Source organism: Notothenia rossii (genome assembly GCF_949606895.1).
Source record: "Notothenia rossii genome assembly, chromosome: 2".
In the NCBI taxonomy this organism is placed as follows: domain Eukaryota; kingdom Metazoa; phylum Chordata; class Actinopteri; order Perciformes; family Nototheniidae; genus Notothenia; species Notothenia rossii.
The window spans coordinates 26,697,219-26,769,307 of NC_136904.1; the positions used below are offsets into that span (position 1 = coordinate 26,697,219).

At 42.4% G+C, this 72,089-nt stretch overlaps 1 protein-coding gene across 10 annotated transcripts; it reads left to right on the forward strand.

Annotated features, from left to right (window-relative positions):
* Positions 1–17,848: 17,848 nt before the first annotated feature.
* On the forward strand, positions 17,849–45,742 carry tle3b (TLE family member 3, transcriptional corepressor b). Of its 10 annotated transcripts, none has more exons than XM_079666840.1 (22): positions 17,849–18,311; positions 18,829–19,039; positions 19,605–19,705; positions 19,909–19,972; positions 21,552–21,596; positions 27,426–27,488; positions 28,317–28,421; positions 31,476–31,508; positions 33,800–34,003; positions 34,307–34,366; positions 36,814–36,936; positions 37,555–37,605; positions 38,026–38,181; positions 39,013–39,148; positions 39,619–39,788; positions 40,371–40,447; positions 40,541–40,790; positions 41,489–41,736; positions 41,896–42,043; positions 42,158–42,308; positions 43,652–43,728; positions 44,345–45,742. In XM_079666840.1, exons 2-22 carry the CDS (start codon positions 19,016–19,018, stop codon positions 44,450–44,452), a joined length of 2,394 nt encoding a protein of 797 aa, XP_079522966.1. In that variant the 5' UTR covers positions 17,849–18,311; positions 18,829–19,015; the 3' UTR covers positions 44,453–45,742. The 10 variants fall into 10 exon arrangements, with proteins under 10 accessions (XP_079522966.1, XP_079522970.1, XP_079522964.1 ...); XM_079666844.1 differs by having other exon boundaries at positions 17,850–18,311; positions 31,473–31,508; positions 33,800–34,004; positions 34,350–34,366; XM_079666838.1 differs by having other exon boundaries at positions 17,850–18,311; positions 31,473–31,508.
* Positions 45,743–72,089: the final 26,347 nt, after the last annotated feature.

The window sequence follows — 72,089 nt, forward strand, 5'->3', positions numbered from 1 at the left end:
ACTGATATAAAAGCCCCACACACACACACACACACACACACACACACACACACACACACACACACACACACACACACACACACACACACGCACTGCTGATTCTCTGAGCCAGTACAACATGTCTTCAGCTCTATCCGCCTACTTCAGCTGGCTACTCACAGCTTGATCGCAATTCTTTAATCTAATTAACTGCTATCTTTGGGAGCACATCTAAATGACTTTAAGGCAGATGATGTGGTTTAGTGCAGATTTAATTGCTGGCCCAGGCTATTGTAACTGCTATCTCACTGCTTAAAACAGCTTGGCAGTGAGGCCAAATCTCCCCTCTCCAACTGCCACCTCTTTATTCAGTCTTAAACTGTGACCTTTGGTATGTGTCACTGTATAAATATAAATGTGTTTTATGAGGGTTTTTACGAGACATTTTAGCCCTGCCAGCTGTACAGTCTGCAGTCTGAGGGTCGATTCACCATTTAGGTCCAGATTGAAATATCTTAACAACTGTTAAATGGACTGCCATGAAATGTTGTGCTGGCTTTCATGTTCCCCAGAGGATGAATCGTTATTTTTCATTTCAATGATACAAATTGGATGTATTACCATGACACTTGTTACAGAGATTCATGTTTCAGCCGGAATGTTATATCTGTTTGATCCTTAAACCTTCAGTGTATCACCATCTTCAGAAAAGTTGTTAATTTCATTTGTTACCTTATTCTTTTTATATATCATTTATTTTTTGGGATATTATTTTATAATTATTTATGATAATTACTTATACATTCCACACAAAACAATGCCCAGAAGCTACTTTGAACACACACACACACACACACACACACACACACACACACACACACACACACACACACACACACACACACACACACACACACACACACACGCAGGGGTTGGGATACAAGTAAGATCTGTGCATTACAACCATGTGTCATTGACCTACCATTAAATCCAAATCAAATAGTTATATATTTAAAAATCAGAGAGCTGTATATAGATTAGTTATATGTATTTTTGTAATACCAACAGAGATAGTGTTCCTAATACAACAAAACGGAAAGGAAAGGCCAATCAATATACCAATACAGAAACCAGAGTCCACATTACATTACAATACTCTGGTTTGTGCCCAAATCAGAGCAAAACAAATGACATTTGATGTAAGCTATAAAAATGACACCTGAAAGTTATAAAAATGAAACCTGCAAAACATCAGTATGCTAACACTGTCATTGCATTATGCCGAAATACAGCCTCACAGAGCCAATAGCATGGCTCTGGTTCTTCAGTATTTCTAAAGGCGCCATATACAGTTCTCATCTTTGCATATTATAAAGACATCAGCTGCCAGAGCCACTCAAAAACAGTCCGACCCTGATGAGGTGTGTGTGGCTCTCTGTTTGGGAGAACTGTCTGTTGTTCGAGAGGCCCTTCAGTCAGTTTCTAAAACACATTTGTGAGTGAGGCTACAAAGAGCATGAATTAAAGTGCGTACTCCTGTCGGTGCTAAAGCTCCACATCGTGACCCCTGAGAGGCTGTTGATCACGTTTTGAAACAATCTCATCTTCTCAGGCTGTGAGGATGGAGAGGCTCAAAGAGTTGCTCTGTCGTTCACTAACAACCACTTGAACCTCGCTACCAAGGAGACCCAGGTACTCCCCAAATCCCTATTAATGAGAGAAAGGCTTAAAGAGGGTGTTCTTGACTCTGGCGGGGACAGCTTAATTGTAATTTTGGCAAGGCCCCTCTAGCAACAATCTTCTCTACTTGACAGCTCTGTGCTCCTGATTGAACTGAAAGCTCTCTTTTACATATTCATGTAGTCACAACTGAATACAATATAGTGGAGGAACATATGTTCACTGAGAGGACGTGTGCAGGCTATGCAACGTTTGTAGGAAAAGAGCCATTATGCATAAACATGCATCCAAGGTGGCTAGTTAGAGTTAATGTGCTCATACAGATGAGTGACATGACTGGGAGGCTGTGGCTCTGTGGATAATGTGCTGGACTTCGAATCAGGGGATAGCAAGTTCGAGTCCCACTGCAGTCAGCATGTCGTTGTGTCCCTGGGCAAGACACTTCACCCCAAATTGCTCCTGTGGGGATTGCCCACAGTATTGAATGTATGTAAGTCGCTTTGGATAAAAGCGTCTAACAACAAAAAAATGACATGTAACATGATTGGCCTGCTGCGTTTTTGTCAAATGTGATTAGTCTTTAGGAATATATCAAGGCTTTATAAACATGTTTTTTTATATCAGATAACAAGCTTATAACAGCACACTAAGACAAATTCAAGTTTTGAATGGAAGGACATCTGTGTCTATGGATGTTTGAGCTATAAGGACATAGTAACAATTGACTTTTTAAACTAATATAAACTTCTTACTACAATGAATTAATACTATAAAACAAATAACTTAGACCTACATGAAGAAGTTGCTTTTCAATAGGTCAACACAGATTAACAAATATACCTATATACAAATCTGCCAAAACTGAATATCTAATATATATCTATCAATTCTAATCTCAAAAACATCACTCAACTCACTGAAATCCTTCTATGTCAAATAACAGTGGGCCAGGCATTGCTGTGGTGCGTATAACTGTGACTGAATGAATGTGATAGTGGAACACACAAGTCTTTGGATAACTCAACCTCTCCTCCAAAACCATCACACCCACCACCCACTCAACCCTCACCGCCTGTCTTACGGATCTCAACTGCAGTAAATCAGAAATAATCATTTTTGGCCCAAATTCTCTCACCCGCTCTGGCTGGCGCTCGCCGGGTGAGGTGGGATCCCGCACCACCGGCCCATCTCGCCCACCATCAAGGGCTCAAACGTCACCCCCTCCACTCAGATCCGCGACCTTGGCATCCTCTTCAACCTGCTTTTTCCACCTAAATGCTGCTACTGAAACCCTCTTTCATGCCCTCATCACTTCCAGTCTTGACTAGTGCAATAGCATTCTCTACGGTTCACCAAACAAAATCACCAATAAACTCCAGTAGGCCTATGTCCAGAACTCCTCCGCCCGCATGCTCACCTCCACCTGTTGCCAAGACCACATAACTCCGGTCCTCCAAAACTTCCACTGGCTCACAGTTGAATACAATATAGACTTTACAATTCTAATCACCCCCTACAAAGCCCCTACACATGCCCCTCCCTATCTCTCTGAACCCCGTCACCGTCACATAGACCCGCTGCCTCAAGTCCGGTGAAAACACTAAAGCCCACCAGGACTAAGCTTTGGACCTGGGATAACAGGGCCTTCTCTTCTGCTGCCCCCTGCCTCTGGAACGCCCTCCCCAGCCACATCAGACAGTCAAACACCCTACCCCCTACCCCCTACCGTCCTTCAAAAACAAGCCCTCAAAACCCACCCCGACTTGCCTTCACCTGTTAAGCCTCTTCCCGCACATTATTACCACGCCAGTTCATAATGCTTTCAGTTCTGTATTTTCTCTTTGTAATGTTTCCAATTCACTGCATTTTAGATTTTCATCTTTATTTGTTTGTTTATTGTTTTTTAAAAGCGTCTTATCTACAAAAGCACTATATAAAATAAATGTATTATTATTTTTAATTTTTCATAAAATAATCGAGTAACTGTGACATTGTTCCTGAAATTACTTGTTGCTCCTGAATTTTTCAATACAAACAAATCTGCACTTGCCTTTTTTGTGTATATCGCGAATGCTGATTTACTTTTTCTTTTGTTGCGCCAGCGCCAGTATTGTTGCATTAACGTGTCCATTGTTGGAGATCTAGTCAGTATGCATGGAAGACTCTTACTGCTTTTCGCTAAGTGCGGATACCTTTGTGCAGAATCCCTGATTTCAGATCAACCTAGACAGACTATTACCATTAAATGATGCATACAGGAGCAAAAGGCAGCAAGGTGCATTAAGAGTAGTCCTTTAGATGCGTGTAGCCTTTTATGAAGTGCACTATATCTCGCGCGATTATTTCCCCTTATTAACATAATATTGGCTTTGAAAGACTGGAGCTACATGTATTTTCCTGCATGAATAATGCAGGTAAGAGACATGTCGTCTTCCACATTTCTTTTCCACACACCGTGCAGCTCTTCCTCTCTGAAGTAGATGTCCTAAAAGCCTTTCCTGGGAGAGTGCAGTGAGGTGGACAGCAAAGCAGAACAAAAGGTTATTTTGTTGAAAGAGGCAGAGTGGTGACAAATTATGAACAACTCATTACACTGAGGTGGCACTTTGTAGAGCAGCGAAACACAATCAAACATTGAGGGTTGATCTCTGGGGGAATGTAGCAAGGTGCTAATAGCTCTCTGTCAGTGACAAAATGAATTACATTAGATTTCCCCAAAGACCGAAATCTCATTAATACTTTAGTTCATTTCATTTTTTAGGATAATTTTTTTGTTGTATTTCTGCTCTGTTACACACAGTACTTTTTGAGTTAGAATAACTTTTTTTGTTTGTACTTGACCATGGAAACAGAGGATGTGTACTTTTTTTACTTACCCTGTATCATAAAATATATTTGATACATTCTACATTATTTTACATAAAAAATGACATTGTTGTCTTTGCTGGGAAAGTATTACGTATGTAAACATATTACCTGAGCAGAGAATTAAGTCACTCTCTTCCTCTGTGGGTGCTTTATTTACTTAGCTATGTGTATAAGTGGACAATTGTTTTGTATTTGGTTGTTTTTCCTCAAAGCCATATCGTCCAACCCTAAAAACTAAATTTGGGGAGGAGTTGTGTTTCTTTAAACATTTGGAGTTGCAAATTAACAGTAAATAAAGGGGACTTTAAAAGGTTATTTATGTCTTTGTGTTCAAATGTATTGTTTTAATATCGAAAAAAGACAAACAGTTGTTTCAGCAGTATTTAAAGAATGTTTAGACATTGGCTTTCTTGCACAAAGGTAAATGAGAAGTATGAAAGGGTCTAGAAGTTCAAAGAAGGGTTCGAGCTCACAAAGCGATTGCATATGAAGTGACAGAGCTGCTAAAGCACTTCCCTTTGCTGGTGTGATTAACAGAGGAAAGATGAAAAGCAGCCAAGAAAACAATAAGAAAAAGAGTATCACGGAAGAGTGGTGACACAAGTCCAGCCTCTACATTGTTGTGATAGAGCTCCATTATTAATGCGTGTCCTCTTGCAGGGCAGTGGGGTGAAGCGCTATAGCCCTGCTGGAGTCTGGATAGAGCTATCAGCTGTTTGGATGCTATGGTGTTAAAGAGCCCCTGTTAGGGCCAGCACATGTTCCCCCGGTGGCATCATCAAATCCCCTCGGCTGGGCTCCCCACTTTGCTTAATATCCCTTGTCAACAACTGCTTTGAGTTCAGTTCTCGCCAATGGTATTGTAATCAGTCACTGTTACGGACTAAACAGCTCTACTGGCCCTGAGGCCAGCTGCTGGGCATGTTTGGATCGGTGCCTGCATTGCAAAGGCCTGCCAGCATGGGGGCAGCACAGTTTGATGGACCCGTGATGAACAAACACATTTACACGCAGAGACATAAATACAAAGTCTAAAAACAACCACACACTTCTTTGTAACAAGAGAACATTACATCTATTTATATTATATCTGTTTTGGTGAGGCTGGCTTTACTGAGGTCCCACATACAACACAAACACACACACACGCACGCACGCACACACACACACACACGCACACACACACACACACACACACATACAAGCACCTAAAAAGCCACACTCTTTTCCTATGACTTTATTATACTGTGAATTATACATAGAAAAGTTATTCTTATATGTAAGTTATATTGCTTGACAATGTAACAGCCATTGAAAGGGATGAAGCTATTTTCCGACCCTACAGACCGCCCCATTCCCAAAATAGGCACAGCGAGGTAGCTTCAGTTCAAAACCATAAATCCCAAAAGCTGGTACAACACGTTGGAGGTGTGATAAGGTGATGTCTAGTTAACTAAATGGAAAACCATATGAAAAGATTGAAGATATCACTTCGTTTATTGCCTGAAACTTCATTAACTTAACAACACACGCACACAATCTCAAACACCAACAACTAGACCCATCCCGTGGAATTCAAGCCTGCAGAAAATGACACCATTACTATGAGCCTTCCCCTGTATTCATAGAACTTTTTAATGTCTAAAGTCAAAGCGCTGATAAGTCAAACATGCAGAAATGTAACCGAGGATTGTAGCTGAAGTTTTTTGTTAATTTATGTTTTTTTTTATTTAAATAGTGTCTCTTGGCAGCTCGTTTAAGTTTTAATTTGCGATCTCCAAATGGAATATTAAGCCTAAACAAATTCTAATGGCAACAAAGTAGTAACTTAATTTATTTGGTGTTAAAGGTCAATTTCTGAGGGAGCTGCTCCTCCGTCTGATGGAGAGAGTGAATGAAAGTGATGGGTAGTGGGCAGCGGGCCAGCCTCAGTGATAAGTGGACCACTGCAGAGCTAGGAGTGTGGAGAAACCTGATATCAGGATGGCAGCACTCAGCATGTTTGAGGTGAGAGGCAGGCGGAGGGAGGGCACAACACTGACAACAGCATCGCTTCTAAGTGGACGGCTTGAAGATATTAACACAAGATGCTGTTCGGCTGTGGGAGTTAGTTGCATGTCAAGCAGAAGTGGTGCTGAGAGGAAATCTAACTAGACCAGTGAGTGAAGGTGAAACTATTTCACATACTTCCTTTTTGTGCCATGTGGGCTTATTTGTTTCAATTAAGTCTCTCATAAAACACACAGGCCACGACTGCAACTGACAGTCTTTAGTGAGTAGTGTGTTCATCTCACTGTTACTTTAGGTTGTGAAAAAAAGCACTTTGCTTTGAAACCCTCTGTTTCTTTAAAATACATATTTAGCTCCCAGCTTTTATTTTAATGTGAAACAACATAGGCTACACAGCGATGAAGGACACTCAGCCCTATTCCAGACCTCTGAATATTCTCACACTTTTCACATTTTGCTCGCTGATACAAAGTTCTGGTGTTCACTTGGAAATCATTAGCAAGTCTGAAGGATTCAAGTTGGCTGATGACACAGGGCAGTATTCTTTTCGGCTCTTTGGTCATCTTTAAGCCAATCTCATCTTTTCTCAGTCAGGTGACTAGTGCAGAGAACTGGAGCGCATGACGGCTAACATTGGGTTTGTCAACTGTCATCTTTTAGTGTTTGGATCAACTGTCCAAAGAGGAACTTCATTAATGTTGAGCTAACTAAACCTCTCGTGGAAAATCCTTCACCTTGTACTGCTCCCAAGATTAAAGCTTACAAAAATGCAATCATCTATTCTTTTAATCTGAATGAGTCAATAATGCTGTTTGAGATGTAATGGACAAGAAATCGGTTATTGCCAAAGTGAGAATACATGTAAGTACTAATTAGCTTGATTGATTATGCATCTTGTCATCATTGAAATCATTGTGAAGAGCTGCCATATTTTCCCCTTTAACTTTGAATTAAAAATTCATTTTGAGGATTTTATTTGTTTTTGTTGAGTTTAAATGTGTGTGTTTATTGATAACCAGTGAGATTAAATGTCAATGGAGTCGGGGAACAATTGACATTTTGGTAAACAGTAAACTGGTTTGAATAAACAAAATGTATTTTTTATTATCAATTTCAATGATCTAAGTCTGAGCCTTATGTTATGCGGATATTAAGCTAGCTGGGGCAGTGTTGAGAAAATAAATCAGAACAGCTGTCTGGATGTTATTGTTCAAAGAAAATTCATATATTCTTCTCTCAGAAAATGGCTAACATAAAGCTAATATCGTTCTGCATATAAAGCTAAATGGACATACATGTATGCTTTTATATTCAATTCAGTAAAAACACTAACTTTGTTTAGATTGCATCAGCTTCCTCATTCCTGTTTCTTGAACAACATATGACAGGTTCAGAATGTATAGCAGTGGGTGGAGCGGGGTAATTAGAGCTATTGATCCGGCTAAATTATAGCCTTCGCCTTGTGCTGAAGGGCATGTGCTCAGCAAGCCCCGGTGTTATCTGATGACCCATGAAATCAATGGCCTGGCTGCAATCTCCCAGGTGATTTCCCTCATTCCATTTATCTCACAAGGCTGCGAGGATCCACAGGAATGAAAAACAGCACGTAAGGCCACGCACACTATTGGATACTCTTAATAAACATGCAATGATGCTACACAATTCCCTCTGAAGTCTGAGTGCAACAATCTCATCTTGCCTACAGTCCTGAGGGGCTGCGTGTAGGGGCTTGTTCCCTAGGAAACCATATTTTGCTCTGGTCCATGATGGATTCTGGTTGCCCGCCGAGTGACTGATGAAAAAAAGGTCATTACAGAGAGATGACATTTGAAATGTCACCAAGATGTCAGGCTGTTCTTACATACTTGTAGACCCCTTGTTTCTAATATCAATTCTACGTTTGAACAAGAAGGCAAGCGGTTGAGCCCAATCCTCCACAAATAATGAACAAATGACAGTTTACAGAGCAGCAGCCTCTGATACGGTTTTATGTTTATCATTCTTATGGTAGGATTTTTTCAAAGACAATTGTTAGACTTCCCAACCACCTAGTTATCCAAAAAATAATAGAATACAAATTTGAAAACTGACAAAATGTACACTTGATACAATATAACACCTGGACACACAAGCAGAAGAGGGTGCATTGAAGATGATAGTAGAAAATTATAACAGAACAGAGCACATGAATGCATGAATATTAAGAAAATGCCCTACTGCTTTCTTCTTTTTCATCATCACCATCACTTTGAAACTACCAGTATGATTGTTACCATTGATGCAAAGTAGTCTGTTATGATTTTCACAGATACAACAACAGAAAACTATTTTGAGCAAACATAGAAAGTGGATCACCCTATTTCTATGTTCTCTCTAGTTTTGCTTCAGTAGTTGCTGGACAATGCTCCTGTTTTTCATTGGTGGCAGTAGCAGTAATACTAGAAGGGGTACTTGGCACCTCCCTGGCTGTGTTATCATTCACTTGGTAATAGTAAAGTGGGCCTCACCGTCATCACCAGGTTCCCTTTACTCTCCAGCTGAAGGACAGGATAAGGTCATTTTGTTGACCTGCTTCCTGCAGCAGCCACTTGGATAGTAATCACAAAAAATAACACCAACCCACTAAAGAGCCTCAGACCGGGCAGGCCTGTGGACCCGTTTACAATGAGCACTCTCCATTCATTAATGCTCAGCAAAGCAGCTTTAAAAAAGGATGATGTCATCGGTATCAAGAATTAGGAACTTCAAATGTACGCATTTGTGTAAAACCAACACTTAAGTGTTTAATATTACGTTACAGGGTCAGCGTTCCATAAAATATAACAGAACACTTCAAATAACCTGCTATACCATGTACGATGGATAAACAAAACAACTAAGATTCAAATTAGTTTCTTTAAACAAACCAATATATAGGCTTTCAAAGTGAATATTCCTCCTTGTCCTACTAACACCTGTTGTAGAATGTAACTGCTACTTAAAAAGTGCCTGAAAAGAAATCTGAACATCTTTTACTGATAATGTACAAACTGGAATAAAACAGTCTTTGAGCTCTGAGTGTTAACATCTCCACGCTTCTTTAAAGACAGGAACAAAAGGTACTTTGAGGAGCCTCCTGTCTTTATTCACTTCTTCACTCAACCTTTAGTACCTTAACAAATCGCTGTGATATACAGCTATGTTTTAAAAAACCTTACTTGTCACAGGTTTTATTTGCAGAGGATAGGCCCTCTTTCATGGAGGGACTACAGCAAATCATCGGATATTTTAAAACAAAGAATTGCTCAACTGTCTGTATTTGTGAAAACAATTAGTATGATCATACATCCCTGTAGGGTTAGGTCTGTACAATGTGAAGTCATTCAAACATCACAATATTTTTGGTAAAATACCTCAATATCAATTTTACAGCAATATTGTAGGGTTGACTATAAGTGCTCTTCATAAAAAATCTCAGTCATGATATACGAAGAGACTTTTATATTGTAGCCTCAGTTTACACTTTCAAGGCATAACAAATCAAACAATATCGTTAAAAGATTGTATGTGTTGCGCTTCACTATTTATTCTCCAAATATGTGTGTATACCAACATATGTGCACACACACATAACCATACAGTATATACACCAGTCATTAACACAAACAAATGTACGGACCTTTGCCAAAAAAGGTCTTCACCCTTTTTGTTCGGACACAGCTCATGTCTGTGTTTGTCTCTTTTGATAAGGCCCTTTCATCTTGTTTGCATTGATTACAGGCTGACGAGTCACAGTGATACACTTAGGGGCCCTATTCATGTCTGCAGCCCCCGCGACACACACTGGGTCTATTGTTGCGAGGAATGTCTCCTTTCATGGCCTGAACCCGCCTGTGAAAGCATGTCAATAATCTCCAGTCAGTGGGCGCTTCACAATACCGCTGCGACCAGCCCTCCGCCCGGACCTCTGTGGAAATATAGGCCCCGCTTTGCCCTCATCCAAGAAGAAAGTGAGTGGGATGGTTGAAAGAGAGGACAGTTGAATGGATGAAGAAATGAATCTGATGGACGCTGATAATCAAACAACTTCACAAAAGGTGAGACTACTTACATTAGGAGAAAAGTGCTAATCAACATTAAGCCTTTGAAGCAGCATGCAATCGCTCTTCAGTTATAACCCTCTCACATACCACACCAAATATCTTTATTGCTTTGCCCAGCCCCTCCTTGCTTTGCCCAGCCCCTCCTTGTTTTCACACTGCGGGCCTTCTAAAGGCGACCAAGCATGGTGTCTCTTCTCAGGAAGTATCAAGATCCTTGTGTACAGCAGAAGCAGGAACCAGCATCATTTCGCTATAGAAGCTGCGGTTTCGGTCCCGAGGAGTTGTTCCAGCAGAGAATGTGAAACCATAAGCAGAATAAATGGGATTTGAGTCTTCGGTGGCCACTAAAATCATTGAAAATATACATCTGTTCTGTTTATTTTGGGGCTGGTGTATAGGGAGGGGGCTGAAGGAGGCTGAAGGAATCCATTGGACAACCTCTCGCAGAGATGGGAGTGAAAAGAGCCAATCATTGCTCTGTAAAGAATTAAAACCACCTCTGCAAATAACCCCAATATTTGTGTAGTGCCTCAGAGTGGGAGTTTCACAGCGTCTGGGTTTCCAGTGCAAATAAACAGTGCAGAGGTCTACAAGGGGGGACCGGCCCCCCTTATCCCAGAGGTGAAGCCCACTCCTTTGTTGCTGCCTAATCCAGGCCACTCTCTACTGAGTGGGATAAAAAGTGTGTGTGTGTGTGTGTGTGTGTGTGTGTGTGTGTGTGTGTGTGTGTGTGTGTGTGTGTGTGTGTGTGTGTGTGTGTGTGTGTGTGTGTGTGTGTGTGTGTGTGTGTGTGTGTGTGTGTGTGTGTGTGTGTGTGTGTGTGTGTGTGTGTGTGTGTGTGTGTGTGTGTGTGTGATATCCACGGCCCTCAGTGTGTGAAATGAAGCTGTATGGTAATGTCTGTTTGTGTGTGTTTCTTGAATCTGATTCTCGGGGCTGTGGAGAGCACCGATGTGTTTACCAGTTTACAGATAGATTCTGTCTCATCCTCACACTGCAACCCAGGCATACAAGTCCCAGGATCCTCAGCGCAGAGCACACCGACAAACATCAGCACAGTTGACCAGCAATTCTGCATAAATCAACAGTACCTGCACGCTTGAGATAGGTTGAGTAGAATATGATGTTGATATGATAGCAGTTGGTTTTGGACAGCGTGAGATATGCTTGACATCCAACGCAAAGTAGAGGTCATAACGGGTCATTCCCACAGGGATCTGAACCCGGAAGAGTATTTGGAACGGTCTGAATTATATTCAAGTTAATGAAGTCTGCTACTATTCCAATGTACTGCAGCAGATATCATTTTGGTGCGTCAATGTGTCAAATAACCAAAAATCATGCATTCTATCATGATCATTACTGGGGAAAAAAATAGTTTTTGATGCGATATGGAGAGAGTGAGGTGTGAAATCTGGAGGAAAATGACATATATTGCTTCCATTTTGGCCCGCAGCTGCTCGATAATTGGTGGCACATTATGTTGCCTGTGTTATTAAGGTTGTTTCAGGAAGTTCTAATATCATTATTCTGGGATCTCTTAGGAATGGGTCTGCATGTCCTTGCTTCAAATTTCAGTCTGCTCCCTCTTTCTAAAAAGAAAAAGTAATTTATCTGAACCAGATCCAAACACTTGAAACCATTAAGACCCTGACTGTGAAGATAATTGGACAATTTATTTGGAGTGTAGCTTGTTTGATGAAAGTACAGAATATCTTTATATACTTTTCTTTTTTCCTTTACATAAAATGTACAAGGTGAGTCTGTATGTCAGTATTTGTGTATTGGTGCAGAAGTACATCGTTTCTAAACATGTCACACTTTTATCAAATGCATCTCAATGCAAATGTTATTTCTGTGTATAGTGACTAACTAACTTGGTTGAAAAAGAGACCTGGCAAGTGATCATAAGATCCTAAGTAATTTGCTCTTTTATTCCAGTTGGAGGAAGAGGTTTTTAGCACTATATAAACAGTGGTTTATTCAGTTTTTAAGATATGTAATCTTTTAAAGGGTTATGTTGATTTATATTAGAATAAAGTGTTCGGAGAGCGCAAGACTCCTTAGCATTCATAGCTTTGTGTCATTTATGTTGCAATGTCCATGGTGCTGAAGGAGATATTGAATACACTTTTCATATCATTTTGCACATTTAACTCTGTGAGTCATCTTATTTATTAAAGGTCCCATGTCATGGCCATTTCTACTGATCATAATTCCATTGTTGAGGTCTACTAGATTTAAATTGTGCAATTTTCCAAAATTACATTGGTTTTCTCATACAGCATCTCTGTAAACTACGTGCATTCACTCTCTGTCCTAAAGGGGTTGTTTGAGCTCCTGCCCCCTACCCCCCTGTACATTACATTACATTACATTGCATTTAGCTGATGCTTTTATCCAAAGCGACTTACAATAAGTACATTCGACCAGGAAGATACAACCTTGAAGAAAACAGAAACATATTACATCAGGTTTCATAGAGCCAAACATTTCAAGTGCTACTCAACTGGCTATAGATAAGCCAGTCCTTTATTAGTATATAAGTGCTTTGTTAGCAGTTCTTTGTTAGAAAATTGTGAGCCCAGTGTGCTCTGCTTGGTCGGGACATTGCGAGCTCGTTCCTGCTCCGAGGAGCGGACAGGTTTCCGGGTCGGCGATACAGCGAGAACAAGCTAAACTCATCCTGAGAACACACAAATACTCACAGCCAAAGTAAAAACAATAAGTGTGGCTTGATATTGAGTAAGAAAAAGGTTTATAATGCTGTGAGCATGGGTCTGCGGAGAGCATTTCTCCGCGATCCCAACTCGTCTATTACCAACGTTCAGAGAGCTCTATGCAAGTCAATGGGGACTCCCTGTTAGTTAGCCAAGGGATCCTGGTGTGTGAGGTGCTCCGCGGATTGGTCCATTTGGGCCAATCCGGTCATTTGTTGTTGATTTGGGAATACGTCACAGAACCCAGAAAGCAAACAACGGGAAATGAGAAATCTCCAACGAGGCGTTTTGGGGCAGCATAGACAGGTCTTTTCTGTTGCAAATTCCCCTTGTTTTCCTTGATCTGCGTTATATCGTTCGTGTTTTAGTCAGGCACATTTAGGGATAGTTAAAGTAGCTCAGCTGCGGGTGCTCGAGCTGTTTGCACCTATGGTTTGCACCTGTGGTTTGCACCTTGCACCATAGTTTGCACCTGCACTATGGTTTGCTCATGACAGGACATTATTGCGGTCGCATCGTCACATGCATAATTACCATCGTCACAGAGAGAATGCGTTCGTGAAGAATGTGAGCATTTAGTGTTGGTAATGTTATAAGATTGTATGCATAGTGTCCTGCTGAGTCAGTGTGCTAATGAGTCTATTGATGTTCCGTTTTTAGCTGATATGTTGTTCAGAAATGGAGCTAATGCTAGCTAGTTAGCTAAGTTAAGCTATTCAGTGATAGTGTTTGGATGAGATACTAACTTAGCCTTTATTAGCCATGTGTGTGTTTGCAACGTGTCTAATGTTTTTTTTGCAACAATTAGTATTGCTGTTGCTTATTATTAATAACCAGAGTCTGGTTAGTTATTGTAATGTGAACCTTATTTCTATTTCTGTGTATTTTGCAGAAACCATTCATTCTCTACTCTACGTTGTCATTATCCTTATCATCATCCTTATCAAACCCATTCGACATCCTGTATATGATTCCACATCAAACATGATGTATTCTGTATTGATGATCAGAACCAAGCTAATATAAAGTCCAACGACTCACTGTACTTCCTGTCTCCGTGTCAACTCTCTAACCGGAGTGCTGTTTTGGATAAAGCGGCTCCAGCACAAACATCACAACACACATAAGATTCCCCAATAGTTAGAGTTGTACTCGCTACAGGGTGTACTTTGAGGGTTTTTGACTCTGCAGACCGTTCACATGCATAAAAACCTTCATAACACACAAGGGGACGGGTAATAACCGGAAAAGCATGACATGGGACCTTTTTAAAAGAACATCTGTCACAAAGTGTGAGTGTTAGAGACGACAGAAATAAATGTATTTGACTTGAAATGGTTTAGACTGAATGTAAAACAGTCGACCGCTTTATGATTTATGTCCAGAAAGTAAACTTTGATTTAGCTGCTGCATGAAGAAAACTTAAATTTGTATTAAACATAGAATAAGACAGTAATGGTTTCTCCATTTGATGAAAAAGCATGTAATATATTGTGAGGTTGAATGTCATTCTGCCATCATTTCTGCATTAGACTCACTGTGTGACAAACACACATTTATATAAATAGAGAATATACCATCACAAGTGACATTTCAGTCGTGGTAGATTAGTTGAGGAGTGGGAGAAAGACAATCAGGACACAAAATGTGCAGACCAGTTGATGGTGTTCGTGATAATTGGTTCTTCAAAAATAACTTTATCCTCCTTGTATTGGGAAGGAGTCTGTTACTAAGAACGTCTTTAGTAATGATGCTTCTGTTAACACGTATTAACCTTAAAAAGGTTTGTGACATTTTACATAATTTACAACCATCTTAGCCTGAAGATGATTTTGGACAACAAGTCCATGTTTTAACAACGTGAGTCTGAACAACGTTAGTGTCTATAATGCTTCTGGAGCCTACATTTGTGCATCTATTCTTGTCTTTGTACATTTCTCTTACACATAGCCAGAACTCAAGCAGTCTGCAAGTCTGTGTTTGAGGTCAAAGGTCAGACCACTGCAAGGCAGAAGGGAAATTATTTTTCCAGTACATTTACAGCAAGAGGAGCTCATAGTCAGAATGTTTTCAGTTACTCAATTATGAAATGTTCACACTTTTTTATGAACATAGTACAAGCATATACAAGCTTGGAATGTCACCACATTGTAGATATTGTCACATAATGAACCTTTGTGCAACTATCTTAGTATAATAACACTTTCTTTTGGCATGCTGCATAAAACTAAAGCCTTATTTGTAATAGCTAAATCTATGCCGCATGCGACCTGAATAAAGTCCCACCACAATATCCTAGAAATTCAGATGTGTCACTTAAAAAGGACAATTCTCACAAAAGCTCTATTTATTTTCACTTTTCAAAGTTACTTCTGCTATTTCACTTCAAACAATAGTATATTGTAAGTGACCTCTCCATATAATAATGATGGTATAGGTGAATTATTGTTTACCTAAATATGTTTTGAGAAGTCCTGTCTGTCAGAATCATCGACATCAGTGTAAATCAGTGCTTGTTTTGAGCAGATGAGAGAACTAGCAAAGTTCCCTCAGGAAGCTTTGGTTTTGAGAAGTAAAAAAGTTTGTTTCTCTTTCAGTTGACAGTCTGTTGCTGCTCAAACCATTGTGATTACAACCAGAAGTACTAAGATCATTTATCATTAGGGAAGCCTTGTGTGAAAAATATTCTTAAAAGTCTCCCAGTGAGTGTGTAGCTTACTGACATGCTCTCAGTTTATGAGTTATTATCCCAACTCATGTCAGAGCATCTGCAGGAGGGATACATTTGTTGCTAAGCAACAGCTAAAGCTCGCAGATTGCCCACTACAGTCATGTTCAAAATGTGGTTTACTTCCTGGCTTTGGGGCTCTTTGTTATGCTACAAATGATATGAAATGTAAAAGAGTTATTCTATCTGCTTTTACAAAAACATAAATTAAATACAAATAAAAGACTGAAATTAACTGCTGTTATCAAACATAATTGACATTTGCTCAGATGTTTGATTTAGTTTCTCTAGATTGTGTCAGTAACACATATTTTGTTTATTGCTTTCAACACATACACCTTTTATTTCCATGTGACATCTGTCAAACAAGCATATTAAAGATGTATCTTTTTAAGTAATCCGGAGGTAGCAATAGTAGTGTGAATAAAATCTAGCTAGCACTAACATTTAACCAATTCTAATAAACCTATACCATGAGGATTATTCAGCCAAACACTCTGTACTTGTTTCAGGTACTTACAAAAACACAATATATTTAAATGTAAATCTAAGTGGGCTAAATGGACACCCAGATAAACAAATAAAGAATTCAATGTTCTAAGAAAATTAGGGCAGAAACAGATGAGTGAAATGGGCACATGTTTGAGCGAGGTAAATGCTTAGTTTTTGCAGCAAATGTTTTCATGGTGGATGGTATTAAAGAGAGGGGGGAGAATCAAACTGATATTTAGCCCCTACTGGCTTTTTTCCCCTCCTGCTTTTGTTTTATGCAGGGCTCTTTTTACCACATGGTAGTGACAGATTGTTTGAGCTGAAAGGAAAAGCCATTCGAAGCTAATTAAGCAGCCATTCCAGGCTCTATTCGCAGGCAGGAGGGAGAGCAGCACAGGCATTTGTCAGCGCCGTACCCAACGTGGGTTTAATTGACAACCCGAGCTCCTGACTGACAGCTCTTCCACCCTGAGCCAATCGTAGGCCGCGCAGGAAGACAGCTGCGACCCCATTGGATAGAACGCAGTGAAGAGGGCGGGAGAGGACCCACGTGGGGGCCGGGCACAGTGAGCCATTCTTGATAGGCTAACGTGTTGTAGTCTACCTAGAGCTGCTGATAGGGAAGCTTGTAGATGCTTGAGGTCTCGTTAGAAATAGGTCGATCAATTCAAGTCACTCAAAGGACACTCTGCTGTAGATTAAGCTGTATTCACATATCCTGTTGCTATTGGGGTCTTGAAATAATTTTGATCAGTTTTCTATTTTTTGGCATTACTTATTTCTTTTTTTCTGTTTCTGTGCTTCTCTTGATTTGAGAGCATAATGTGTTAAAGATACACAATGCTTGTTAATGGTCGGACTATAATTCTAACACAACATAAGTACTACACCACATCTACTGCATTGTGATTTTTTTTGTATTAAAATGGTGAATTATGTATTTGGTTATGGGGTTATTTTCTTGTTTATATCTGCATATACTGTTTGAAACGGCCTAGTTTTTATTTATAAAGCTCTCAGGTAAATATTTGAAGCGTAACACTCTGAAACAGCAATAGAAGGCAAGGATATATAATAAATTACTGCCTTTTGTTTTGAACAAGTTGTTGAACGCACTGAATGTCACTTCAAATCCAAAATGGCGAACATGTGAGGTCACACACCGCAGCCCAATCAGAAGGCAGGTGCACTGGGCACCCCACGTGGGGGATACCGTGCTGGGATTGGCCACCTTGGCTAAACTCCTCTCGGAGCACCTGATTGGTCAGAGCAGGGCCCTCTCTCGGCAGTCGGGTCCTCGTGTCAGTGCACAGTCTGTGTGTGGTACAGCGCGCGGCGGAGGAACTGGGTATGCCCAACAGCAAGCTCGTGGTATATTTCACAACGGTCGACATTAGGAAAAAAACAGTTTACTCGCCAAAAAAATAATCTTTGGACTTACTGGAAGATTCGTGTACTACTACTGGATGTAATATTGTTCAAAGTTGTATGCCGTCAACAACTCGTCCCGAAACCGAGGGGTTTCCAGCGACCGACCGGACGGAGAGACGTTCTCCGCCTCGGGATCACCGGGGTTTTAAAGGACTCTCCAGGGGCAAAGAAGTGCACGAATAACAGAAACTGCGACGGAAATCTTCCGCCTTTATCTCTCCGTGCTTACGACTTTAAGAGAAGGATATTACGCTTTTTGTGTCTGGATACTATTATTGGTTACCTGTGCAGAAGAGAGGGGAGGAATCAGCCCAGACAAAGGTAAAAAGGGCGACATGAAGAGAGCCGCTAACAAGGCGGGAGGTGGTGGCGGTGTGGCTTCATGGCAGCCGACTTTGAAAGCTCCTTGTTTTCAGATTTTCTTTTTTTCCCGGACCACCAAAACAACCCCGTTGTGTGTGTTCTTGTTTCATTTTGTGGAAGCCAACTCGTTAGATTCACGAGTAATACAAAGCCACCATGTCGTTAAGGTTGTGATCCAAAGTATGAACTTTGGGATTTATTTGATACATCGGATCAGACGCATTGTGCTTGTGTTTCCCTCTGTAATGCAAAATTAGGCGAATCATGTTGATTATTGACAGGAAATGTATGAAAAGAAAAACATGTTAATACCAAATTGACGAAAAACACATTTTAGGCTTATTTGGTCAAGGAGTAGATAATAAACCGGTTACTTTCTTAAAGCTTCAATTCCTGTCGAGTTACAAGGTGCTATGGTTGTTTGATGCGAAAGTGATCCAGCGCCTCAGCTGTGCCTCGTTTTCTGTTTGTATAGGTACAAAGGAGAGGCCGACGAGGTGATCCATCCAGCGGTCTAAGTGTGTGCCTCGTAGCCGAGAACAGGGCTTTGTCCGCCGCCATCCTGCGTTAACAGGGGAGGGGGTGGCGGTGATTTACCGCACCTTCACAGGATTAAGGAAAGAGCGAAAACACACCGAATTCCCTTGAGTGAAGGACACGACATGTATCCACAAGGCCGGCATCCGGTAAGTATTTTTTTATTTTGTCACTGTGTGTAAATTGCAAATACACCGCCCTTCAAAGTAGCCTAATTAGCTCGTCAGACTGGTGCTGCCGATCCACACCTTACTATTTATGGTCTTCATCGGTGCTGCTGCTGAGGCGCTGCTCGCTGCCAGCAGAGAAACTGGGATATCGTGTTTATTGGCGATAAGATCAGAGCTTTTTGTTGAAGTCAGGAAAGTAGATCATCACCCCTGCTGTAATCTGACTTCATTCCACAGTGCAGTTTCTGTAGTCACATGTTAACACTGCTAAGAGGGACATTTTTTGTGTGCAACACACCACAGGTTTATGTATGTGTTATCCCTTCTTTATCATCCTACCATGTACTTTTGAGGATGGATGACGTGATCCTCGGTGCACATGTTGTTACTCTGCAGGGAAATGTGAGGGCAAACCATCAGATAGAAGAAGAAAAAAACTGTTCACCAAGACAGAAGAGTGGGCGGATATGGCAAGATGACACTATTATCTGTACTGTGATGGAGTTATTTACACCTGCGCTCTCTGCAATCTTGCACCTTTCAGGCACCTCACCAGCCAGGGCAGCCTGGCTTCAAGTTCACAGTTGCAGAGTCCTGCGACCGGATCAAAGACGAGTTTCAGTTCCTTCAGGCCCAGTACCACAGGTAATGACTAGCACACTGTATCATCATTGGCTTCCTGGAAAGAATAGGATGAGGAAGCTGTGTCTGTCTTGTTCCATTTGTGTAACTCAACACACTGATGTTACAAATATCTGTTCAGACATGTTAACTTAGCATAACATACACAAATGAATGCATACATCCAACTTTCCATAACGGTACATTTCATTTCTCTCTTCTTGAAGTCTGAAAGTGGAGTACGACAAACTGGCAAATGAAAAGACAGAGATGCAGCGCCACTACGTCATGGTAAGGGCAGCCTTCGTAAAGCTCTGAATGTGATTTAGTGCCGTGTCCTCCCTTTAGCCTCAGGTGAACACTCACAGGTGTTGCAGCCCTGTGTTTTGCAGAGGCCATGTTAGCATTTGTCCCTGCTTGGTGTTGTTGCCTCACGCCAGTGTTTTCATTGGATAAGAAGGCACATTGTAGGTGTGGGGGGTTGAAACTAGCAGGGGTCAAATGTCCAACTATTGATTGTTGGGTGTGACGACCCCCCTCTATGGCCCTGGGGTACTCTTTATGACCCTGCACACCCCCTCCCTAATGCACCCACCATGACCCACTGGGGGTTAATGACTGGTCTGCTGGCTTTGTGCATGAATCAGAGGGTATCCTGTATTTCTTTTTACTTCCTTACTGACCCACGGTGAACCCTGGGGTCATTGAGACACTTTGGACACACCCAAGGGTTTGAGAGATATGGGGAGAACAATCATAAAGATAATAGACTATTCGTAGGGCAAAGTGCTGTCGTTAGAATCAACATCATATACATGAAAACATTTAAAATTATAGATATCACAAGTCTTATCACTAATGTCGTCAACAAAAGGAAATATCAGCAACTTTTTGAGACCTCATAATAACTTTTCTTTAAATGAGAAATGTCATTCATTCTAGCTCATCAAAGGTGAAGAGAAGCAGATTTGCTTAGTCCTTAAATGACAGTTAACTCATTTCTGTTGGGTTCTGAAATGATGGTCTAACAAAACAAGACCTTTGAAGACACCATATTGGATTTTGAGAAATGTGACATTTCATTTTTGTTTTTAAATCTTTTAGGATCTTTTTAAAACTTCTGCATTGTGTACGTGGGAAAAGAACAATCTTTATCTGGCGAGTGTTGTAACTTAGCCCTCTCTCAGTTTGTCTATGTATGTACATGCTTATCTTGTTTGTACATAAAAGGAATGACATAAACCAAACGCAGCAGTACGTTTGTTAAATATTATTTTCCCTGCGAGTAACCAGAAGGTGGTGGGAGTAGCTATAATAAATGGAGGCTGTTAGATAAACAACACTGACTGGGCTTTAGTTTGTATCTGTTGGTGGGCTCACAAGGTTTTGCCAATCATCAGCAGATAATGCCGTTTTGGATGAGTGTCTCTGAAGCCGCAGGCAGGCAGTGCCCAGTAGAAGCTGGTGACACAGTCTGTCAGCTGTGGTTGCACAAAGAACATGAAGTTGTCATCCTCTGTGGTAAATGTCACTATGTTTTTAATAGCTCACGCCTCGTGCTGCAACAAGTATTCGACTTGTCTCCTTTATTGTTCTGGCGCCTTAGAGGATGGATAAAAATGTCAAACCAGTCACCACAATCTCCCTTTTTACGAGCAGATTCCTATTCCTCAGTAACTAAAAAGAAGTTGCTTGGGATTCCTATTTAGTTGACTGCAATTAAGAAATGTAGATATCAAGGATGGCATAATGTCCTTTGTTTACTTGAATGTACAAATGAAAAATGCATCTTGGTAAAGTATTTGAAGAAAATGGTTCTGCTTTCTTTCTTATGTATTAATGTTTTATATTCTCCTTTTTCTTTTTACAGTACTATGAGATGTCCTATGGGCTCAACATTGAGATGCACAAACAGGTATGTAGCCATATCAGGGAGGCTCTGTGTGCAGCCTAAACACTGATGTTGTTCCCCTTAGTGATCGAGGAATATAAACACGCATACCTGCCTTTACTTTCTACCCTTAAATGGCTTTCGGACGCATACACACACTGGCTTCCCGTAGTGAAAATGCTGACAGGCTAAACAACACGTTGGGCACGCTGCCTGATGTGGATGCTTTGATAAGATTAAAGCAAAGTATTTGGCAGGCCGTCTTGAGAGGATGTGTTTTTGTCTGGGTTGTCCTTCTGAATGTGTGTGTGTGCACATATGCCTGCTCTATTCTGTGTGTGTCTCCCCAGTGCCAGGCGGGCTAAAAGCTCATTAGTTCAGCTGCCACCCAGCACTGGGCATCCTGCTGCAGTGGAAAGACTTCTCCAGATAAATAGGGCAACAATATCTGCAGTTTCCTCCACACCTCCCAAGCAGCCATTCCAGTTGTCTGGGGGTTCAGACATGTTAAAATCATCTTCTCATCGAAGCGGTGACCGCGTTTCACATCACTCTTCTTTATTGTTTTGATCTTTGGCCTGTCATGTCCAGAGTTATGGAGGCATGTTGGTTTAGTGTTTGTAGAAAGCCTCGCTCAGCCCAGATCTTAGGTCAGCTAGAAGCCCTGCATGCTGCTGAAGTGTCCCTCAGCACAAGCTTCATCGATCATGCTTTTCTGTCAGCTCTGATATTTCTCTGGATAGAAAAGAAGTGTCGTCTTTATTCTCTTTTTGATGCGTTTTTGTTTTGTCTGGTGCTTAACATCTTTACGTCTTCCAACACTATGTTGGAAATGAGTTTTCTCGCTTAATTTGTTTTTGTATGGCGAAAAACAATTAAATGAGCAACAATTGGAAAGAAAATGAATGAAGGGGACATTTTGATAAGTCAGCTATTCAATCAAAAGAGTGTTTTTATTGCATTATAAATGATATCTCAGTCTTTCCAACAAAACAAGCTCTCTGTGATGAGCATATGGACTATTCTACTCAGTTTATGGATAAAACCATCGGAAATTGAGAAACGCATCTTGAAACAGTTGTTATGTCCAGCCCACGGCTTGCATTGAGACTTATATCATCCTCAATGCTCTTCAGAAGTCAGATTACCCCTTCAAACAACACTGCAAAACAACTCTGTTTAGCTAAAGATCTGCCCCCAGGCCTTTTAGTCAGCCATGTGAAACCTACATTTTCTTTTCTATTAAGATACATTAGCATAATCTTTTATTCAACCGACTTTAAAAGAGGAAAAAGATTAACCGTCATCTCAAGATGCTCCTCTTTTATCTTTCTCCACTTACATTTTCTCTGATTCTGTCTTGCCTTCTGTTTCCCTCAGTCACCTTTGCCTCCTCCATTCTCCTTTTTCCACCTCCGTCTCGTGCCCTTGTGTCTTTTCATTGCTTCCCCCTCCTCTGTGTGCACCCCTACCCCAACCATGTGATGTGAATGATGGCCCTTGTGTCATTAGCTGTGTGATATGATGTATGAGAGTGGGAGTCTGTCAGAGGGGGGGAAAGGGAGACGGGGAGAGGTGGGGTGGAGGCTTCATGGCTCTCAGATCCAGAAGGTTAATGGCATCAGTGGGAGGGTGGCACACTGCACAATTCATCAGGTGCAGACGTTTCTTGTAGGCGTGTGTGTGTGTGCTAACTAGCTGTTATAGCCCCCCCCATTCTTGAGCGTTTTCTGTCAGGCACTTATCACCAACAAGAAGGTTGCAGGAGGGGGTGGAGCTGGTGGTTGTGGGTGGATGCTGGTGGCAGTGGACAAAACAAAGGGGGATGGAAACAGGAAAGGAGTGAGAGGCTTCAGGGTAAATGGGTTAATCGACTGCTCCTCTCCTGTGCATCTCCTTTGTTTATCAATAAGCCCGGTGGAGTCGGCGGAGCACTCTGAATAATGCATGATTCCTGCCACCTCCTTTACTCTCCCTCCCTTCTCCCCCCTCCCTGGTGAGCCAGTGTTTGTGATGACATCAGCGAGAGGTAAACAGACAGCCCTTAGCTGTCCCTGTTATTGAGAGGGAGGAAGGGGGGCTGGATTATTAGATGCAGCCCGGCACATTACTTTGCTCGTGTTGGGAGATGTATTACAGAGGGGGAAAAAGCCCTGATAAAGTCAGTTTGTGTTGTTATCGCCTCAAAGCTGGATTAAAAAGCAGAGGGGGTCTGCACAAACGACACACACATACATACATTCTCATACCCCTGACATGGTGACAGTAGTTGTGTCTCTGCACACAAACACACCGTAATTGAAGTTGGGACAGATACACAATGTCCCCTACACTGTGTGTCTGCTGAACGGTTGCTAGCGTAGGGATCTGTGCGGTTGCCGGGGGGTAATTTGTTTTGACAGTGTCTCTTATGATGGCAAAGAGTGCAGGGTGGAGGTAATCACCCTCGCTTGCTGTCAATAAGTGATTTTAATTAGCGCAGCTCATTAGGCTGCCTCAGCAACATGCCCTGCTGACTTTGTGGTGCGGCCTGCTTTGTTTTTCACTTCCTCTGTTCTCTGTTGTGGTCCATGTTTATCTTTTGGTACGCTTGCCTTCCTTTTGATTTCACTTCTCTCTTTGGGTGAATTGAAAGCAAAAGGAACATAAATGGAAGAATTAACCATCAACAGATTTTATACCATAATATTCTTCTTGGCTGATTACTTTTGTTGCACCTTAGGTAGCCATTTTGTGTGCATGCTGTATGTATCCATTTCCTCACTTGTTGAGTGAATGAGGGAAACGAATAAAGTGCTTTATCAAGAGAGTCGTGTCCGTTTCCTCGATGGAGGAAGAGGGTGAGCGGAGGAGCAGAGGGAGGGAGAAAATGAATAATTTATACAGGATTCCTGGAATTGTTTGCCAAGGTGATGATTGCCGACCTGTCTGTAAGCCAAAGCAAACTGAGGACGGGAACTCACACACTCTCTCAAGGGAGCCTGACGAGGTTATTGCAGGCTGTGAGAAATGCTTTATTTTGATAGCCAGACTAGAAGGGCTGGTAAAACATTGTGACACCATTAGTGTGAGATTGTGTACACTCAACCTGGTTCTGTGTGTTAGTGTTGATGTTGTTGAATGTGGAAACAAATAGGTTGTTTGTGTCTGTACACATAAACTGCATAATTCAAAATGAAGTCCATCAAAAATATTGTTCACATGATACGAAACCAGACGTAATCTGCTGAAATAAGCTCATTGCCATATGCTCCACTGCAGAAACCGATGTCACTTCAGTTTCGTGTGTATGAGCTCAAAATAGAATGACATGCAAAATATTCTTCATGCATTTGTAATTTGTAACGAACAAGATACCTCTAAGTGCCTCTTTCTTCCTCTGCTCTGACTGAGAAGATATTTCCCTAACAGCCCTGCCCTCCACCACCACCACCATCATATGCCACTTGGTTTCTTTGCCAATTGAATCCTCGTCAGAGACTCTGCTCTCCACTTGGGGGCTAATGCCTGCAGCGACAAACAGCCAAATGGCTTTCAATGCACCATTGACAGAGGGAAGCAACGGAGAGATATCCTCTCCAAGCTCTGGTGCTACTAGACAACCCTGAGTACCTGTAATTGTGGAGCTGCAGTGAAAAGCTTCTGCTGGCTCAAAGGCTTCTGTTTTCAGTGGCTTTAAGTGACAATAACTCTTTCCAGGTCCTTTCTCTGCCACTAAAAGCACTGTGGAAAATGGTGCCTCCAGAGTAAAGAGGGAGTCATTTAAGAGGCTGCGTGTCATTGGATGTGATGTGTTATGAGTATATTTTCTCTGCCAAATGGCTGTGAAAAGGTTGTGTAAATAAGCCATGTGCCCATTTGCCCTCCCTAACAAGTGTGAACCCCATCTGCTGAGACTCAATTTGAAAAGGAAGGACTAGATGTAGCCGATAAAGGCAGCGCTGCAGGTGGGCGGTTGTGCTTGCCCTCACATTCTCCGTAATTTTAGCTGAGTAAAACGTACGGCAGCAATAATTAAGCCACATAAATAAATGTGGCTTAATTAATTACAAAATATGACTCCAAAGTAATATTTTGACTGCAGTGAATTTGAGAGGAAGCAAAGGGTTTGGGAACATTTAAGCTGGAACACGGTGAACCCAGCTCAGCATGATCTCAGCTCTCAGAGCACCTGTGCCCCGAGTGCACCTGAATACTATGAATGTTGTTGGCTCCCAATGGTGGCTCTGGAGTGCTGATTTGCTCTGAACAAATGGATGCCTTTCTTTGTGAATCGGTTTGCGGTGAGGGTTTGTAATGTCGCTGCTCTAATAGCCGAGTGTATCAGCATACCGCTGTTTCCTACAAGCCCCATGTTGCTCCCCTTGCAGCCATTTCAGAGAAGTGGTGTGATGCTGAAACACTCTAATCCTACTGTGTGTCATTGTATCCAGCCCCCGCTAATGATGATGGTTTATGAGTCTCCACAGAGCTCTCTCCCTCTCTCTCTCTATGTCAGCCCTCTCCCCCAGTGCACCCCCTCTCCCCACCTCCCCACTCCCAGTTATCCCTCATTAATTTCCCGTGCCGATCAGATCGACAGGCCGAAAATTCAATTTAATGACCTGCCTCTTTGCTGCGCCTAATATGATTTTACAGGCTGTTCTGGTCAGGGCCCCAGCCCAATTTACATAACGATCTGCCGTGCCAGATAGCGTTGCCCCAGCAACAGAAGAGGGGGAAGAGGAGAAAGGGGGGAGGGCACAGAGTAGTGGAGATTAACAGGGAGGGGTGTGAAGGAGTGTTTGGAGGGAGGGGGAGGCTGGGTGGAGAGAAAGCAGTGCGTCTGAGGTCAGACAGGAGGTTGTGAGATAATTCCTGACAGGCCAGCTAAGGTCTGTCCCCCTCCTCTTCCCCGTCTCCCCTCCTCCCAAATGAAAAGAGCTGTGCAAAAGGCCACCGGCATCTCCTGTCTCCCCTTTCCCACCTTCTCCCCCCTTTTCCACCTTCTCCCCATTCTCCCCCCCTCCCCCTGTAGCAGTCAAAGGAGGTTAAGGGAGAAAATGAGTGGAATGCAGCAGCGTATAAAACAGCGGGAAGGACCTCTTCACCCCCACACACCTGCTGGGCCTCCACCCCTAGTCTCTCACAATCAATTAGTTCACCTCCCCCGGTTCAGTCAAACTACATTACCTTAGTGTCAAATCAGAGCGTTTCACTTCGCCATTCATCACCCCCTTACACTGCCCACCCCTTACCCTTTATTCTCCTTTTGTTTTCCTCTCCTTCCTCCTCCTCATCCTTACTCTGTGAAAAGTACAGCTTTAAAAAAAGGAAATGGGTTTGGGCAAAATGTCTTGGGACCTTCAAGTGCGGCATATCCATTTGTCCAAATGCAGCGCTGTAAAGTGCTCTATGTCCACCGAGCGCTGCAGTATCATCTTACTCTCCCAGCTAATATTCTGTGGTCGATACCAAAGATGCCTCTGATAGATGGGACCGGAGAGTTAACCTGTCTGCCTCAGCTGGCCCCACCCCCCTCTCTGTGGAGCGTAATTATGAGGTATGGCCCTCGTTACGGCCTCTCCAGCCAGATGCTATTAGCATATTTCAGCCTCCTAATGAAATAAGGCCTGAGTATAATGGAGGCAGGAGAGAGGGCAAAGTACATTTGTTCAAAGGCGGTCCCAATTTAGTTAAGAAATGCAGGCTCTATCCAGATGGACGTTGCAAACATTTGTGTGTGTGTGTGTGTGCCCAGATGCACACCCTTTTGTTTTATAGATAGTTGTACAACTTGATTAAAGTGTTGCCTGTAGCATGCGGCATGCTGAAAGACTCTCATTCTAACATTGTCTCTCTTCTCTCCTGTAGACTGAGATTGCGAAACGTCTCAATGCAATCCTGGCTCAGATCATGCCGTTCTTGTCACAAGAGGTGAGTGTCACTTCAGCTCGCAGCATTTTAAGAGTGAGAATCATTTCATCTACAATGCAGGGTAACTGAACAGGAGATTTGGGAGGTTGGCTTTCGTGCAGGCGTCTGTCAATGGGATGTATAGGAATGAAGAGGCATCTCATGTATTACAAGACATGCGTTCATTGTGTAAACGGAGTACAGGTTGTAAGCAATTGTATACACCTTGAATAGTAAACTGAATTGATGGTTTTAGCGGCACAACCCTGCTGACTTCTGCCATTTCATAATAACTTTCTTAAAATAAAAATAAGCAAAGTACTTGAATCTCTTTGAAAATATGCAGGAAACTTTAAAACAAGCCTTCAAATATCTTTAGGGAGCTAAACTCAGCTGTCCTATTCTCCTGTCAACAGATTTCAGTTGAACTTGTTTTATTAGTTTCTCACGGTAGGTATGGCACAGTTACTCTAGCTGTCACTCTCATATATTATTCCAGCTGTTACAAACACTCCAATGAATGGAAAGTGCCTCAGGGATGCAACACTTTTCTGCCAACTTTTGATGGTTGATATATCCTTGATTAAACTCTTGACAGTAGTGGATGGATCATTGGTTTATCATTAACGTCCCTTGTTGTAATGTATCATTTAGTAACTGCTATGCCTTTTTATGCAACTGTTTGGATTTGAATAAGATATAGGATTATTAAGGGCTTTTTTTCACCGTAACAGTTTGTACTCGTGTAAGTATACCATCAGTACAGGCCGGGATATGTGCTTTTATAAGTCTTTATCTAATAAATCCTCGTCCTTCAGGATCTAATCTCTGTGTTTACGTGTCTTGCAGCACCAGCAGCAGGTGGCTCAGGCTGTTGAGCGAGCCAAGCAGGTGACCATGACCGAGCTGAATGCGATCATCGGGGTACGTGGACTTCCCAATCTGCCTCTGACTGTGTGTATATCCCCTTTTCTTACTTCATTTGACCTGAGGCCAGGGGCAAAACTGCACATATAGAGAGGCTCGGACCTCCAGTTCAGACGTATGGACTGTTTGAATGTGCCACTTTATTGCTTTCAGGTTTATTTCACATTTATACGCTTCAGTTGAAGCGTTGCATGTCAAGGATAAACACAGAAAGGGTAATGGATTCAGGGGGAACATAGGGGTGCAAACAGCATAAGTGTAGCCTAGTGTATTAATCTGCAACCCTTTACTTCCTCCAGTGTGGTGCATTTCAATGTTCGGTCTGAATAGAAACTGGCAGTACTATATACCTCTTCACTTGTGCAGCCTTGCCCCTGTCTTCCGCGGTGTATTATGTTTTGACTTGCAATGCAATGTTTGCTATAGTGCACTATGGTCTTCACTGCTGTAATGCCTCTGATTGTTGGTTAACCATGACCTGTCATGACATGACGCAGGGAGCAGTTTCAGCAGCAGCTGTGCTCTGATTTGCTCAGGCAGAGTCAAAGGACATCTGATACAGAAACACAGACCAGGCTGAGATCAGATCACCAGGTTTCTCAGATTTCACTTTGGCTGCACTTTAATTTTTGATAAAAGGTTTCAGCCAACAGGCTTACCCCTACCTCTGACCCGGCAGCAGGAGGAATTAAAGTGGTCAGAGTGGGATAAGCAATGTGATCGTAACAGAGATTTACAGCAGTGTGGACATAGCAGGTACTGAGCTTTTGTCAGGTCGAGTGGGTGAAAGACTTAGGCTGTTCAAGGAGCGCACACTGCTAACCTTGTATTTACACCATAGAAATAGCCTGAACTAGCTACTTCTGTTTTTGCTAGAGCTGCAGCCAAAGATTATTTTCATTGAATATTCTGTTCATTTGATAAATAAGTAAATAATGTAATACTATTAAGACAAAAATGACAAATGCCCATCACTGCTTTTCCCCCACCCACAGTCCAATAGCTTATTGTCACATAAGTCACATAAAATAATAATAATAATAACAACACATGGGATTTGTATAGCGCTTTTCCTAATGCTCAAAGACACATGCTGCACATCCTCTCTTCTACAGAGCTGAAATCTATATTTTGTGTACACATTGTCTGCTCCAGTCTATTTCTCAGTAGGTTTTTAGGATCTTGGAAAACCTTTGGGCTTTTAACTTGTTGTTTTTCCTTGTGATCATATTAAAAGTACATTTTCTTACGTTTGATTTAATTGAGAGCATCTGCAGCGATCTAAACTTTAATAGAGGAAAGGAGTGCACTTTAAAAATCAATAACTGACCTTTTTATCGTAGCCACAACCCTTTACACACAAAATCCAATCTGGCCAAGTTTTGTAGTGATCTTGTCTTCCACATGCTTTTATTTGAAAAACGATCAGCCGAGCTGCTTTCTTATAGCCATCTTGGACGCAGATGGATAGCTGACCCTTTTGATTAGCCCTATGTAGTTAGAGGTTAGTCAGCGGTTAGCTGCTCCCACTGGTCGGGGGTCAAGTCTAATGAGAGGCAGATATCGAAATTCGATTAGAGTAAATGAGCCAGGAGCACAACCCCCAGTTTTCAAGGTAATTATTTCCTGTTTCCTTTTCCTTTTTTTTTTCAACCCGCTTTGTGAATCAACGGGAGTGACCCTGCCTTCATTAAGGGGGGCAGGGCCACACACACTCACACACACAGGAAAACAGAGTTTAATTATAGGGGCGCAGACATGGCAGGTGATCAATCTCCATGTCCCCGCACTGTGAGAGAGGCAGTGCTGCTGTGCTGTTTGTGTCATTAAAGTCTCAGGGATATCCAGAGAGCACCAGACTCAGCAGCTAGAGCAGACATTAGGCACACACACACACACACACACACACACACACACACACACACACACACACACACACACACACACACACACACACACACACACACAGTAAATGTTTGTGATGCAATTCAAACATTATTTTGAAGTCCCCCAAAACACACATCTATAAAAAAATATTTTAGCTGAAGGTTGAATGAAGTGAGCAATATGAAGACTTGGAGTTTGGGAAACTGAGGGGGCAATTCTTCAGAAATGTTTAGACTTGAAGTTTTGACTGATGGAACAATTATTAAATTATAATTTCTCACAGTCCTATTCCTATTTATGTTTTAAAAAGTTGCATAATTACTTAGTTCACCTGACAATGTGACAGATTGCCAACCTATACAAAACTGTAAAGCACTTTATATATATATATATATATATATATATATATATATATATATATATATATATATATATATATATATATATATATATATCTCTCTCTCTGAAGGTGTTAAAACATTGTTCCATAATGCTAAACTACAAAAACATTACCTTTTTGTATCGAGCGGGCTAAAGGGAACTGGAAAACTAAGGCAAACATCCAAACTAGTGTCGTCTGTCCTACAATATGTTTTGCATCAGTTTTGGCCCAGGGCGACACAGCATTAGGTTTGATTTGTCAGAGGGGCTGTCTCAGTTCCAGGTGGTGAGCTGCTTATCACAAACACTTATCCAAATGTTTTGTTACCTGTGGGACACACAATGTGACCTTTTACTCTGCCTGGTGATGTTTCTGCGAACAGTGATCTCCTCTGAATAATTAGCATGTTTTATTTGTGTATGCATTTATACTTTGTATCAGAATGTCTTATTTCCATCCGGAGTGTATAGGCCCCACACACAGCACATGGTTATCTACCGGTACACATTGTTAATGTCTAAAGTTCTGTCATGTTTAAGGGTGATAGTCATTTGAAATCTTAGGTCACCATTACATTTTGAATAAATGATATTAGCTTTGAAATGTGTTGATTTAAATGAGTTTCCTTACTGTTTAAGTTGATATTTTAAGAATATTTAAAATATTTTTAGATTTAAAGACATTACTTTGCACTCTGGAAAATTGGGCTGGATCTTTCACATATTATCATTGTCCTTCAGTTTTCTTGCTTGTTGCTTAAATCGTTTCTGGCTGAATCTCTCCTCTTCCTCTCTCCTTTGACTCAACAGCAGCAGCCGCCTCATAGTGTCTACCCAGCATTCATGGTTAGTGTTCAGGTTACCAAACATAGACAAACAATCTGTTATTATTAAGTGTTTTCAATTTCTTGCTGGCGGACTAACATGTGTGTTAGTGAAGGGGTATTTGGTGCTGTATGGGAGACAAAGCATGACTTGGGTGTGTTTGGGTATTTCTGGTCTCCTGTCCTTCAGTCTGCCCCGCTCAGGTGTCATAGATCATAGGACTTTTTCATTCTGATCTCAAAAACGTTTTCCCATGTCTCGAACATTATTCCTACACCAAACTCACTCAGCTCTGTTTTTAGTGTAGAACGAGGGCTAATCTTTGTCACGACAACTGAAGAAAATATGATGAGCCACAGCCGCGGTTGTAAAGCAGAGAAAAAGGAGGTAATGTGGAGACTTATCAAGCCAGTGTGGCAGCTGGTTTGTGCTGGTGCTGTTGACGCTTGTTCCACCTGACAGTACAGTTCTGCAGAGAGCCAGCTTCGCCTAGTTAACTTTAATTGCCTGTTTCCTGTGGAAGTTGCCTGAGCAGCGGCGGCATTTACACATAATGAAAAAAGATAAGTGTGAAAGGAAGCCAGCTCTTTATCCATGAATATTGAATTGGAAGCAATTTATTTTCGTGAATTTTCTCCCTCTTTCTCTCTCGCACCCCCTCCCTCGCTCCTCTCCTCAGCCATAGCTCGTTAATGAGGCTTCTTGATAATGATCCCTGCACGCTTTTCCTCATTAGGCACACTCAATAGGGACGTTCCTGCCTCAATCCCTCGCTCACTCTCTCTTTCATTCTCTTGTTATTCTCTGATTCTGCCTCTCCCTCCTGTTTTCTTGTTCTGGCTGCCCCTTTCTCTCTCTTCTACTCGCCTTTCCTTTTGCACAACAAATGGGCTGCTCGGCACACCAGCACAATATCGATTAACAATGCCGCCCCTCAGTTGCTTCTATCCATCGTGCGATTTCAGGTCCAGCTCCACATAATGAGCTGACTGAATAATTGCCAGCTGCTAAATAAACCTTTAAATGTGGTAAGCCACTAGATATACCCTCGTCTAGTTTCTCCCTGTTATGTAATGAATGTATGGATGAGGCTATTGAAGTTCTAGCCAGCGAGCAGAATGGCAATCATGTTTTTTTTTTTGTCTTTGGAGAGGCAGTTGATGGATGTGCTAAGTGTTATTTAACCTTGTTTTAAAGCACTTGCTTCCCTCTTGCCTGAGTGGCTATTTAACTCCTGTCTATCTACTCACTGCGCTCTGGCTGCCTCTCTCACACACACATCCCTGGCCTCTTGGGAAGTGTGTGTGTGTGTGTCTGTGCTTAACAGCGTTTTGTTGGACGAGGGGGCATGCTTGCTTGGTTTTCCAGAGTGTTGAAAGGTTTTGAGGTTTTCAAGTGTAGACCTATTGATTTTGGACCATCCCAACTATGAGTGAAGCACCGTGGTTTGGGAGAGAGCACTAAGAGCTCCGTATCATTTCAGACGACCCGAGGTGACATGTTGTCGAGTCCAACATGGTTGGCATGAAGGTCTCAAACTATAAAAAAAGAAAGATCATAACACAACAGTGTAGCAGCGTTGTAATAAATGGAGAGCATGAGGTCTGTCGTGTAAACCAGAAGGCACATCTCACTCGTGTAACAGAGAGGATTCAGACGGAAGAAGAAGCATAAATACAAAATATTTCCTGGTCCCAGCTTTTCAAATGTGGTGATATGATGCTTTTCTTTGTTTTATGTGATATGCAATGAATGTTTTTGTGTTTTTGACTCTGTGAAACAAAACCAATACTTTTAAGAAACTGTTCACTTTCTGGAGAGTTTAGCTTTTTAATAGATAAACATCAATCGATTAGGATTTATAAGGATGAATTATTACATGACTGATGAAAATAACCGTTTATTGCAGGCCTACTCTGCCCTTAGGTCTTAGCACACTCTTCTAAGGAAAAAAACAAATGTTGAAACTTGACATTTATTGCATCATGATGCAAAAGTCTATTTTTGGATAATGTTGCTCTGCCAAACCCAAAGTAATAATTAATGTATTCTGTTTCAGTTATCTAACACTTAGCCAGATGATAAGCGTACTGTACATCCGCAGCTATGAGCAGAGACAGTTTTCCTCTCAGGAATGAGCTGGATCAGCATGTTGGCAGGCGCTGTCAGTCTGCTATTATGCATAAACGGTTTGGCCTTGAACTAAATGTTGTGAGAGCCAGCTCTGCTGCATGAGTAGAGTGCGCTCATTCATGCATTCTCCTCCCAGCCGACCCACTTGTCCTGTGTTTTGTCTCCCCGGTTTGTTACAGCAGCAGCAGCTCCAGGCTCAGCACCTTTCTCACGCGGCCCACGGCCCCCCGGTCCAGATGCCCCCCCACCCCTCAGGCCTGCAGCCCCCCGGACTCCCCGCTGTGACGGGCGCCGGCTCCGGCCTGCTGGCTCTGGGTGCTCTGGGCAGCCAGGCCCACCTGCCCGTAAAGGATGAGAAGAGCCACCACGACCTGGAGCACAGAGGTGAGGAGCACCCCATGGCTCGCGCGCGCACACACACAGGTCGGAGGTCAAACAGTACGTCTACTTGATGGACTAATAAACACCAGGCAGTTTCCTCATAAAGAACTACTTCATTATTTATTAAGCATTATTATAGTTATTAGTTTCAACTTATATCCCTTTATGAAAATACCCATAGATGTTAATGAAATTAGGCCATGCACAGCGTCAGACATACATGATCTGTAAGCTCTTTTTTTTAAATAAATAAACTGTTTTCTGGTGACTTCCATACTAATTTGTGTTTTGCTTGTGTCTCTCCTGGCCCCTCATCTTTTCACTCGCCCCTGGCCAATCCTCTGAAAGAGCGCGAGTCGAGTACGGTACGTTGACTCTCCTGTGTGCGTGTGCGTGTGTGTGCGTGGCCGCGGCCGCCGCTCTCTGTGTTTGGTGATTAGGTGTGCTTTACGCAGACTTAAGCCCACTGTCCAATAGAAATCCGTGCTCCGGTGCAGGGACACACACATTTTTGGACTCAGGGGGGCCGCTGACGGAAATCAAATAATGAAGTCTGGCCAAATAAGCCAGTGCCATCTAATCCAGGTGGAAAATGACTCCAATCACTGGGCGAGGATTAGTAGTCAGCGACCTCCTTTTAATTACAGCACAATTAAATCGACTTCTCCTCTTCTCCCCTCAGCACTTTAGAAGATTCGCTGTTGCACGTTTCCAACACTCGTCTTCTTTTATTCTACCTTTTCTTTGCCGCCCTCTCTTCTTCTTCTTATCTCACCTATTTACTCCGTTCCACTTCTTCTTCTCTGTCTCTCCCCATCTCTCGCCTCCTTCTCATGTTAAAGTCCTTGTTTATTGGACTGGCTTAAAGCTTCAGTTAGCGTAACGCTCTGTTGGATCTGCTCGGCCAGATTGAGTTCCCATTGACTGACCATCCTGAATGAGACCACTCATGTCTGAAGGGAACCCAAACCCCTCTCTGGGCTCGCATGGTGACGAGCGGCTGCCTTACCTGATCCCCTCACCCCCCTTCCTTCTCTTGTTTCTAATACACACACACACACACACACACACACACACACACACACACACACACACACACACACACACACAGTCTTCCTGTCCTGTTGTCTCAGGTCATCTGATACCGGAGTTGGAGGCAACTGCAGGGTTATTGAGTCCAAGCTATCCTTTAAAGGTCACAGGCTCAGATACACCGACAGACTGCAGGAGATTTCTGTCTCTCCAGACGGCATCTTCACACCGAGCCAGACTAAAGCTCGGTGTGTGGCTTTCTCTTCCACAGCAGTAGCTGAACACACATCCTTATCCTGACCTGAGAATGAGGGTTGTGCACCTGGCAGAAAGTGTGTGTACGCCATTAACTGCCCAGTCACAGTATGTTTTATTATCACACTCCACTCTCTCCAGCTCCGGAGGTGTTTTTGGTTTAAATGTGGCCTTTCTCTCAAGCTGTTCCCTTCCTCTCTCCTTCTTTCGAAGCCAAGAAGTCAGACCCCTTCCTTCCCCCTTTTCACTACATCCGTCTGTTTGTGATGAAGGCAGGGATTTGTTGAGCCTTCACCCCTTCTCCCTCTCTACCTTCTTGCCTGTCAGCCTGTTTGGCGGTGCCCCCCCACCACACCAGTGCCAGGACTACAGAAACCCTGTTTGCAGCTTCTGAGAAGGTGCCAGCCTGCCCGGGCATCCCCACTACTCAGGAGAACTCATGGCCACACTGCTACGCACTCATTGCTTGCCAAGATCCTTTCCTGTTTTTTCCTCCCTTGTCTTTCTTCTTCCTCTTTTATTCCTTCTACGTATTTTCTCACTCTGGCTCTTTTCTCTGCTGGCAACACCCTCTTTGTGTCTTCACATTGCACTCTTGTCCAGGTTCCCTCAATGGCCTCTTTCTTTCCTTCTTCTTTTGTCATTTGAGTGGATTTTCATGAACTTTGCTGTCATTTTCTGCCGTTTAGTCACTGACCTGCAACAGCAGACACACTTACACACAGAGACTATTCAGCAGACATATGAAGGTATAACAGTTAGATGTTTTAGTCACTTTGCGTGTACTTGGATGTCTGGAATGCAAGCTGTGCTTGGTTTGAATAGTTAATGTTGCTTCAAGTGTGTTTCTGACTCGGTCACTGTGAGGGTCTACCAAGGGAATACATTTCTGTCTGTCTGTCTGTGTGTGTGTGTGTGTGTGTGTGTGTGTGTGTGTGTGTGTGTGTGTCAAATAGCTCCTGCTGCACACACCTCCTCCCTCACATTCTCCTCTCCCTCTCTCCTCAATCTGTCCTACGGCATCACCTTGCTTGCTCCTTCTTGCGTTTGTCTTGTTTTGTCTTTGAGGCGTGTTTGTGGGTTTGCTCAGCTGCCTCGTCTGTTTCTTTCTTGCTTCATTGCCTTGGCGGCAGCAGCCGCAGTCCCAGAATCCTCGTCTGCCCCTTATATCCCAAATCTGTGCAGCTCTGTCCAGTAGCATTGTGTGTTTTAGCTTTACTGTCAATATTGTCGCAGCTCTGACAGGCTCCGGAGCCTTGTCTTGACTTAAACGCACCATTTAGTTGTTTCTGGTTTCACATGCTGCATTTAATCCCAAAATCATCACTTGTCACCAAATGGCATTTAAGAGTCATGCTGTTAGTTACTCCATATCATGTCAAGGTGAAGCAACCGTTCTGCATGATTCCAAATAAAGGAATGTTTATAAGAGGCATATTGACAGTATGTTTAGGATTGTGACTCATGAGGTGAAGCACACCCAGAGGGTACTGATGTGGCTGCATGTTGTTTTTTTTGTTGGCAGAATAACTCGGTGTCGCCGTCAGACAGCCTGCGGGCAGCAAGCGAGAAGCATCGCGGCTCTTCAGATTACAGCCTGGACTCCAAGAAACGCAAAGTGGACGACAAGGACAGCATGAGCCGATATGTGAGTGTTTGGTGCTTTGAGTGTTTCTGTCTACTTTGTGTTTGTGTTAGCTGAGAGCGGGTCCCTGCGCCTGTGTTTTCATTTGTATCACCTCAGCATTATATAAGGATACTCTCGAAAGATTTTACAGGAGGTAATATAAGCAATCCTAAATATGGCAGCCAGGTACATTCATTTGGATCCAGTTTACCACCTGGTATTTTATAACATAACCACCATTCTTTTGGTTGTATAATTCCAATCAGTTCATTTGTATCAAATGCTCAGCGACTGCGTTATTGAGTCTTTTAATCTGTGCCAACAGCTGAATATCTACACTATGTCTTCAGATAAGTTTACTATTCAATAAATGCCAGGAACACAGTGTTATATTATGAATTTGATTGAGTTCAAATGTACCAATGTTCTCTGCATACCAACAACTAACTTGCACAACAGCCTCAGAGCTGTTTCCATTTTTACTACAATTACAGCAAAAGATAGTTATTTCCAGGAAATAACAAACGGACCCTTTAAACGGGTTACAGAGTTCATCACTCTGGTGTTTGATGTTGATCTAATACTCTGTACTGTTGATGCTCTGCCAGTAACGTGAAGCCTGTCTCTCTTTGCTTTCAGGACAGTGACGGAGACAAAAGTGACGACTTGGTGGTGGATGTTTCCAACGAGGTGAGACTGCGTTTGAACTGAGCTGCTCCGCCACATTCCTCATTGTGAACGCTGCAAAGAAACCAAACACAGCGCTCTTTTGTCATTCCTCTGTAGAGGCTTCAACACCTTCCAAAGCGTTGCCAAGAAGTCTGTCATAATATTGGTTGTGTGTGAGATGAGTGTGAGCTTAGTTGCTGTATGTCTTTTAACCAGTCATGCAGACCGTAATACAAAGAATACAAAGAGAAAAGGGAGTGACAGGTGAATGAAAAGTGTGCGCATCGGAGTCTGTGTGTGTGTGAGGGAGAGTACGAGCACGCACAAGTATATTAATCTGTGTTTGCACATGAGGCCCCGGTTTGTTTGACCTACATGTACATGCCTTTCCTCCGCTCTGTTTGCTCAGTCTCGCTCTCTGTCTGTCGTTTGACTCCGTAGGACCCGGCCACCCCTCGAGCCAGCCCCGCTCACTCTCCTCCGGAGAACGGCCTGGATAAATCACGCGTCCTGAAGAAGGATGCTGCCCCCAACAGCCCCGCCTCCGTGGCCTCCTCGGGCAGCACGCCGTCTTCCAAAGCTAAGGACCACGCCCACGTGAGTGACACACTGAACGACCGGGGAGGAGATGAAATAAGGCGGTTACAGTGGAGGGTGAAGTGACAGACTAAAGGGCATTTGTCAAGTGAAGTGGGTGTCTGTGAAGGACTAATGCGCAGGAGGCTTAGGGGCTTGAAGAAGGCAGAGATGCACTCTCAGGAAATCAAACCCTGTGGCTCACTCCTCTCAATCTCCTTTATGGCTTACCCAATAAATGGTCTTTTCTTCCCTGGCCCGAGGCTGTAAATAACCCCGCGACAGCAGGGCGGTGAGGGAGCGGCTGTCTCCGTCTCATCTTCTCATCCAGCTCTCGCTAACCAGGGCTAAAACAATCCTCGTGCATCGGTTTTTAGATAAACCCTTTCACCCAGGATTAGGGCAGATTCATAGTCCACATCACGACCCTCTACCTCCCAGCACACACAGCCTCTCTCAGCCCCTCATTAGTGTGTGTCACCAGGCTAAACCCTGCACTGCTTTTAACTCCGCCTGCAGAGCAAGAGAGAGACAGATTCATTATGAGGGGAGGGTTCAGGCCGGCATCTTGCTTATCTAGCTGCTCTTAACAAGCTTGACTTCTAAGCAAATGTTTTATGCCCCCCCCCCACCTCCCACCATGCACACAACAACTAATACAGACGCACACATAGCGGCTGTAATGAAGTGTCAGTGCTAGATTGGATTACCTTGAGCCGTCCACTCATATTGTTGAGTGAGGGTATTTTTGACTCTACAATGTTTCATATCTCTGTGACTGAGAGTGAGAGTACGTGAACTTACACTTTGTGAAAACTGATAAAAACTAAGGTTTCTTTTTTTTTCTTTTAGAATGACAAGTCGTCCACACCGAGCCTGAAGTCCAACACACCCACACCCAGGAACGAGGTGCCAACGCCGGGAACCAGCACCACTCCAGGACTACGGCCCCTAACGATGGGCAAACCCCCCGGCTTGGAGGCACTAGGTATGTGAACACCTGCACTGTCACACATGTAACTATTCATTCAAGGACAAACCATAAGCTGTTCTGCTGTTTTTTTTATGAAAAAGGACTTAAATAAAAAATGGGCTTCTCCAAAGATTCACACCGTGTGCTTTAATTGTTTTTATGTGATAATAAGCGGATTTGTTTAGTTTTTGAGTGCCAGTAGGACAAAATAAGCATTTGAATTGATTGGTGATTGTCTTGTAACATTTTATGGACCAGACAATGATCAAAAAATGAAAGAAAATGTGCAGGTTAACTGCTATTAAAATAAGCTTTAGAATGAAAGTGAATTCAAATACTTGTTTCTTGATGGACTTTTTTTTGGATGGTTTTGATGGAAGTTTTCAATCATATTGCATTCTCTAATGAATCAGTTACATTTGACTTATTATTTCTCCCTTCTGCAGTTTTATAAATCAATTAAAATGCTCTCCTCCCTTCTCTAGCGGCCCCCGCCCTGCGTACCCCTCTCTCCATCGCGGGCTCCTACGCCTCCCCCTTTGCGATGATGGGTCATCACGAGATGAACGGATCCTTGACCAGCCCGGTCTACCCAGGTCTCATCTCTCCGCAGATGAGTGCTGCAGCTGCTGCCGCCTATGGACGCTCACCAATTGTAAGAATATGAAAGCACACAACCCACTGAACAAAGCTCCTTTCTTTACATATATTCATTCATATATTCCATCAGTGTGACACAACACGCCCTCACCGGCGCCCGTAGGAATGATCCTCCCCGGCTGTAGGTTGTAGAATCTGTTTGCAAAATGACTTTGAGAAACTTAAGCATTCGTCCCATATTTCCAGAACTCATTGTGAATGTTTCTGCTTGGCTGGCTGCGGCTTGTTGTGTGTATATAATGAGAAAGTACAAAGACAGCCGAGCTCCTTTACTTTGATGTTAGCTAGTTAGCATTCTAAAGGCTTTAAAAAAAGGCCCGCCTTCGAAATGCATCTCCGTGTTTGAAAATCTCCCAGGCTTTCATTAGCAAGGGGGATGTTGTAGCCTTGTGTAAAGCTGCTCTGTATGCAGTGAAGCTGAATCTGCGCCTTCTTCAAGGGATTTTAGAAACGATGGAGAGTTCCTCAGGGCGTTGGCACATACAGCTAGGCCTCGTTTTTAATTAGAATATTAGCTTAGTCTAAATGATCTTTGCTGGTTATCAGCTTCTTGTTAACTCTATTCTTCCTCATGCAGGCGGGGTTTGACCCTCATTCTCACTTGAGAGCTCCAGGCCTGCCAGCCAGCCTCACGTCCATCTCCGGAGGAAAACCGTGAGTATTTGCAGTGATGAATTGAACTCTATAACAGACAGCATATTGTTGATAGCTAAACTGACAATCTGTTCCTCCCTCTGTCCCCCGCAGAGCTTATTCTTTTCACGTTAGCGCAGATGGTCAGATGCAGCCTGTGCCCTTCCCTCCAGACGCGCTGATAGGCCCGGGGATCCCTCGCCACGCTCGCCAGATCAATACCCTGAGCCACGGGGAGGTGGTGTGCGCCGTCACCATCAGCAACCCCACCCGCCACGTCTACACCGGCGGCAAGGGCTGCGTCAAGATCTGGGACATCAGCCAACCAGGGAGCAAGAGCCCAGTGTCCCAGCTCGACTGCCTGGTAACTAGTCCTTTTGTAGATGTGTTTGTTCATGAGTTTCAGATGCAATTTATTACTGCGGGTGATTCATGTTTCATGAGGTCACTGCGATCAGCCTCCTTCATTAAGATTTTCCCGAGCATCAAATGTAGCCTGACTCCACATCCCACCGTAGCTTTCCCTCAGATCCCTACAGACGGGTGTGAATAATTCAGCAAAGTGTCTCGCTGCTTCGCTAAAATAATCTTTTGGTGAGAAAAAAGAGCCTGCTGAGTAATGATGTTCTGATTGGCCGACCCTGTCTGCCATTACCCAGCTCATTACTTCCTCCCAACTGCCTCCCATTTCTCATTTTGATACTGTGCTTCATGCTGCTCAACTCAAATGGCTTCCAACACCCTTAAGGTGAGTCCAGAGTGCGATTGGTTCTTATAAAGCCATCGGGGTGCTGTTTTTAATTTGACCAAGAGCCTCCACATCTATTGATCGTCTTCTTGCTCCCTTGGAGCCCGGCCAGCAGCTGCAGCCCAGCACCTCTTGTTAAAGCTGACAGCCACATCTTCACTAGAACACAAAAAGAGACAGCCTGAAAACTCCACCTGTCGGAGAACAGCTCCTCTGGGGTTAAGTAGAGCAGGTCTTGATGTATGCTGCTAATCTCTTATTGCTCAGCAGTATTTTAGTAGCACTGATTGTGACCATACTTGTTTCTCTTCCAGAACAGGGACAATTACATCCGCTCCTGCAAGCTGTTGCCTGACGGCCGCACCTTGATAGTGGGGGGGGAGGCCAGCACGCTGACCATCTGGGACCTCGCCTCACCGACGCCCCGCATCAAGGCCGAGCTCACTTCCTCCGCCCCGGCCTGCTACGCTCTGGCCATCAGCCCCGACGCCAAGGTGTGCTTCTCCTGCTGCTCGGATGGAAACATCGCCGTGTGGGACCTCCACAACCAGACCCTCGTCAGGTCGGTGTTTTTATCAATATGCACATCTCCAGGCATGTTTAAATACACAGCTCATAGCTTTATAGAATACAATAGTGGCCATGATGGCGAGACTGCTTTACTGTAACAGTTGCTAAGACTTTGTCCTCAATGAACGTGTCTTGTCCTGTGGGGTTCCAGGCAGTTCCAGGGCCACACCGATGGAGCCAGCTGTATCGACATCTCCCACGACGGGACCAAGCTGTGGACCGGAGGGCTCGACAACACCGTGCGCTCCTGGGATCTGAGGGAGGGACGACAGCTCCAGCAGCACGACTTCACCTCACAGGTAGGGAAAACAAGATGAAGAACCGTTGCAGATGAATGCATCGAGTGTGCCTGTTAGGGGGTCCTTGTTGCTGACAGCCTCTGATCCCACCGTGCTGTTGTGTCCTCGTTGCAGATCTTCTCGCTGGGCTACTGTCCCACCGGAGAGTGGCTGGCTGTGGGCATGGAGAGCAGCAACGTGGAGGTGCTGCACCACACCAAGCCCGACAAGTACCAGCTGCACCTGCACGAGAGCTGCGTCCTCTCGCTGAAGTTCGCCTACTGTGGTAAGAACCAGGCGCATAACAGCCGATGTAGGCATGTCATAGCAAGGACATGGAGACTTACATTGTTATTGGAATTTTGTTTAAGCAGCTCTCACTCCTGTTAAAGTGGATGTTGATAATCATGCTTGTCAGAGGGTGAATTTGTTTATCATGGCACCATTTGACACTTCGTGACAACGCTCATTTTCAAAATTGTTGCTATATCTGGCATGAGAGAACCACGATCTTCCAAACTAGTTGTGACTGAAGGATAGCATTCCCAGTTCCACCCATGATACACAGTGTGCTGTATGTAGCAATGTTGAAGCACATTTTTGTTATTTCTGGAATAACTACATTAGATTGTGAATGTTAGGGATAAAATCAAAAAGATATAATGAATTGACTTGGCATTGGACAACAGAATTACAAAAGTCTCTGAAACATCACTTTCACAGTTACGTGAATGAGGTGGGTGGCTAGTGAAACATTTGACTCCAGACTAAAAGTCCTAGCTGCTGCCCGGCTCTTAAATGTGGTGAACGTGGATTTGTCCAGTTCTTCTTCTTCGTCTTGCCAAAACGATGTTGACATGCACTCTGCTAGAAAGCAGCCCCTGAGCCATGTCTGATTCCTGCAGTCTGCATGAGCTGCAGAGGGCTACTGTGGTCTGAGCTGCAGACAACTCCTCTGCATCAACACAAGAGGAAGTGACAGTTTCTGTAGATGTTGAAATGATTAGCACCCAGTGACTGTTACTTAGTCACTGGCAGGGTGTGATTAACATGCTCTTTTGTTTCTGGACAGCTGTGAGTATTAAATCAGATGTACACTTGCTTCCTCTGTACAGGGTACACGCAAATAACAAAGGCTTGTAAATGCATGTAAAATATGCTCATTAAAATGGTCACTGCTTTTCCGTGAGATCATTGTGCCTGCTGGGCAGAGCAGCTGGTGTTCACTTTGAGGCTCAGACAAATGAGGTTTCAGTGTCGCCTCACTTTTTTTCTCCCCACTGAAATGTCAGTAATCATTCCTCCTCAGCAGACCCCCCACAGCAGCGTCTCGCATCACTGCCCCCGCAGAACTGGTTCATTCAAACACGGCTCCCTGCTTCACAGCTCTCAGTGCCACTAATTAAATCATTACCAACTAGTCAGTGTGGCAATTAATCAAAGACTGATTTTAAATAATTATCAGAGTGGAAAACGATGTGGGCCTTCTTCATCATGGGCATTTTACCATTCTTAATGCAATAGTATTTCCCCAATAAGGTTTTTATGACCTTTGATCAGGTTATTACAGAGTGTTAGCTGGAGCTATGTTGTGAATCATCTCTGAAGACGTGTGTTCTGTGTCTGCAGGTAAATGGTTTGTGAGCACGGGGAAGGACAATCTGCTGAATGCATGGAGGACTCCTTATGGTGCCAGCATATTCCAGGTAACCAACATAAACACAATTCAATAAAAAAGGTATAAACATGATCCTATGTTAAGACACGGACGAGATTTTAAAGAACAGCATCTGTTTGTTTGAACACAATGGAAGCTCACTAAGATGCTCATGTTGTTTAGAAGATATTTCAGACATGATATATTTTGTGTCAAACTAAAACATGTCATTTTAGAACGAGTATAAGTACTTGTTGGGTCTTCTCAGATCATTAGTCAATTATCTTTTTTTAACAATCCAATCATTTAAATTAATATAAAGCAAAAATAGGAGGTTTGTTGATCCCTTCGGAGCATATTCATAATTATCTTTACTCCTACATTACATTTCAAGCGAGTTACAGTTTGGTCGTTACCTACTGGAAGTTTATAATGCTTCAGAAAGAGCTACACACGTCAGCAGGAATCAGCTGCATGTGTTCTGAGACTGTAGCATCTCACTGGCCAGTGTTCGAGCTTATTCAACAGTAACTACAGAGAATTAGAGAAAGTCACATACCTGTCCACCCTTATTCATTCAGTTTAAATCAAGCATCCTTCATTGAACTAGTGACAGGAAGAAGACTTGTCCTCTCCTAACCTGAGTTCCTTTCCCCCCCCCCCAGTCGAAGGAGTCGTCCTCTGTCCTGAGCTGCGACATCTCTGCAGACGACAAATACATTGTGACGGGTTCCGGGGACAAGAAAGCCACCGTGTACGAGGTCATCTATTAGAGGAGGGGGCTACCCTCTGCCTCAGCACTTCTGATCCAACGACTTTAATTCCCCCCCGACCCTCCGTCTGTGGATTACAACGCGCCGGGATCTGGAGGAGATCGGCGGCGTAGTTGACCGAAGAATGTTTTCGCTGGAAAGACTTTATTTTCCCCTTTTTTTTTGGAGGGTTAATTTTTTTGGGGGGGTTTAAATCTTTTTGGGATTTATTTCCTGTTTTACTTTGAGAATATTTGGGTGTATCCCGATGGAGCAGCGCTTCATTTCTGAGAACCTTGTTCCTCGACGTCTTGTGAAAAGTGTACATATCCGATTAAATAAAAGACATTTTATATATATTATAAATATATATATATTTTCATGTCCTGGGTGTACTTGTGATGATTTTTTTTTCCGGCCCACTCTTATGCCGTGATATTTGAGTCGGACAGCAGAAAATAGATTAGAACTTTTTAACAATTTTACTCTTTGATTTTCTTAAAGCACATTCTGCGGGCTGACCTTTTCAGAAATCGAACCGAGGAGCATGACACTTGTATGTCGGACGTTTTGTGGAGATTTATAAATGGCCTTTTGTCACAGTGCTCTTACCGGAAGATGAAAGTGTGGAGAGCCTCGGCTGGTTTGGACCACAGCGGGACGGATTCAGGAGAAGCGATGGATGTAAATGTAATTCATATATATATACATACATATATATATATAAAAAGACATTTTTTAAAGTGTACTGCTCTGTCTGTGCTATCTTCTCCCTGTTTGTTTTACGTTGTTAGATTAAGGGAGATAGGGAACGTTTAGTGTTTAGCCCTAACCCTTGGACCTCAGTTGGCAGCCAACGCACTGCAGCAGGCGCAAACTGGAAGAAAATGTGCTTTTTGCTAACTTGACGTAACATGGATGTTGAATTGCACCATTGTTTTCATGGCTTACAGACTCAATTCAGACAGTCAAATCTGCGCTTTTGGAATCCTCCTGCCCTCTGTATCTTATCAATAATCCTGGAATATGTTTGGTTTGCGGCGGGACACGTAAGCTCATGAGGACATCGAGAACGGCACTTAAATGTAAACAGAAATGAGAAATCAAATGTCTCCTATGTTAAGACAACAGTGAATAATTCTGGTTTGTACACTGTGCTCCTGATACTGTCGGCATTTCCCACGAGTAAATAAAAAGGGGCGAGAAAGCGAAGGTCCCTCTAAATCACACCAAAGTATGTAGCAAATGCTGTCAGCACTGAAAATAAATGTACAGTTGTTAATAAATCAATAAAACAGTTTTTGTAGAATGGACCGTTTCATTGTGATTGATCTGATGTGTTTTTCTACAGTACACGTATGAGAATGGCAGTAACTCTATTCAAGCCCAGACATGTTTTTCGTTCAACAAAAAGTTGTTGTATAGAATGTCATAAAAATACATCGAGATATAGTTAGTCATAAACTAAACGGACTCACCGTTGTATGCCTCTGCCTACAAGTCTAATTGCAGTTTACTTTCATTCCCTTCCAAATTGTGATGACTTCATTATCTTGTCCTATTTCTATATCTTGTGAATTTGTCATAAAGGTGTAGGTAGGTGTACTTCGCCCTCTCCATCACCTAATCAGTTCAGCTTTTTGAGAAGGATTAACTCTTTTTAAATCACCACAGTTGTGTTATGGGTATCCTTCCATCAGTGACTTCCCATTTACATGACATCGTTTTATTCAAAATCCACTTTTTCATGGCTTAGTGTCCCTTCTGTGTAAAGAGATTCTGAAAGTGTCTTTTTGTCCTGATCCATTTATCTAAAAACCTTTCTGAAAATGAGCTGATCAGATTTTGGCCACTTTGTGATGTCACAATGTTTTTTTGGGGTGCCAATAACCAACCAATAAACAACCAAGGTAACCCTATGCACGCCTCATGACCTGCATCTCCTCCTAGAGCGCCATCGTGTTCTTTTAACCAATCATCTCTCAGAGGGGCGTGGCCAGCAGCAGCAGCTCATTAGCATTTAAAGCTACAGACACGGAATCAGCACTTTTGAAACAGGGATTTATGGGATGCTACAATGCACGATCTGTTTGGTATTTTGAGCAAACCACTTCAGAGACATGTTTTGTATATATCTGAGACCTATAATATATTGATAAGAATTAGTATAATAGGGGGCCTTTAAATACAAACCAGTCTTAACACCAGTCTGGTACTGCTCTAGATCTGTGAATAGTCTAGTTTAGTGTTCAGACTGTAAATTGACACACATTAAAATATGGTGGTTATGAAAAACAAAAACAGGGAACAGCTGCCACCACTGACAGATAAATCAAGTAGTTACTGTGGGGGTAATTATTGGTAAAGAGAACTATTAAATGTCATGTTTGTGACACAGACTTCAAATATAGTTGTCAGCACACACACTGATACGAAACAAGTGATGTATGACACAGAGAGGAGAAATAAAAAGGTGTGAGGGGGCAGAGATGGTTGTTGTGAGTTAATGTCTTTGTTTCCAGACAGGATGGTCTGTGGTTTCAAGAGTAATGGTGGGAGGGATGACTGACACACACACACACACACACACACACACACACACACACACACACACACACACACACACACACACACACACACACACACACACACACACACACACACACACACTTGAATCACAGGACCAGCAGAGACACATTCAGTCACACTCACATTTCACACACCCCCACACACACACCTCAGAGAATGACAAACTACTTTGGGAATTTGTGGCTTTGTGCTGAAATCAGTGATGATTGTGAAACAGGATTTGATGATAACATGGAATGAAACAACGTGGCAATAACGAGCAGCACATTATTATGAAACCGCAGCTCCCGGCTCGTCCTGTCATGCATTTAGTCATGAAAAGGCTTCCATAGAATATCCATGATGTACACTATTAATGTGAGTCTGTTTTACTGACTGCACCCGGAACAGTTGCTGTGTCTTCTCCCTCTTCCTCTCCCACTCTCTCGCCCTCAGGCGCTGACTGCATTCATTTTCTCTCATGTGGGGGTGCTGGCTGTCAGGCTGTGATTTCTCACTGTGTGAAAGAGAGGAGGGGGTGAGGGAAGCAATATGGGACATGCATTTCCCCTCACAGTTTGGCTGAAGCTCTCTGTACATATGGCTGAGCTAGTCATGCATATATTATGTACCTCTTTGTACACGTCCAGGTGGATCTGTGTATTACATGTGGTCCAGTTTAGGAATTCTAACACCTGAGATTTAAGAGAAGAAACCCAGTGATTTTGGTCAAATCTTGAGAAACATTGAGATGTATAGAAATCCCAGTTGACTTCTATAAGTTTTAATAAGATCAAGGTAATGCTCAGAGGTTGGTGAAGCACACGAAGATCGATTACTTTAAAACAAAATGAAGGTTATGAAACCCCTGTGATAGAGGTACTGCATTAAAATGTAAACCTTAGTAAAAGTAAAGAAAGTAATCTCTGTTTTAAATGCATTTTATTTCATTTTGCAGTGGTGGAAGACATATAGAGTACTTTCAGAGTCTTACATTCAAAATGTTTCTTTGATAACAAGCATAAAATATAGCAAAGTAAAAGTACTCTGTTTGCACAATGGCACATTTTAATAGAGTATAAAGTAACTTAGTTAATAATTATAGTCAAATGTTTTCCCTTGAATTGGAGTGGATTAAAAGTAGAAAGTAGCAGAAAATGGAAATACCTAAGTAGAGTACACAGCTGAATTGTATTTAAGTACAGTACTTGACTAAAGGTACTTAGTGACTTTCCATAGTGAAATCTTCATATTTCCAAAAATACAAAAGAAACATTGAAATACAAATATCTAAATGTGTCTCATTGAGAGCCCTTCTGATATAATAACTGTTGCCATGACGTCAGGATAAAGCTGACTGTGCTGCAGTAAAAGCTTCACTTTGAGAGGCTCAGGCGCTGAAATCGTGAGTAAGGTGGTTTTTGTTCTCTTGACAGCCGAGAGCTTTCGCTGAGAAAGAGAAATGAAGCAGGTTCCCCTCCTCGCTCCACTTTCTCCTTTTACCTGACAGCCTTCTGATGTCATCTCTCTTTCACAGCACATCCAGACGAAATGGAGGGCAAAATGATGAGCCTTTTCTCACCGAGATGTGTCCATCTTCCACTTCCACCTGCTCCTTTCCTCCATCCAATTTTCAGCAGTTACACCCCTTCACATGTGTGTCTGTGTCACCATCGATAGAGCTGAAGCGAGGATCCTGAGGAAACAGGAGGAGTGGATGAGGGGGCAGAATCTTCTTCCTTGTTAAAGAGCACAAAAAAAGGAGATCTTTCTTTCTTTTACTCGCTGGATAAGCAAGTGTATTGGGAGAGCAGTGTGAGATAAAAGGGAGTGTATGTGTGTGTGTGTGTGTGTGTGTGCGTGCGTGCGTGTGTGCGTGCGTGTGTGTGTGGAGGCAGACAGTGGCGGCGCTTCAGCTCTCAGAGGTCATTGTGCTCCTTTGATTCGCTCAGACTGCATCTCTGACCTGTCCTTAAGAGGAGCAGCTTTCATCAGCACACAAGAGCCCACTCAGGACCAGGGCGCAAATGAGAGGAGAGCTCTGTGTGTGTGTGTGTGTGTGTGTGTGTGTGTGTGTGTGTGTGTGTGTGTGTGTGTGTGTGTGTGTGTGTGTGTGTGTGTGTGTGTGTGTGTGTGTGTGTGTGTGTGTGTGTGTGTGTGTGTGTGTGTGTGTGTGTGTGTGTGTGTGTGCGCGTGCGTGCGTGTCTAGCTTTTATAGAAATGTAAAATGCAATGGTTTGATTGTTACAAAACAACCTTACCTTTGGTCTTTGAACACACACAATATATAATCTCTTAATATTTTTCCAGGAGGAACTGGAGGGGGATTTGAAAGGATTCAGGTAATACAAAACAAAACAGTGGAGGAACCCTGACTGCATACTGAATATCAAGTATGTGAGTATTGTATATACACGGGGGGCGGCCAGGATAACAGAGCTCACAGTATAATGTAATCCAATGGATCTGCCATGAATACCATTTCTGTGATTTGTGGTCAAATGTATATAACTATACTGTAGAAACAGGCCTTATATGTATTTAACTGTAAGTCAAAATGTTGTTATAATCAAAGTATTAATCCTGAAAACAGTACATAGTGCTCATTGCAACAGTAGGATTTGACACATAATGTAACTACCCTGTACATAAAACAAATTCCAATCAGCAGGTGGACTTGTGTAGTCAAGTATTTGATCTTAAAGGTTAATACCATTTTCATAAGATCATTATAACATTGCATCATAATAACTCTATGGCATCACCTCTTACAAAAAGAGCTCAGCGAAAGTGCCTGAAAGTGTATTGTTGTGAATTCAGCAGGGATGGATGTTATTTTCCACCATTTACTAACAGTTTCAGACGTGTTAAATGTTGTTATCCAGCATATCATCTGGAAACAGAGAGAAACAACTCGTGAGCAGAGGTAACAAAGCCCACCTAGCTTTGCGATAAACAGACAAAAAAAGTTTTAATCAGTCATAGTTACTTTTTTCGGAAATATCCGTTATGTTTTAGGCAACCTGATTGCTGTTGTTCTATTTTGTTCTCCACCGACCCCTGTGAACATATCTGGGTCTTCAGCGGTTTAAACGGTGAGATACATTACATTGGTGAAATGTTTGGAAAGCTTGAACCTTACCTCGAATATCAAGGACAGGAGTTAAAAAGAACAAACAGATATAGAAGATCAATGCACTCCTCCAGCACCCACTCACATAAAGAGGACTTTGATTCCTTGCCACTGAACATGATGTCGGCGACTTTATAGAAACATCCAGGATCATAAGGAAGATTTAGGAACTATAGAGGCTATCAGCTTCATTTCTGATGAGTTAAAAACCTTATCTGTCAAATCTGAGCTGCAGCTGCCATCTTAAAATAGAGTAATATTTGAGGAATGAGTACACAGATATCGTTAAAATGCATATTGTAAAATACAGGAAGTGACAGACAGCTTATCAGGGGCTCACAGACACAACGTACAAACAGGAACATCTCTTGTTCACGTTGTGGACCTTTGAAAAGGGAAACTGTAAAACTCTCCTCACAGCAATCGCTTTAACTGCCAAGGTGAACACGGGGTTAACAAGCTCAGCAAAGCAAATAATTGGTACAAATAAGTCATTAGCAGAGTGGAAAGGCTCGGATAAAAAGTGAAGGAGCACTAATTGAACATGATTATAAACTTGCTCTCTCCTCCTCCATCAATTGGAGCTGTAACAAGGAAGTCCTCAGAGATAATTAGTGTTACTTTAGAAATCTCAGATGTTCAGTTCAGGCAAACATGAAGCGCTTACCAAACATAATCCTTCATTTTTTAAGTGACATACACATTTTATATAATTATGTGATGGCTTTCATATTATGCCAATGCAAAATGTACTTAGCTCCTTGATGCAATTGTCTATTAACATTTGTTCAAATTCTTTGTACATTGAGAATATTATGATGTTTACATACAGTTATATTCTGTTGGTTTTCCACAACTGTGACTTGACTCAGGACGTAATGAATCCCACTATGTAAACCACTAAAGACACAGACATTTTAACAGGAGTTGGGTGAGACCAAAGCCAACATATTTGCATTAGTCACGTGGCCTGAAACACAGCTTCAGTGAGATATTTGTTTAAGTGGGTTATTGTCATTTTCAGAATACTGACTGAAATCATCATTGAAAATGTAATAAACTATGAAAAGATGCAATCTTAAAACATGATGAATCCTTAGAAGTGTGTTCACATTAATGCAACAACTAAAGAGTATTTCATTCAAGATTGATCTGATGATTAGTATTCTATTAATGTGTATGGGTATTAAAGGTAAGAAAATATAATTTAACAGAGTCAACATTAACATGTTCAGTTGCTTTTTTTTTCAAAAACACCAAGATATTAATTTCAATTTCATAGGAGGCTGAGAAAACTAGCCAAGCAACTAATGACATTTGAAAGGGGTAGAGCAAAACACTGCTTTGAGGCATGGGCCTGTTAATTATATTCATATTATATATTATATTCATATTAAGTGAATAGGTTTGTATTGAATGATCGTCAGACTTGAGGTTTGTCTCATCAGGTGAACAGTGTGTGTGTGGATGTGAAGGCAGGTTCAGGTGTGTATCTGTGAGCATGTGTGTGTAGGGTCAATCACAAACTGAGCCTTGACGCTCTGTGTGGCTCGTTCTATCTGTGCGCAGCTAAATATGTGTTCCTTGTGGTTGTTATGTATCCTGTAACCTGATCCAGGATCTGTTAGATAACAAACATCAACTGAAGTTAACAGACTCCTCACTGGGACTAATATGCAGAGGTGGGAAGTAAGTAAGTACATTTACTCAAGTACTTTTTGAGATACTTGTATTTTACTTTACTATTGAAATGTTTTGCTCCTTGGTACTTCACTCCACTACATTTATTTAATACCTTTATATTTCACATCATTATTCCAAATCTGTAAAGTAATTAATCAACTTCAACATCAGACTTTAATTCCACCTGGAGTAAATTCACCAGCTACCCTGCAGTATACAAAGTAATTACAACTAGCTGCACTTTTACCAGCTCTGAGAACACTTTAATGATCAATCATTATAAAACATATCATATATATTATTCTGGAATAGGCCAATCAGCATAATGAGTACTTTAACTATAATTTGATGCCAATACTTTTGTACTTTTACTTGAGTAACCTTTTGAATGCAGGACTTTTACTGTAACAGAGTATTCCTACACTCTGGTACTTCTATTTTTACTGAAGTGCAAGAACTTCTCCCACCTCTGCCGTCTGTGCTCAATAGATGTATGTTTTTATTGAGAAAGAAGGAAAAGTCAGTTCATTTATTTCAGTAGGCCTTGTTTTAAAAAGTGCTTTACGATAAAGTGTTAATTATTATAATTGATCTTGATATGAATGAGATGTGTTAACTGTTTTAAAACCAGAGCCATCCTTGTTTTTGAAGCAAGGTCATTTTAATAAAACACATCTAGTTTGAAGTTAAGCAATGAAGTAAGAACCTTTTTTAAAAAAACAGACGAGAGAAGGAGAAGAGGAAGGGAGTTTAGAGGAGCTCGTTGCAGAGGGAGAAGTGAAATGAAGCCGGAAGCTGACAGGCTTTGTGCTGAATGAACAGCTCATTTGTTTGGGCGGGTCACAGTGTTTAAAAGCGCCAGTGGGGAGTGAGGTGCCAAGTTAATGTGACAGGCAAAGAGTGTGAGCCTGTCCCTTGGATTTCTATGGGCTTTATGCAAAGCGAGAGGCGAAAGGGGAAACTGGCCATTCAGAGTGTCAGAGAGCGGCGGACGAGAGTCCGACCAACAGGAATTCAAATCAGCGGTCAGAACGGCACGCTGAATATAATGCTGCTTTGAAGCTAATCAAATACTCTGCCAACTCTGTCACTGATGATTAATACTGCTGTGTGTTCTGTAAATGATTTATGCTTTTTGAAATTAGTAATAAAATCATAAATGCACAAGACAGCTCCAGAAATAGATGGCAGGCAGAGTTAGAAATATCTTCACATAGGCAAAAGCTCATCAGGAGTTGTGAGCTGTGGAGAACAAGGTGATAAATGAAGCTTATTTTCATAATATCCGACTGATAACAACTTATAATGTTTTTGTAGCACTCATATTTAAAATCAGTTATACATTATAACACATTCTATGTTGACTTTATTATATTGACTTATATATGATATGTTTCATGTATACTCCATTATGATCAGTGTAAAATAGTGTATTTAATTCCCAAAGTAGTTCTACATGTTCATTTTTGTATTGCATTATAACAAAGAACGGACCAAAGAAATACGGAATGTGGACTGGTCCTGGAGAGGAGCCAGTTCACCTCCTATATATAAAAAAACAGAGTGGAAATCTGAATCTCCCCCTCGGGGGATCATTAAAGGTCCATCTTAATCTTAATAAGTCTCTAAAGTAAATGACAAGTGATTATGGAATATTATGATATTTGACTTTCTAAGTCATTATAAAAGGCTTCGTATAGTGTTGTGAATATAAAAATATCATGAATAACTATAAATGCTTATCACAATAATTATAGAGCTATGGGCAGATTCTAACATTTGAAGTATGTTTGTAATGCATTACGGACAGGCGTGTCATCAAAGTGTTACGCATGTTTCTCTCTGTCTGAATCCCCCTGACTGAAAGGTGTCTGTGTGTGTGTGTGTGTGTGTGTGTGTGTGTGTGTGTGTGTGTGTGTGTGTGTGTGTGTGTGTGTGTGTGTTTGTGTGTTTGTGTGTGTGTTAGTGTATACATTCACACATTCACACAAGTAAGCTCAGACGCAGACATGCTGGACGCGTCCTGAATGCCTCCACAGGGGGACAGCCAGGAGACGTCCGGATCAGAGGCTGAACACCCTCCGCCGGATGCTCCTGACACAAAGAGAAGCAGTTCTCCTCCTCTGTCTGAGAGGAACATCCAGGGATCCCCTTTATTTACCGTCCAGAGCGCTCTGCAATGGGTTGGACGCCGATTAACTAGTAAATGAAACGTTTAACCTTTAAGATCAAATACTTGACCACACCAGTCCACCTGCTGATATCAGCCTCCAACCATAATTGGATATGTTAGGGGAATTAAGCCTTACGTGTGAAAAGATAGTCCCCCTCTTGCTTCTCAGAGAAATCTGGGCATGAGAACATTTGTAAATCTAAAGTGCAGTGTAGTCAGAGTGTCACAGTGTAGCGCTGCAGAGGCTCTTCCTCTCTCTGCCTGTGTCTCTGTCCGAGTTTCTCTCTCTGTCACACTCACACAGCATATTCCCTCTCCCTCTCTCGACCTGTCTCACACACCATTACCCCTGTGAGGCGAGGAGACAACCCTAGCCAGGGGAGAGGGGGAGGAGGGGCGGCATCATGGGTAATGTCAGTAGACACATGTCAAAAGTACAGCCTGTGTCCTGAAAAAGCTGTGTGTGGTGTGACAGCAGTCCGCCTGCCGCTAACCCTGCACAACCCCCCTACACACACACACACACACACACACACACACACACACACACACACACACACACACACACACACACACACACACACACACACACACACACACACACACACACACACACACACACACACACACACACACACACACACACACACACACACACACACACACACACACACTGGAATCCGTCCAGCCGACACAAAAGCTTCCTGTGGTGTCCCTGAGGGAGAGAGAGAGCAGCAGGGAGGGTCATCAGCACTACTCCGCCAGGATAAATGCTTTTCCTCTTGCAGTCTCACCTCACTGAACAGCTATTGTCCTCAGGAAGAGTGGGATGGCTTTGTGTGTCAGAGAGTAGCTAAATAAATGTGTGTTTGACAGTGATCATGTGGGTGTGTGGTCAGATACTCGACACACACAAATCACTTCACAAACCTCTCAACCATCCTTCATCAATTTCAGAACTATGAGTCAAATAATAGTGTTTGTTGTGAGACAACGTTTCTGTTGTTCCAGACGCTTCCTAGTCCATCCATGATGGTCCTTAAAGTACATGGCTTCAAGTATGTGGACAACGGAAAAGCTGTAACCCCACTCTGTGTCAGTCTTTCCAAAAGATTTGGGATTCTGGCAGACATTCAGCCATTCAGTGTTTGTAAGGTGATAAGGCCTCGCCGTTCTCGTTCCTCCCAAATGATGGTGTAGAGGTCAGGGCTCTGTTAAAGCCAATTCAAATCTCAAATACTAAGTGCTAAGATTCATGCATCACATATCTGTGTTACAGGACATATTATCAACGCAAGCTCCACTTACAAATCTATTCCAATTATATGTTTTTTCCCTTTATAGGATGGTAGAGCCAGAGACAGACAGATAGAGGGGATGACATGCAGTAAAGGACCCTGGCCCCTGCAGTACCTGTACCCGGCCTAAGGATGGACCTTGATCATGTATGATAACATACTCGGAGTAACCACTACAACTTACAGCCCCTACACACGGCTTGCATTGACGCTTGCCAGAAGGCATGTCTGAAGCTAGACCAACAACCAATCACCTGAATCTCCCGCCCCGGACACAAAAGCAGCGGTTTGATTGGCTAGAGCTTGTACTGGCATATGATTTGATTGGCTGACGCTGCTGTCAAAGCTTCAAAAGTAGAACATTGCTCTACTTCGCTACGCTTTGCTCCCACAATGCAGTTTGGCGAAGCGTGACGTCACCCCATTCCAAGTGAATGGGAAGAAGCGTTGAAGCGTCAACGCACGCCGCCGTGTGTACTCTATTGTAAGATTTAAGCAATACTATGATCCCTCCTGTTATATGTCAGGTTTAACTAGTGTATGTCATGTGATGTATGCCCAACAAGTGGAAAAAAAGATATGGTTCAGGTTATACTACTGCAGTAATGGGTATGTTACAAAATGTAACCCATGTGTTGAATGGTACAACATTATTTATTTACATAGTGCACGTCATGTATGTATGAATGTATGTACTGTATGTATGTATCCCAACAGCAACATCCCACTAAGACTTTAATCACTCATCACAGTTCAATTGCGCGAGGTGTTTAAAAGACAGTCTGCTGGATGGCGTCTCATGTCAGAGTGTATTTATCTCTGAGCGTATTTACTCCACTCAAAATGCAAATCAATTCAAATCTGCCACTCAGCTCTAATTAAGAGGATGTATCAGGAATGGCAACAAACTGAGAGGTTTTAATGGCTATATGCTTCTGGTACTACAGAAATGATTCTTAATCTGGGAGCACGATGCGCACACACACACAGAACAATTATTATTTTCTAGAATCTAGTCTTCACACTGACATGCCGATCCTGATACTTCTATTCAACCACACTATATACGTCGGTAGTTTTTTGAAATGTAATGTTATTGCAAGGTATTTTATTTGTATTCTGTGACTGGGGAAGCCACACACACAGTCTAGTATTCAACATACTTATCTCATCTTATTCTCCTTCTTCCGCCACAAATGTTGTCATGCTACTCGTCCGGCAGCATTGACACGAAACACACACACCTCCCGCTCATTCCGCACGTTTTTTACACAGAGTTTTTTACACAGTGAGCGGGATCGGGTAGCTATGTCTTTAATAAGAGATTCGCCAAGCCGTTTTCACGCAAATCGCAAAAAACTGCGATAATTTGACCCATAGGTAGTACGCTAGTACTAGGGTTACGTACGTTAGCACGGTAAGTACTAGGGTTAGTACGCTAAACCTAACCCTAACCCTAATAGCTAGTACGGTTCACACGTAGTCGCAGCTTACGTTTTAGAGCCCCATTGTGTTCTTTTTAACTAAATATCTAGCATAGATGCGTTGGGATTGGCTCCTTATTTTCATCTAAAGTAAAAGACAGCACTTTTGAAACAGGACTGAAACAGAGGGGTTTATGGGATGCTACAATGCATGACCTGTTTGATATTTTGAGGCAAACACTCAGAGACATGTTTTGTATATATCCGAGACCTATACTGTAATGTATTGATGACAAACAGTATAATACGAAACACTTGCTTTAAGTTTTTGGTAGGTTAATTGGCTCACAGATTTCAAGAAGTCTTTCAAGGAGCATACAAAGGCAGAGCTATAGCCGTGTAACATTAAACATTACAATAAAAAGTAATTGTTGTATACTGGACTGACATTAGTTATTTGATTAATATGAAATTATAAAACACACAAAGCAGTTACAGACACAACTAGGTGCAACAAGTAGCTACAACATTGCAATTCATGCTTCCTTCGCTGAGTGTGTTCATTCTGTTTTTATGTAGGTTATTGTTGTTTATGTCAATCTTCTTCCCTTTAGAAACGGAATCCTCCTCCACCTGAAACCAGCCTGTGGACACTCTTTCATACAAAGCCTCAGAAAGTTCTTCTCAAAGAGTTCTCTGTTACCTCATTCACACCAACGGTGTTTCAGGGCCGGTTCGGAGCTGGACTTTGAAAAGCACCGGGTTTTCCTGTTCACACCGCAGTGGAGCAGCCTCTTAGCTCCGGAATCCGGTTCGTTTCAAGCACCAAAAAAGTGTCCGGCTAGAGCAAAAGCACCACATAGGTCACGCTAACGTCGAGGCGGGGGCAGGGGCGGGATCAACTCCTGAACAACAACAAAAAGCCTGCGTTTTATCCAGTTTGTACACAACAATGGAGAAACTTAACAAGCAGCAGTGGTCCACTGAAGAGACCAGCTACCTACTGGGTATCTGGTCTTCTGAAGAGGTACAGAGGAAGCTGGAGCTCAATCGGCCATTGTTGTTGTTGTCGGTGTCAGCTGTGAGGGGTTTCCGCGCGGTTTGGCTTTATGAAGCAGGCACGCAAACGGTTACTTCATGACGCAAACGATGACGCAATGACGCAACACCAGTCGGACTCTGGGCGGTGTGAAAAGAGCCGGAGCTAAACCGAAGAACCGGTTCTGAACCTGAAAAGCTCTAGCTCAAGAGTTGCTCATGTGAGTTCTTTCATTCTGCCTTGACCAAACAAAATAAAAGCTGCGGGAGTGTAGATGTACTTAAGTCAGCCCTTGTATTTTCCTCTCAGCCTGACACAAGCAGAGATGGGGTCGTTACTAAAAAAATGTAATATATTACATATTACATATTACTTTAAAAAAAAAAGTAATATATTACACTACTTCGTTGCTCTCTCTAACTCGTTACTTTACTCTTTACTTTACTCGTTACTTTACTCGCCGAGCACGTACAAACTGCGCATGCGTGAGTGGCAATAACTCTCCTTACCAGCAGGCGGCGGTAGTGTGTATTTGTCATTCAAAACAGGCAACAACCGGAAGACAGAGAAGAAGAACAGACTACGTGATATAAACAAACAACAAATAGCGTGTGCATTAGCTTCACCTTAGCATGTGTTCTTTGCAGGTGTTTGTTGAGGTTTGACGTGGTGTTTACAGCAGTGGATAACAGCTTCTGGCCTGGACACAGTTTGCACCTCACCGTCACATTCCTGTCTATTCTTCAGACGAACTCAAAATAATGGACATACCTCCACTCCACCCCTCGAAAGTTATCGCTAGGCTTGTTTGAGACAAGCCAGACCTGCGTAGACCTGCATAATTTCGATCAGCCTCTTGCTAGTGCGTTGCATGCTGGTTAGTCATTTTGTCCGAATTGCTCTGGAGGCTCGCTTACATGAGACGTTGAAATCTCGCGGGACAAAGACGCTCGCAGCCTTGAGAGCGAGGCGCCGCGCGGCGGCGCAGTTCCTCTCCACGGGCTGCGGAAGCGAAATGCTTGATGGGAAACGACTCGCTGGTATCTCGAGCTGAGCGCTCATTGGTGTTTTTTACCACGTGCTGGTGATGAAACTCTCCAATTGGCTCGGCAAAAGTTTGTTGTTGTTTTGTGTCAGTAGGCTTGTTTGAGACGCGTTGCGGCTCGCCTCGAAAGTAGACGAGAATAGCCGATCGCAGCCGGGGGAGGTCTCAAAAAGCTCGCCTGAAGTCGGACAGCTCCGAGTCGGCTTCTTCTTCTTCTTCTTCTTCTTCTTTCGTTTTTTTGGCAGATTGCAAACAACTTTAAGGTGCATAACGCCACCTCCGGAGTCGGCTTGACTCGGTTTGCATTTATAAAGAGTGCACAAATGGGTTTAATCGTTAATGTCAGATATACTAAGTAAATACATTTGTTCCTGCTCAAGATTAGATTCAACTTTATTGTTATTGCACAGAATACAGATACTGAGACAACGAAATGCAGTTTAGCTTCTAACCAGGAGTGCAACAAGCAGTAAAGTGAAAAGTAATGTACACAATCTATAGAATAAAAGATAGAATGAATTGAATGATGAATAAACAGTGAGGGGTATGAATACACTAGATATATACAGCAGCCTGTGAGCAGTATGAACAGTGTGTATGAATATTCTAAGATATATAAAGTATAAAAACGGTAAGCAGTGCAAGTATAGTATAACATATATAGATATTAATTTCATGATGATAAACATTGTGGAACAATGATGAAAAATGTGAATGGAAGTGGCGACGTAAAACTGACACAAAACAACAACAAACTTTTGCAGAGCCAATTGGAGAGTTTCATCACCAGCACGTGGTAAAAACCACCAATGAGCGCTCAGCTCGAGATACCAGCGAGTCGTTTCCCATCAAGCATTTCGCTTCCGCAGCCCGTGGAGAGGAACTGCGCCGCCTCGCCGCGCCTCGCTCTCAAGGCTGCGGGCGTCTTTGTCCCGCGAGATTTCAACGTCTCATGTGAGCGAGCCTCCAGAGCAAGTCGGACAAAATGACGGCCCATCTACACTACAGGCATCAAAAAATCTTGAAGCTGGGCGTGTCTGAAGCTTGGCTATTTTTTGCGAGCATCGTGACCAACAACCAATCACCTGAATCTCCCGCCCCCGACATACAAAGCAATAGCAATGTTAAAACGAAGTAAACTGGATATAAACTCTCCAAACAGGCGAAAAACCTACCAGTTTCCCCCACTGTCTCTGCCACCTCCCTCAATGCCTGGTTCCTCCGGTTTGTATCCCGGTAAATAGTTCTGGTCGTAAAGTACCGGGTGATTTGCTACCGTAATATCTCGTTTGGAATATGAGGAAATGAACTGCGGTCTGTCTCTCCCAGCTTGCACGCGGTTTGATTGGCTAGCGCTTGCACTGGCGGGATTTGCATAAACTGGATTTGTCATAAACGGGATTTGATTGGCTGATGCCAAGCATCGAGCCTCAAAAGTTGAACATTGTTCAACTTTTGATGCCGATAGATGCTCGTGATGCTTGCAAAGCCATGCCATGCTCCCCACAATGCAGTTCGGCGAAGATTAAAAATCTTCTACGTCACCCCATTCAAGTGAATGGGCGAAGCGTTGAAAGCATTTTTCGATGCCTGTAGTGTAGACGGGCCTTAACCATCATGCAACGCACTAGCAAGACGTTGATCGAAATTGCGCAGGTCTGCGCAGGTCTCGCTTGTCTCAAACAAGCCTAGTTTTACGTCGCCCCCTCCATTAACATTTTTCATAATTGTTCCACAATGTTTATCATCATGAAATTAATATCTATATATGTTATACTATACTTGCACTGCTTACCGTTTTCATACTTTATATATCCTAGCATATTCATACACACTGTTCATACTGCTCACAGGCTGCTGTGTATATCTAGTGTATTCATACCCCTCACTGTTTATTCATCATTCAATTCATTCAATATTTTATTCTTTACGGCTTGTTACACTCCTTGTTGGAAGCTAAACTGCATTTCGTTGTCTCAGTACCTGTAATCTGTGCAATAACAATAAAGTTTAATCTAATCTTGAGCAGGAACAAATGTGTTTACTTAGTACATATCTGACATTAAAGAGCAACTTCCAGGTTAAAGACACCTGTGAATAAATGTGTAGGAAAATGATGAATAGACTAGATTTTCAAAATTATATATATATAATTATTATATATTTTACAGAAATATACACTACAGTGATATCTGGCGTCGTTTTTGTAAGAAATGTTCACTTCCGCATAAAAAAGCCTCGGCACGTGATCTCCCGCGTGTGACGTAACACGGGGGACACAAGGGGGAGAGCGGCCGGTGTAACGTATTAATAAAAATGGATCCCAATGCTAGTTTTGACACAGAAGAAGTTGAACATGAATATTCGAATGCATATGACGGACCACAACCTTATAATTATGAGCCTGCTAGGCGTCCAAGAGACCAGGAGCAGCCAAGGATTAGAAGAAATAACGGCCATCGGAGAGAAATTGAGCTGTGGTGTGAGGAGAACCAGTGGAGAACTGGGCAGCTATCTTGGTGAGTGACCGGCGTTAGCTACAGAATGTTAGCTAACGTCACATCACAACATTGTGAAGTTAGCTATCATATATCAGGCTATAACTAAAGTAGCATTGATAATATAGTAACGTTACTGGCAGGACTGTTGATACTGATCCATAACAGAAACTAATGCGCAAGTATCAGCCGTATCTCGCGTTACCTAATGCAACTCCACACTACGGTGCTGTGTACCGGAGGAGAGACGCGAGATACGGCTGATACTTGACGATCTGGCGGAGAAAGGTTGTGGAGCCTCCGTTGATATGCCGTTGTAAATGGCTTGATGGAAAGCAGGTGTGTAGTCGGGGAGGGTGCACAGCTGATTACAGCAGGTGAGTGGAGGTTGAGCCGGGAACCAGGAGTGACAGCCACCACGCCCACACAAACAACACAGACAGGGGGAAACGAACAAACACAAAGGAGACGGCTGGAGCAGTACAGCCACCACAGCGTTACCTAATGCAATGTCTTACGGCGCCGTGTACCGGAGGAGAAAGAGAGAGAGCAGCGAGGGGGGGGGGGGGGAGAGAAGTAATACGGTTTCCTGATAAAGCTGTGGAGAGTATGTGCTGCAGGGAGGTGGATGCACAAAGCACCCAGGAACGAACGCTAGCTCCGGTCCTTTTTACTGTGGACTCGATGTTCAACCTGCACAAACACAATACTGCACCATGATTACAAATGGTGAAATACAATGTAAAACTACAGAAAAATAGCAGCTCCTTAAAACACAACCGCTCTACTCAACGCAACTCTACTATACCCGCGGTCAGAGAGCAGAGATGTGTCCCCTGTTTGATGTAATATGACTCGTTTGACGTATGACCTTAAAAAAAAGCAGTTTTTAAGAACAGAGCTCAAAATTGCTCCTTTTCCTCTGAATTCCTGCCCTTATGTCTTGTAAAACATATCAAATCCTGCATTCACTTTTTTAATTGTAATTTTCAAGCAAGTTTAAGCATAAATGTAGTATAAATAAAAACCTGCAAGATGCTCTTTAACGATTAAACACATGTTTGCATTCTTTATAAATGCAAACCGAGTCAAGCCGACTCCGGAGGTGGCGGTATGCACCTTAAAGTTGTTTGCAATCCACCAAAAAACCGAGAGAAGAAGAAGAAGAAGAAGAAGAAGAAGAAGAAGAAGAAGAAGAAGAAGAAGAAGAAGAAGAAGAAGAAGAAGAAGAAGAAGAAGCCGACTCGGAGCTGTCCGACTTCAGGCGAGCTTTTTGAGACCTCCCCCGGCTGCGATCGGCTATTCTCGTCTACTTTCGAGGCGAGCCGCAACGCGTCTCAAACAAGCCTACTGACTCAGCCATGTTTATGCAGCACTGCACGTGGAGATGTAGAGGCGCAAGTCGCGCAGATTACGTACATATAAACCTGCGGCGGAAACCCCTCTTGTCTGTCAGTGTGATTATGACTGATTTTAGTAAGTAACGAAGTAACGCGTCGGGGCAATGTTAGTAACTGTAGTGTGAAGGATTATTTGAATTATTTGAAGTATTAAAGTAACGGGGTATGACAGGAAAGTAAAATCTGGTATATTCATTTTGGTGTCACCTTATATATGTTCATGTGTGTTAAATTTGAAGGGACAAAGTATCCTTTCCTCCCCCAATATATTGAGGTGAATTCTGTGTGCTTAGAGAAGAGATGGAAGCATGGGACACCCTTATTTGGAGATAGTGCCGAGGCTCTGGAATGCTTCCCTCGTAAAAAAGGGTGTGCGTGACACAATCTTGTAGCAGATGTGTATGTGTTTTCATTGAAGTAAATATAAATGCTACATGATTACTGGTCAACTATACCTCTGCTCTTATTCTTTCATGTGTGGGTACTAAATGGCTACAAACATTGTGGAGAAATTAGCTTAAACATCTTTCATTACTCTATATGAAATGGAAGCAGTTTTTTATGACAGGGACGAGAGAGGTGGGGGAGGGACGCATTCCAGGAGTTTCAGCATGTCAATTGTCAGGGGAATCGACTTGTTTTCAATAGAGGTGTGTGGTTAGTTACTTTGTGTTAATAATAGCAGTATGTGTAAAGGAAGCTGGAAATATACAATGTGAAACCTTTTATTTGAAGTAAAGATGTGAACAATAGCTCAAACAAATGGAAGGGCCATAGGTAAGCCTGAGAAGTTTGACTATTTGAAAAGCATCTCTAATACTGCTTAAGAGCATAGGTAATGTGTTCCTCGTTGTTATTGATATGAAAGTAATTAACATGTATTACGTATATTTAGCCAACTATAACAACTATATCTTAAAACATACTTTTAACTTGTGTGTGGCAGTCAGGAGGCGGGAAGATGGACTCAGGGACACAGGGCCATAAAGGAGATGTGTGTGTGCTGGCTAAAAGCTGCTGTGTCGCACTGATTGGGTGCGACAGGCCATGTGTTGATCTCTGCCAATAAGATGACCTCTGGGGGAATGCACGTACACACCTCCTCCTGGGTTTTAGTATGAAAGCCTGTGTTTTCCTTTGGTTCGCGCTCTTGTTTTTCACCAGCCGTTCCTGAGACCTGTCTCACACGTGGGGTAGAACCTGAGCCCGGAGTACTCTGCAGAGTGCTTCGTGATTTCTTTGTATTTGTATCGTTACTGTATATCATTAAAGCAGGATTATTGTTTTACTTGTATTCTGGTGTTTCTTAATCCCTCCCTTTTCCCGAATTCACCTAGCTTGTCAAACGACACGCGGAGACGAGGTTGGTTTGCAACATCCTCCAAATCTCCAACAAGTGTGATTACTGAATTATAAAATTAGCGCGTTACACTACTCCGTTACCGACAAAAGTAATATTATTACACCCAACTCTGGACAAAAGGCAGTGAGCATTATAAGAGGCACAGGTAATTGCCCTCATTTCTGCCTCAGACAAAAGCCAATGTTCTGGCTGCTCCTAAGTGGACCGTCGAGAGCCAATCGAGGATTCTTCAAGGCCGTAGAAAATTGTGAGGGTCTTTTTTTCCCATCACTACTCTCAATCCAAGGATAGTATGATTCAACCCATTAAAAAAAGACTTGTTTTGGAAGATTGCTGCAATTTTAATACCTGACTGAAAAGTGTATATTTTTAGTCTTGATTCATCTGAATTGATGATTTTGGGCTTGATGTTCAATGTGATTTGTATTCCTTTTCTCTCTGTTTTACTCATTTTCCTTGTGTGACAGATGAGTTGGGATCACACTGCTATACGTCTTATATTGCACAGGAGGATAATGACTTCTGCTTGGTGAGAATATTGTAATACAAACTAAGTAAGTCAATAGTTTTCTCCCTTGTGCAGCACAAACCAAAAAGATGATCAGGCCTTACCCCTTTACAAACAGTGTGATCTCATCTGAAATGTACAATCATGTATTGTATTGTCAATGATGGGGATTTGAAATGCTATATAAACAGCAGAAAGTATCAGCACAGCTCTCAGGTGAGCAGTGTGGCAGCAGACGTGGGAGAAGGGCACTGATAGCTTAAGTACAGCAGCATAATCAAAAGGTGCGTTAGATAAATGTCACAGGGACAGGAGCAATACATGTGAGTGTACAGCTTGATATTGTCACTCATACTTTGTGTTGGAGCTATATATCTCTTTATATTATGTAATAGTTTAACATTTATTTTCTTGCTGTTTATAGCGTTTATTGTAAATGTATTCTTAGTTAGCGTCATAAGTTAAAGTAGTTTCTATGCTTTTATTTTAAAAGCATGTTTGGGCACTGGGTGCCTGGTGTAATTGTATATATTGGAGACAGGTGGGTGGTGGGAGCCACAGCAATAGTAGGCAAACGTTTTTTTTATCAGGGTGTTTCGAGCCACAGGGTTTTCCAACCACAAGAAGGAAAGCCATAGGAACGGCTTAAGGAAAAGAGGTATCGGAAACCTGTTCATTGTACTTTATTATTGGAATAAAATGCACAAATGGAGGTTCTTGTCTGGAATTGGATGATCATTGCCCTGCATAAGATCCGCTAACTAGTGCCTCAGCGGCCGTTTTAGTTCTATAGGATTTTGGCCGCTACACTTTGTTATGCTTTTAATAACATTTCTAACTTTGGCCTCTTGTCCACACGACGTAGAGAAAGGCTGTTTTTCAAAAGTACTTTTGTTACATGTTCTCCAGAGTTGAATCATTTGATCATTGTTGTGTAGCAGTGTGGAAGGAAACACTGAGTTCTCCAAAACTGTGATATATAACAGACAATTTGTGATTGAATTGACACTGTACACCTTGGTCAACAGGTGACACTTTGTAGTTGAAGTGAATTAACCATTGTTTCCTTAATACATGATAAAACCTGAAACGCTGTCTTTGAAATTAGTCTCTTTCACATTAAACAATGGCTTCACTTCAGTGTGAAAATGGCCTCAAAAGAAAGTGGTACAGAAGGTGTATTTCTGGCTTTTGAACAAGTGTATTCAAGCTATTTCGGTGTGTTTGTGTTCAGTGTAAATGTCCGCTGGCTTGTACAACAACAGACCAAAGTCACCACAGATTGCGAGCTTGTGCTGTGAAGACCCAACCCATTTAGGGAATTCAGGGGGTATTAGATGGTGATTTAGGTCCTAATGAATAGGTTGCCAAGCCACACAAACACATAGCCTTGTCCTCTTCAACACACACACTAATCCTTCAGTGAATTGTAACCAAGCATTGCTCTCAACCCCAAACCCTTCTTCCTGCCATGCTAAACACCAGTTTGGGGGACACCATCTGGTATCCTCGCTTGGAAAAATGAGGTCGTGTCAAAGCAGCATGAATAAGCACACAACGGCAAAGACTCCAAAAGCCAACTGAAGATGAGAAGAACAAATATTGCCCCATTACTCATCCTCTGACCCTAAATGTGACGTCCATTATAGCACACCAACCATTGGGGTAGAACCAATCCTAACCCAGATACTATTTGCACATGAAAGCCTCAGAATATAGCATCCAGAGAGGTGGCTCTGCCTCTGATTTCAAGGGATATTTAGCCCCCTATTCAGCCATCAACAAAAGACGGGCATTCAGACAGGCGAGGAGGGAGCAGAGCTCGCTGAGCCGTCACAGAGCTCATTTGTTCTCTGCTGTTTACTTAAGCCTCCCCCCTCTTTTTTCCCTCTTCCCTCCAGAGGCTTCAAGCATGGATGGGTGGGTGATTGGGAACCCTGCTTCCATCACTCTATCCCAGTGGGAGAGATAAACAGCAATTTAAATGGTAGTCAGAAAAAGGTTCGGATTTGCATGAAATTATCGGTCAATCAGCACTGCCGACAATCATCATCAGAACTGTCGCTGCGCTGTTGATCAGAATTATTCATTTGTTTTAACTCCTTCTTCGTCGCCGTTTGTTCAGTTGTTAGTATTCTGCGTGTGAGGGATATTTACTTTGGTGTGTGTGTGTGTGTGTGTGTGTGTGTGCAAACATTCACTGTTTGAAGTGATGGATTGATTGCACAGTAAGTAAAGGCAGTCAGCACGTAGCTTGGTTCAATGTAAGCCTCGTTTTCACAATGCAATTCGGTCTGCCTCCAGGTCATGTTTTCCCTTTCACAATAAAAGCCCTACTTTAACTTCTGTCTTGTTTACAAACCAGTGTTTCCCCTAGGATGGAGTCATAGCAGCGGTGCTAAGGCACGCGGGCCCAGCAAAATGTGAGCGCGGCGCGCGTGGACATTTTAAGTGTGTGCGCGTGCGAAGTGCTTCCCGCCATTATGTTTCTATTTGTCTGCCAGCACAAGAAAGACACATACATCATTAAAGGCTTCAAATGTATTCAGTATTGTATGAACATAATTGGTGGTTGGACATCACATCCTCTAGGGGGGTCCGGGGGTATGCCCCCCCGGGAAGATTTGTTTTTACATTTTAATATAAAATGCTTCAATCTGGTGCACTTTGAGCACACAATGACTAGAGACTAGATCTAACTCTAAACACCCATATGAAAAAGATCGTTTTACATTTTAATAATCAAATAATTGAACATACCAATAAACTACCATAGCCAATAACACATATGTAACTTATTTTATTTTTGTTGTTCATTTACATCACTTTCATCAGGCAATTTTTTAGTTTAATATCAGGTGTCAAAAGAGCATGGCACCTAGTAATGAATGTGCCAAATGTCTCCACTTCGTTCCACTGCCCCAGTGACTTGAATATCTTGGGTTCTGCCACCCTTCATGCAGATCTAGATCCCTCCGCTTCGCGTCGGGATCCTGATCAGCCTGTCGGGTGTTCTTTTCCCCATAATGACCGCGTCGCTGCACGTTATCCCTTACAAACTAACTAAGTTAGCTAGATGTAATTCATTCTTAACTGTAGGCTTTTATCAAAGTATTAATTTACTTAATCTAAATGTAACAACATTTTAAATTATAATAACTTACATTTATGGCGTTATGACCTTCTTCTTGAGGTGATTGTGTCCAAATAAAGTTATGTCTGCTTCAACTTGCTGTTGTCTGTCTTGTCAGGCAGTTTTCCTTCAGCTCTGAAAATGACAGCTTTCCCGCGTATCGGTGGCTCGAAGTTGCCGCGAGCGCTAGGGGGCAGCACTTATAATTATTTTAATTTAAAAAAAAAAGCAGCGCCGCTGCTGAAAACATATAGGGGAAACACTGCAAACACTTGCAGTGTGTCCTGTGTTGTTGGTCGATCTGATAGAAACAGAAAAAGACCAGACAGAGGCACCACCAGTAATACAACCTGGAAGCGCTTGAAAAAATGATCTGTGTCTGTAATCTCTGATTGGGAAACACTTGATGAGACTGAGAGGCCTCCTGATCTGGTTTCAGCCCCTCGTGGAGCTTGCTCAGGCGTCTGAGCCAGAGGTATTCTTAATTAAATAGGTGGATTAGAAGGTAAAGTAGAGGCCACCTGGACTAGCTTTATCATGTCTGGAGCGAGTCGTCTCTCAGGTAGCAAACAAGCTGCTGTTAGAGGAGAAGGCGGGAATAAAGCACCTGTCGTGGATCTGATGTAACACTCACAACATTAAAGAATAAGACAAAGAGGAATCAATAAAACACAGAGGTGACTGAAGTTAAATATGATATTGCTGTACAGCACTATAATGAGACACATTACCTTGCACCAAAGCAGTCAATAGTGTAATGCCCTATAGACTAAGAGAATCTTACAGGTTATGTACACTTGAAACAGCATACGTAGCTGCACCTTTCCTGACCTGATGTTGCATCTTCTGTCTCCCCAGACTTGAAATAATCCCAGTTTCCATGACACGTTTCTGCCGATACCACACATGCCTATGTAGACAACTGTTGCTCATGGTGAGAGATCGGCCTCTTTCCATGAAACTAAATGAATACTCACTAGTATGGCTTGAAACAGATGATCATATAAAACAGATTCTACACATCTGCTTCAGATCAGCTGGGTGTAGTGTAGCTGGGTGGGAGATGATGAAGTGAAGAGAGGGAGGAAGGTGCGCAATCAAACCAGATATAAGAGAGCTATTCAGATATGGTGTAAAGTAACACAACTATAGGATCCAAAGAAACATATGGAGTAGTTAGACCACCTACAACAATGAAAGTAGACATTTCTGTTCTGACTTTATTGTTACTTGTTTGCCAACAGGTTTGAATAACGGTTCAACAATGTAGAAGTACTTCAGTGTTTCCCCTATATGTTTTCAGCAGCGGCGCTGCGCCGCTGCTGAAATATGCGCGCCGCTGCTAGGGGGCGCAAGCCCCCAAGCAGATAGAAAAAAAAAAAAATTTTTTTTTTTTTTTAATTAAAATAATTATAAGTGCTGCCCCCTAGCGCTCGCGGCAACTTCGAGCCACCGATACGCGGGAAAGCTGTCATTTTCAGAGCTGAAGGAAAACTGCCTGACAAGACAGACAACAGCAAGTTGAAGCAGACATAACTTTATTTGGACACAATCACCTCAAGAAGAAGGTCATAACGCCATAAATGTAAGTTATTATAATTTAAAATGTTGTTACATTTAGATTAAGTAAATTAATACTTTGATAAAAGCCTACAGTTAAGAATGAATTACATCTAGCTAACTTAGTTAGTTTGTAAGGGATAACGTGCAGCGACGCGGTCATTATGGGGAAAAGAACACCCGACAGGCTGATCAGGATCCCGACGCGAAGCGGAGGGATCTAGATCTGCATGAAGGGTGGCAGAACCCAAGATATTCAAGTCACTGGGGCAGTGGAACGAAGTGGAGACATTTGGCACATTCATTACTAGGTGCCATGCTCTTTTGACACCTGATATTAAACTAAAAAATTGCCTGATGAAAGTGATGTAAATGAACAACAAAAATAAAATAAGTTACATATGTGTTATTGGCTATGGTAGTTTATTGGTATGTTCAATTATTTGATTATTAAAATGTAAAACGATCTTTTTCATATGGGTGTTTAGAGTTAGATCTAGTCTCTAGTCATTGTGTGCTCAAAGTGCACCAGATTGAAGCATTTTATATTAAAATGTAAAAACAAATCTTCCCGGGGGGGCATACCCCCGGACCCCCCTAGAGGATGTGATGTCCAACCACCAATTATGTTCATACAATACTGAATACATTTGAAGCCTTTAATGATGTATGTGTCTTTCTTGTGCTGGCAGACAAATAGAAACATAATGGCGGGAAGCACTTCGCACGCGCACACACTTAAAATGTCCACGCGCGCCGCGCTCACATTTTGCTGGGCCCGCGTGCCTTAGCACCGCTGCTATGACTCCATCCTAGGGGAAACACTGTACTTTGTAACTTTGTTTAGCTTCAGGCTGTAGTCTAAAAATGCAATGCAGCGCAATCTGAAGATGTGTTTTGCAAAAGTAGTTTAACCTATTTCTCTTGACTGGAAAACTCAACAAACTTAGCTTTATTCAATTCGCCTGCATGAGAGTGCAACAAAGTATTTTTTTGTATCTCATTTTGTTTGGGAAAAAACATACTAAGTGTAAAAGTAAAATTAGTTTACAAAACCCTCAGGATTCTTGATAACAGAATGACTCCCTGGATGCTCCACATATTCTGTACAACTCACAGTGAGAGGAACGTCTCTTTGCTGAACACCAACAGCACATATACCGAAGTAACATGTGCAAAAACAAGCATTATAGTATGACTCATAACGCTCTCATCAATAAAACTAACTATCTGCTGAATCAGACTCAAATACGCATGGCCTCTGCTCGATAAATTATAGCCTATCCCTTACTGACTCAACATTTTTATGATATACAGTTTGTATGCTTTGATGTTTGTTTACATTCATTAATTAAATTCTCTAAAGTTGCAAAAACTGATAATTTGATTCACTCCCACAAAAACAAAGGTCCTTTAGGTTTTTCCCCTCATCATCCTACACATTCATATTACTGCTTAATGAAAATGAACTGATTTATTATCGCCTGGGGAAATTGTGAATTCAACGAATCATTTCCATGCATGAATGAAAGTGAGAGAGATGAGCAGATTCATCTCAAAAGGCTTATAGGTTATTTGTCTGATGTTTATTTACCCGTTAGTCAGAAATCACGATCTTAAAAACCGTGACCCTGACAGGACTAAATAATGCATATGGCAGCTTTCTGAAAATGATGGATCAGTCTTTCAACACACTGTGTTTCCCCTCACAATCAATATCTCTTTAGTTCATTGCAGTCACATCATTCATTATTCAAACTGTGAGGTTGGTGAGCCACTTGTTTGTCTCTGACCTCAATGCTGCATTATACACTCATATACACCCTGCTGGATATATAACAAACAAGTGTATACTAAACAAGTGTATATTACTGTAACACTCGTTCTCAATACTGACCCAGAAATACAGTGTAATAATACGTTTCATTGTGTTATATCATGTCTGCACTCAACAACAATACTTATTTTAAATATATAAGTGGAAATGACTCTTATTGTTAGAAATTCAGACAGTCGTAACTCATCCAAAGAAGAGAGAATCAATCGACTCGGCGTTACTGTAATCCACCACTTTAAACAACATGTTGAATATTTGTCATGTCAGGTTTTGGTGGCAATAAAAGATGGGAGAAATGCAGTTTTTATTTTCACATCTATTCACAACAATGATAACTTGAATATACAAGCTAGCCCATATCACCGTGCAGTATTGAGACTGGTCTTTTCTCTGACTAGTTTACATTTGAGTTTTCTTAAAAACGGATCAACAATCAACATAAAAGGGAAGAACATCGTTGTTTAGAAAAAGAATGAAATGGGCCATGAGAAACGAGTGAACCCTTTCTGCACAGGGGCACTGTCCATGGTGCTGAACGAGATGCCCTTCAGCTACATCGGCTGTGTGTGTGTGTGTGTGTGTGTGTGTGTGTGTGTGTGTGTGTGTGTGTGTGTGTGTGTGTGTGTGTGTGTGTGTGTGTGTGTGTGTGTGTGTGTGTGTGTGTGTGTGTGTGTGTGTGTGTGTGTGTGTGTGTGTGTGCGCGCGCGCGTGCGTGCGTGCGTGCATAAAATCAAAAAGAATATAAATATATTCAGAAAGCAAAGTCTTGACTGAGCAGAGTAGATTTCAGTAAAAAAATAGAAGCATGAGAAGTGTACATTTTTGGATGTTGCCATTAGTACTCTTTTCATTATCATAAAAAACAAACAAACATGAAAATGAATTAAAAAAGTGAAATTGTAAACATAACTGAGACCCCAACAATGCATCCTCTCAACAGGGTGCAGCATCACCTCTCACCTCTTACGGTCAATCCTCTTATGTCTGCCCTTTGAA

Coding starts and splice junctions, on each gene's coding strand:
- tle3b (XM_079666838.1), top strand. CDS start 19,016: ATGTATCCACAAGGCCGGCATCCG. Junction 37,606..38,025: donor TGGTGGATGTTTCCAACGAG/GTGAGACTGCGT, acceptor TTGACTCCGTAG/GACCCGGCCACCCCTCGAGC. Junction 39,789..40,370: donor CCTATGGACGCTCACCAATT/GTAAGAATATGA, acceptor TTCCTCATGCAG/GCGGGGTTTGACCCTCATTC.